The sequence below is a fragment of the Euprymna scolopes genome, chromosome 19 (assembly GCF_053919585.1).
Source record: "Euprymna scolopes isolate OS-2025 chromosome 19, ASM5391958v1, whole genome shotgun sequence".
Lineage (NCBI taxonomy): Eukaryota > Metazoa > Mollusca > Cephalopoda > Sepiida > Sepiolidae > Euprymna > Euprymna scolopes.
In genome coordinates, this window is record NC_136500.1 from 122,785,702 (window position 1) to 122,845,701 (window position 60,000).

General features: G+C 31.1%; 1 long non-coding RNA gene across 1 annotated transcript; it reads left to right on the forward strand.

The window, feature by feature from the left end:
* The first annotated feature begins 4,540 nt into the window (after positions 1-4,540).
* On the forward strand, positions 4,541-35,653 carry LOC145239944 (uncharacterized). The gene is made up of 3 exons (XR_013862430.1): positions 4,541-4,812; positions 22,721-22,813; positions 33,866-35,653. It is a non-coding gene; the product is annotated as an uncharacterized LOC145239944 (long non-coding RNA).
* The last annotated feature ends 24,347 nt before the right edge of the window (positions 35,654-60,000 follow it).

Here is a 60,000-nt window from a genome sequence, read left to right on the forward strand (position 1 = left end):
CCAAACTAGATATAATTTTCGTGTTTTTATTCAATTTAACATGTTTATTCAGCTCAAAAAGCATAGTGTTTACCGATGTATTGGAAAATTCAAAATGGCGGCCGACTCTCTCTTTAACACGATAAGTTCGGGAAAAGGTATTATAAATAATAAACTAGACAAAATACTATTAAAAAACCACCGAATATATGTCAAGTTATGTCACGGTAACATATATTGAGCAAATTTCTAACAGTATTTTGTCTAGTTTATTATTTATTACACCTTTTTCCGAACTTACCGTGTTAAAGAGAGAGTCGGCCGCCATTTTAAATTTTCCAATACATCGGTAAACACTGTATGCTTTTCGAGCTGAATAAACATGTTAAATAAAATAAAAACACGACTATTGTATCCAGTTTGGTATAAAAGTAACTTATCTTGCCTTTGATAACATTTATTTGTTATATATTTGTTTTTTGACAACTTTTTCGAATCTATGTGTACAGTAATACAAACCCGGTAGAAAACAGACACTTAGAAAATCGATTTTATTTTTAAAAAAAAATTAAAAAACATTAAACAAGTAAAAATATATATTTTTTTTTAATATTATGGGGGTTATAGTCTATTTTAAAAAAACAATATCTCCTTCAAGAACGATCATAAAATGTGTTTTCAATCGATATTTATTCAATACGGGACCAGTTTTCCTACCTAACGAAAGGGGACGAGTTTTCCCGGGACGAGTTTTCCCGGGACGAGTTTTCCTAAATTCGTTGATGAGCACATAAAGAAAAACAAACTATTTGTAAACAAAATGTCTTTTGCTTTTTTTTTTCCGGAGTTTTTTTAATCAAAATTCTTCAGTACTTTTTCTTCTTTTTTTGTTTGTTTGTTTGTTTGTTTTTTTAGAAGAGAGAAACGGAAAACCTGTTTCAAAGTTTTTTTGTTATTGTTTTCTTCTTTGATTTTGAACGCGCTGTCACTGTTTGTATCGGCGATGGCGACAAAAGGAAAATGAATAACTTTCTTGTTTTCGTCGAAGTTCTTTTTGTGAAAAAAAAATATTTCTTCCAGTCTTTCTGCCTTTGTAATTTGGTCCCTTGTCGTTTTTTTTTTTTTTTTTTTTTTTTTTTAATATTTTGCTCAAAAAAAAAAAAAAAGAAATGCCGTTTTGTAATCAAAAGGTCTGTGTTCATTTCGGATCACCATTTTATAGGAGGGAAATGTTGTGCATTTCTCTCCTAATAATTACTTAAATAAACACAAGGACAAATGACATTGCTTTTAACAAAACAATAATAAAGGGTTTATTTAAAAAAGGCGAGATTGTATCTCAAACTGAAGAGAAAAAAAGAAAGTGTAAATGTCTGTTTGGAGTTGTCGTCTGCCACCAGACTGCAGTCGTCAACAAGTAGCAGTGGGAGAGGTGAGTGAAAGATGTCTGTATAGGTCGCTTGCTGGCGTCTCTCTGGTGATCGCAGCTGAGATCCCAAATGGGCTAAAACTAGTCCTTAAGGGGACAGCTCAAATCAATGCGCCCTGCCAACCGATTGGTCAGTGCGGCCGAATCACTTTGGCACCGAGCATTGATTCGCTTATAGTAAATAGTTTGTTAACTGCTACAAATCTTATCGATTACAAACTTAACTTTCAGATTTAAAAAGATGTTGAACACTCACTCTGTGGCCATCATCATCGAGGAAAAAAATGCAGACTCTTTCTTTCACTCTAGATTTACCTATCTCTTTCCTTTCCAACTCAAGTTTCACTTATAAAATTGGCGATTTTTACAAGTTTTGGGGTATGCTAAAAACGAATATCACGATAATGTCTTATTTTAGAGTTTGAAACAAAATTTGAATACAAAGTTTATTTGTATAAAATAAATTAAAAAAGCATTGCTTTGGTTGCAAGTAAAAACATTTCAATAAAACAATTTCTGAACTTGTTAAAAAATAATAAAATTTTTGTTTAAATTGGTTAAAATACAACGTAATTTTAATTGATTACAGGCAAAAATTTGAATACAAAGTTTATTTGTATAAAATAAATAAAAAAGAGTGTTGTTTTGATTACAAGTTTCAATAAAACAATTTCTGAACTTAATATAATTTCTGTTTAAATTGGTTTAAATACAAAGTTATTTTTAATGATTATAGTCACATATTTTTTCCAATTTTATTCGTAATATACGAGAAATATTAATGCTTTACAATTAATAAAAACAAAGATGCTTTATTTAATAAGCAGCGGCAACAAATCCCTGCGTCTCAATATAACTTAAATGTTTTGTTTTTTTTGTTTTTTGTTTGTTTTTTGGTTTTTTTGTACATAAAAGTTTCCATTGGCCTTCGGGACAAGATCAAAGTGTAGTATCTGTTCTTCAGATGCTGCACTTCTATTTCTTGTTCTCTTTCGGCGGAGGAGAAATCCTTCACGACTGAGACAATTTTTATTTTTGTACCTTTTCTCCACGTTAAAAAACGACCCTGGTGTCTAACTCTGTCCCGTGGGGAGGCATAGTAAATAGGTACTATTACATATTATTATGTTTCACAAAAATAATGAATTCATCAGATTTTGTGGTTGTTAATTAATATTTTTATTTTGCCATTTAAAAAAAAAAATTAGTTTATTTTAATTTGTGGTTGTTAATTAATAAATACTAAAAATTTCATTAAATAGCATTGATTTATTCAATTTAGATAAATCATTTTTTTTAACATTAAATTTTATTTTTGATTTATATAAATATCAAATTTAGGAAAACTCGTACCCGGAAAACTCGTCCCCTTTTACTAAGTAGGAAAACTGGTCCCTTATTGAATAAATATCGATTGAAAATACATTTTATGATCGTTCTTGAAGAAGATATTGTCTTTAAAAGAAAATACACATCCCATAATATTTTTTAAAATATTTTTACTTGTTTACTGTTGTTTTAAAAAAATTGAATTAATTTTTCTAAGTTTTCGTTTTCTACCTAGCTTTGAAAGTTTTTGGTCTTTCAACTTATTTTAAAAAGTTTATTTAGTTAAAAAAAAAAAAAAAAAAAGAAGTAATGTCGAGTGTTACTTGTGAATAAAGAATGTCCGACATAAGAGGATCACGTTTTATAGAAAATTAAAGAAAATATTAAGGTAGATATAGTTTTAAAACGAGCCCTCCTACAAAAGAAAATAAATTTGTATATTTTTAGGTAAATGAATGCACATCCAATAATATTTTTTTAAATATTTTTACATGTTTATTGTTTTAAAAATTTAAATTGATTTTTCTAAGTTTTCGTTTTCTACCTAGCTTTGTAAGTGTTTGGTGTTTAAGCTTATTTTAAAGAGTTTATTTAGTTAAAAAGAAATAACAAGTAATGTCGCACTCGACATTACTTAGTAAATAATTTGTAACAAAAAATTGTCCGAAAATTAAAGAAAATACTGAGGTAGATATAGTTTTAAAACGAGCCTCCAAAAGAAAATAAATTTGTATATTTTTAAGTACTGCACTGCAGTAGTACTGCACAATCACAAGTGCCCCCGAAATTACTTTTAAACGATACCCTCTCCTCCCCATGTTAAGAATGGCTTTCGAAATAATAACGTTAAGACCGTGTTTTCTTTTTTTGTTGTTTTGTAATAACACAAGAATTATTTAAACTGAATTAATTCTTCTAAATAAAATAATTGCTTTCTTTGATAATACGTGTTTTCTTTCTGTATATATTTGTTTCGTAATGACACTGTGTTAAAGTGTTAAAACTAGAGTATTTTTAAAATAAATATTTGGTTTCGTTTTTCGTATCTTGACTCCGTGATCAAGTTTTATTTTTCTTTAAGCAAGAGTTAAAAACATATTGTTTTTAAATATTATGAAGGTACATAGTCTCTTTTAAAAACAATATCTCCTTCAAGAACGGTAATAAAATGTGTTTTCAATCGATATTTATTCAATAAGGGACCAGTTTTTCTACCTAGCAAAAGGGGGGGGGTCCGGGTACGAGTTTTCCGGAGATGAGTTTTCCCGGGACGATTTTTCCGGGCACTATAGATATCAAAACCATTTTGTTACGTTATGCGTCAGTAAAATGTAGTCTTTAAGTTTTAGTTGTAAATGTAAGGAAAAATATATTGAAAAATGTTTTTTTTTAAATAAATTTATATATTTTTCAATAATAATATTATTATGTAAATCTCAATTTCTAACAAAATTTAAACAAACAAAAAATGTTTTTACGTTTGAAAAAGAAACACATTTAAAAAAAATTATGTCTCTTCTGTTGTTCCATAATCATGAAAATTTCATGTAGTAAACACAACTTGATGACGTCACCGATTCATGTGCATTCATCCTTTTATTAAAGTTTTTTTATGTGAAACTTTTAGTATTAAAAGAATAGACCAATTTTTTTTTTACCAGTAAACGTTTATTTATTTATTTAATTCGCATGACTGTTTTATTGTTAACATTACGTATTGACATATGTAATTTAAACCTAAGGAAAACAAATCCGCACACTTAACGGGCATTTTTACACAAGGAACAAAATAATGATTTCACCGTGTTACGATGACTTTAAGTTCTTTGTTCTTTAGCAGTTAGTTCCCTCTTTAAATAATTTAACGTTTAAATCGTGGTTTTTTTTTATCTTTTAATTTTGATTCTTTTATATTTTCATATATTTTTCTTAATGAATTGAACTCACAAAGCAAAAGTTTTATCAATTTACCAAAGAAATCATAACAAACAAAACAAATTTTCTGTTTTGAACACAAAAGAGAAATCGTCCTGGCTTTTGGCTTATTTTTCATATTGAATTTTCTGGAATGAAAGGTAAGATTTTGCAATACTAAATTTTTTTTTTTTTTTTAAACATTCAATAACTGTTTCAACAATCTTAAACAATTAAATGGGATTAAATTATGATATCGCTGATGTAAACAGTTTCGAGTAAAACAATATATAGGCAATTATTAGTATTTAATTTTAAGATTATGACATGATGAAAATTTTGGTAAATTTTACGCAACAACAGAACACCGTCCACTCTAATTTGTTTTTTTAGGGGTAATCGAGGTCGCTGACAACGAATCTGATAATCATACCCACCGCAAATTTACCGTTTGTATGGTATGAACCCCTGGACCTTGGGACTATTTTGTGCCATTTCACCGCCTTCGGTAGTGTTTTTTTACACGTACGTTCGCATGCGAACGGGCGTAGTGAAGTGTCTTATCACATCCCGTAGGAATCTTTCAAATAAGAAAGTTAAAAAAGAAAAAAGATGCTAGTGCACTTACTGATCCGGGCTATTTTTTAAATTGTATTTCCAAGTTTAATTAAAGTTTTATAATATTTTTTTTTTTATTCAATTGTAAGATTAAAGTATAGAATAGGTACAAAACACCCTCCCCTCCCCATGTTAAGAATTGCTTTTTAAATAATAAAGTTATGATTTCAGCACGGATCAATAAGTGCACTAGTGCTGAAAAAAAAATGTGGTTCATTTTTTTTTTTTTTTTTTTTTTGTCTTACATAGTTTTTAATACTTTTTAATTGATCAAAGTTTTCACGAGCGGACCGGACCAAACACATTTTTATGTTTTTTGTTCTTTTTTTTTGGGGGGGGGGTATTCCATTAACAGGTGCTTTTGCAGTTTAATTAACCATTTTTCCGTAAGTAATGTGCCGACATTTACGATTTCACAAAAATTCTGTTTATGTTGGGCAACGGGCGGGTTTCTAACAGTATTTTGTATAGTTTTTTTTATTTGACCCAGCATCACCACCGCCCTGCTGGAAGCAGGCCAGCGGAACAGTTTTTCACATGCAGGCAGTTCTAGGAAAGAAGCTTTGATTGTGGAATCTGCGTTCAGATTTAAGAACAGAATAAGAGTAGGGAAAATTGTTGACAGTGGTTGTAGCTAGTCGAGTTTTTTGTGAAGATTTGGCAAGGAAGATTTTAGATTGGACCTCAGACAAGCACTTGCCATGGAAATAATAATAGATCTAAAAGAGGCTGGCCACATCTTTTGTGGAAAGACATTTCAGAGAATAGAAAAATGCATCACCCACTAGGTTTTAAAACTAGTTTTGAATACTCATGTCAAGGTAAGATGCACTGAGCAACTCCTGCCAAAATGTGGCAATATTACTCCATTTTAGGACGTACTTAGTCTTTATACAAATAGATGATGCTTTGGAAGTGAAATACCTATTTGAGCTGTAGGATGATCCATTTTTTTCAGTGATGTTGGCAACAGAGTCGATGTATGTGTTCCATTTTAGATCAGGAGTGAAGGTCAGTTCCAGAAGCATGTCAAGACATGGAGCCTCCCCAAGAGGAGAGCCTTTCATTTCAATTAGGGCCAGACAGGGGTCAGATCGATTATTATGAAAAGAGAGAAGCTTGCTTTTAGATGCTTTAAAATTAACAAGTCACATTTTTCTCCCATTGCACTGTGTGCTCAAGATCAAAATGCCTAAAGATAGACCATAAACTAAACTTACGTTGCAAACTGGGTCAAGTATAACATTTGTTTTATGAATCCCAAATCTCTTGCCTAAAGCACGTTCCAATTCTTTGCCTAAAGCATGTTCCAATTCTTTGCCTAAAGCATGTTCCAATTCTTTGCCTAAAGCATGTTCCAATTCTTTGCCTAAAGCATGTTCCAATTCTTTGCCTAAAGCACGTTCCAATTCTTTGCCTAAAGCATGTTCCAATTCTTTGCCTAAAGCATGTTCCAATTCTTTGCCTAAAGCATGTTCCAATTCTTTGCCTAAAGCATGTTCCAATTCTTTGCCTAAAGCATGTTCCAATTCTTTGCCTAAAGCACGTTCCAATTCTTTGCCTAAAGCATGTTCCAATTCTTTGCCTAAAGCATGTTCCAATTCTTTGCCTAAAGCATGTTCCAATTCTTTGCCTAAAGCATGTTCCAATTCTTTGCCTAAAGCATGTTCCAATTCTTTGCCTAAAGCATGTTCCAATTCTTTGCCTAAAGCATGTTCCAATTCTTTGCCTAAAGCATGTTCCAATTCTTTGCCTAAAGCATGTTCCAATTCTTTGCCTAAAGCACGTTCCAATTCTTTGCCTAAAGCATGTTCCAATTCCACTGATATGTTCCAGATTAGAAGACAACAATTCTGTTTGCAAACCATGAAACCTGCAAAAAGTTCAATCACTGACATTACGAATAGATGAAGACATGACACAAGGTTATTTCTTTAATGTCTAACTGTTCGTGAATGCAGTCTCTTCGCAACCGAAAGGACATTACGGCTCACAGACCTAACCAGATATACTTCCTCGTTAGTGAGGCACCCCAACCCAGATGCCCAAGACTACATCAAGCAAAGTGACTCCATCGTCAAAGCAAGCCAATCGATATAATCAGGACAATAAAAGAGTGTCAGAAAGGCTTTCTTTTAATCTAAACAGGGTTTTCAATGTATGATGATATTCACAATAGAAGCGTGTATCTTCCACGTCTCATCTCAATCTATAAGGCAACGTTTCCTGTTATTGGTGTACAGAAGTAAGGCCCAAGTTTGTTGATGAATCTGAACAATATTCATACCCAGTATTATATTTTATATTATAATTTTTGTTATCTATTTATTTGCGTCTGTATATTATTTGACGGTGTAAGAGTTGGTTGAAGCGTAATGTCAATGCTTGTTATGCGTGTATATAAGTTGCACAGAGTAAAATATTTGTTCTATGTTAAATTTATCACTATATTTTTTTGCTGATCGGATTGCGTGTGAATCATGTGATCAGGTTGGCTGAATTGGGGAGATTTGGTTTGGGCTTAGAAGAGGACAAACGGCTTCACCGTTGTCTCCTCCCCTTCAGGGGGGGGGGAGGAGGGGGGCGCTAACCTGAATAGAACAGAAACAATACAGGCCAGAGATTCACTTTCCATCTTCTGCAAGACATCTGGAAAGTGAAATAAACTATGAAACCAATTCCTTGTCTTGGAGTGATTGAATCTTCGTCCAAAACAGGTACCAGGTCTCCCTTCCAAGACGAGAGATTTCCAGATGGACCAACATCCAAGACGCAGAAGGTATGTCTGAAAAATGCATGTATCACACACACACACACACAGAACGGCATATGAACAAATAGACAGAACAACTAGACGGTCACATGATGTTAATTCTGACTAGACGAAATACTACATTAAGGTTGATTAGACGATCATACATGATCCCCTTTATGATATAACGCAACATATGTATATAAATGGCATAGATGCCCTCATCCCAATGTATATGATTTCGGGATTATTACATGTTTAGAATAGTCATATTTCACCACTCAGTTATATTATAATTTTTTTTTTTAATCTATTTATTTGCGTCTGTATATTATTTGATGATGTAAAGGTTGGTCAAAATGTAATGTCTGTGCTTGTTATTCGTGTATATAAGTAGCGCAGAGCTTCTCCCAATGTGTATGGCATCGGGATAATTACTCATTTAGAATAGTCATATTCCAACCACTCAACAGTTACAACATTGTAAAATGTTAATTTTTAATATTTATGTTTTGTGTTTAACAAAATATTGGATCTACGTTAAATTTATTACTATATTTTTATGTAATGGATTTATATATATGTGTATTTGTTCGGAGGTTCCGAGTTTAAATATAAAAATATGTGGGTGGAAAACTCCCTAGAGCTTTTTCGACAATCATCTAATCATGATTAATTGATAGTATAATAAAACATTTCGAAAATAAAGATGTGGTGGAATTTGAAATGGCAGGAATTATGAAAATAGCTGGAAGTCGTATTATGCTTACTTTGTTGTGTCTGTGATTGTTAATGTTGTGGTGGCAACCACTTATTTGCATATGCGAATAACATAACACTATAAATGGCAAGCCTAGGTTGGCCTTGGTGTGTCTTACTCAAATGCCACCAGAAGTGACGCCGAAGAGCGTACATGTCCTCCCACCAAGACTCTCTGACTCGACACCATCATTTGTACATATTGTAAATATACCTGTTTTTTAATACACTTATTATTGCGTTATCTTGTTGTTTGCGTCTTCATTGTATTTCCTTACTAATTATTGTTCAACCTTGCAACCACAACAGTTGGTGACGAGATATGAAGCGTCAAATATAACAGTTTGACGAAGAACTATTTAAAAAAAAAAGAAAAAAAGTGCAACGCAAAGGTTGACCATTTTTTTTAAGGAATGCAAAGTGTTGACGAGCAAACGGATTTTACGCTAAAGAGCAGTTTCAACTCAAGTGAAAAAAAAAAAAAAACTCTAATGTGGCAAAAGCGACAATTTACGCCGTTTTCTGGGAATCCGACTTGCAAATGAATGTAAAAGTGAATTAGAGCTTTTTCGACAATGATCTAATCATGATTAATTGATAGTATAATAAAACATTTCGAAAATAAAGATGTGGTGGAATTTGAAATGGCAGGAATTATGAAAATAGCTAGAAGTCGTATTATGTTTACTTTGTTGTGTCTGTGATTATTAAGTATATATATAATTGGCACAGATGCCCCCCACCCATGTATATGATATCGGGATTATTGTTAAGTATGTATATAATTGGCACAGATGCCCCCCCCCCATGTATATGATATCGGGATTATTACATGTTTAGAATAATCGTATTTCACCACTCAGTAGCTACAATCTTGTCAAATGTTTTAATATTTATTTTTTGTGGTTGAAAAATATTGGTTGCACATTGAATGTTTCAATATATTTTAATGTAACTGATTTATATATGTGTTTAAACATGATTAGTTGACAACTCTCTAGAGTTCTTTCACCTTTCATCTTATTATGATAAATGTATAGTATAATTGAAAATGATGCAATGGGGAATTTGAAGTGCAAAAACTTATGATAAATAAACATTCGTATAAAAACGATTAGATTGCACTGATGTAATACTATAAAGTAAACGTGAGAGGGGGTGGTGGCAATAGACAAAGAAATAGGAAGTATATTACAATAAACAAAGAAATGGGAAGTATATTACAATAAACAAAGAAATGGGAAGTATATTACAATAAACAAAGAAATGGGAAGTATATTACAATAAACAAAGAAATGGGAAGTATATTACCATAAACAAAGAAATGGGAAGTATATTACCATAAACAAAGAAATGGCAAGTATATTACCATATACAAAGAAATGGGAAGTATATTACAATAAACAAAGAAATGGGAAGTATATTACCATATACAAAGAAATGGGAAGTATATTACAATAAACAAAGAAATGGGAAGTATATTATAATAAACAAAGAAATGGGAAGTATATTACAATAAACAAAGAAATGGGAAGTATATTACAATAAACAAAGAAATGGGAAGTATATTATAATAAACAAAGAAATGGGAAGTATATTACCATAAACAAAGAAATGGGAAGTATATTACAATAAACAAAGAAATGGGAAGTATATTACCATATACAAAGAAATGGGAAGTATATTACAATAAACAAAGAAATGGGAAGTATATAATAATAAACAAAGAAATGGGAAGAATATTACAATAAACAAAGAAATGGGAAGTATATTACAATAAACAAAGAAATGGGAAGTATATTACAATAAACAAAGAAATGGGAAGTATATTACCATAAACAAAGAAATGGGAAGTATATTACCATAAACAAAGAAATGGGAAGTATATTACAATAAACAAAGAAATGGGAAGAATATTACAATAAACAAAGAAATGGGAAGAATATTACAATAAACAAAGAAATGGGAAGTATATTACAATAAACAAAGAAATGGGAAGTATATTACCATAAACAAAGAAATGGGAAGTATATTACAATAAACAAAGAAATAGGAAGTATATTACAATAAACAAAGAAATGGGAAGAATATTACAATAAACAAAGAAATGGGAAGAATATTACAATAAACAAAGAAATGGGAAGAATATTACAATAAACAAAGAAATAGGAAGTATATTACAATAAACAAAGAAATGGCAAGTATATTACCATATACAAAGAAATAGGAAGTATATTACAATAAACAAAGAAATGGGAAGTATATTATAATAAACAAAGAAATGGGAAGTATATTACCATAAACAAAGAAATGGGAAGTATATTACAATAAACAAAGAAATAGGAAATATATTACAATAAACAAAGAAATGGGAAGTATATTACAATATACAAAGAAATGGGAAGTATATTACAATAAACAAAGAAATGGGAAGTATATTACCATAAACAAAGAAATGGAAAGTATATTACAATAAACAAAGAAATGGGAAGTATATTACCATATACAAAAAAATGGGAAGTATATTACAATAAACAAAGAAATGGGAAGTATATTACCATATACAAAGAAATGGGAAGTATATTACAATAAACAAAGAAATGGGAAGTATATTACCATAAACAAAGAAATGGGAAGAATATTACAATAAACAAAGAAATAAGAAGTATATTACAATAAACAAAGAAATAGGAAGTATATTACAATAAACAAAGAAATGGGAAGTATATTACAATAAACAAAGAAATGGGAAGTATATTACAATAAACAAAGAAATGGGAAGTATATTACAATACACAAAGAAATGGCAAGTATATTACAATAAACAAAGAAATGGGAAATATATTACAATAAACAAAGAAATGGGAAGTATATTACCATAAACAAAGAAATGGGAAGAATATTACAATAAACAAAGAAATAAGAAGTATATTACAATAAACAAAGAAATAGGAAGTATATTACAATAAACAAAGAAATGGGAAGTATATTACAATAAACAAAGAAATGGGAAGTATATTACAATAAACAAAGAAATGGGAAGTATATTACAATACACAAAGAAATGGCAAGTATATTACAATAAACAAAGAAATGGGAAGTATATTACAATAAACAAAGAAATAGGAAGTATATTACAATAAACAAAGAAATGGGAAGTATATTACAATAAACAAAGAAATGGGAAGTACATTACCATAAACAAAGAAATGGGAAGTATATTACCATAAGCAAAGAAATGGCAAGTATATTACCATATACAAAGAAATGGGGAGTATATTACAATAAACAAAGACATGGGAAGTATATTACAATAAACAAAGAAATGCGAAATATATTACAATAAACAAAGAAATGGGACGAATATTACAATAAACAAAGAAATGGGTAGTATATTACAATAAACAAAGAAATGGGAAGAATATTACAATAAACAAAGAAATGGGAAGAATATTACAATAAACAAAGAAATGGGAAGAATATTACAATAAACAAAGAAATGGGAAATATATTACAATAAACAAAGAAATGGGAAGTATATTACAATAAACAAAGAAATGGGAAGAATATTACAATAAACAAAGAAATGGGAAGTATATTACAATAAACAAAGAAATGGGAAGTATATTACAATAAACAAAGAAATGGGAAGAATATTACAATAAACAAAGAAATGGGAAATATATTACAATAAACAAAGAAATGGGAAGAATATTACAATAAACAAAGAAATAAGAAGTATATTACAATAAACAAAGAAATGGGAAGTATATTACAATAAACAAAGAAATAGGAAGTATATTACAATAAACAAAGAAATAGGAAGTATATTACAATAAACAAAGAAATGGGAAATATATTGCAATAAACAAAGAAATGGGAAGAATATTACAATAAACAAAGAAATGGGAAGTATATTACAATAAACAAAGAAATGGGAAGAATATTACAATAAACAAAGAAATGGGAAGAATATTACAATAAACAAAGAAATTGGAAGTATATTACAATAAACAAAGAAATGGGAAGTATATTACCATAAACAAAGAAATGGGAAGTATATTACAATAAACAAAGAAATGGGAAGTATATTACAATAAACAAAGAAATGGGAAGTATATTACAATAAACAAAGAAATGGGAAGTATATTACAATAAACAAAGAAATGGGAAGTATATTACCATAAAAAAGAAATGGGAAGTATATTACAATAAACAAAGAAATGGGAAGTATATTACAATAAACAAAGAAATGGGAAGTATATTACAATAAACAAAGAAATGGGAAATATATTACAATAAACAAAGAAATGGGAAGTATATTACAATAAACAAAGAAATGGGAAGTATATTACAATAAACAAAGAAATGGGAAATATATTACAATAAACAAAGAAATGGGAAGTATATTACAATAAACAAAGAAATGGGAAGTATATTACAATAAACAAAGAAATGGGAAGTATATTACAATAAACAAAGAAATGGGAAGTATATTACCATAAACAAAGAAATGGGAAGTATATTACAATAAACAAAGAAATGGGAAGAATATTACAATAAACAAAGAAATGGGAAGAATATTACAATAAACAAAGAAATTGGAAGTATATTACAATAAACAAAGAAATGGGAAATATATTACAATAAACAAAGAAATTGGAAGTATATTACAATAAACAAAGAAATGGGAAGTATATTACAATAAACAAAGAAATGGGAAGAATATTACAATAAACAAAGAAATGGGAAGTATATTACCATAAACAAAGAAATGGGAAGTATATTACAATAAACAAAGAAATGGGAAGTATATTACAATAAACAAAGAAATGGGAAATATATTACAATAAACAAAGAAATGGGAAGTATATTACAATAAACAAAGAAATGGGAAGTATATTACAATAAACAAAGAAATGGGAAATATATTACAATAAACAAAGAAATGGGAAGAATATTACAATAAACAAAGAAATGGGAAGAATATTACAATAAACAAAGAAATGGGAAGAATATTACAATAAACAAAGAAATGGGAAGTATATTACAATAAACAAAGAAATGGGAAGTATATTACAATAAACAAAGAAATGGGAAATATATTACAATAAACAAAGAAATGGGAAGTATATTACAATAAACAAAGAAATGGGAAGTATATTACAATAAACAAAGAAATGGGAAGTATATTACCATAAACAAAGAAATGGGAAGTATATTACCATAAACAAAGAAATGGCAAGTATATTACCATATACAAAGAAATGGGAAGTATATTACAATAAACAAAGAAATGGGAAGTATATTACAATAAACAAAGAAATGGGAAGTATATTACAATAAACAAAGAAATGGGAAATATATTACAATAAACAAAGAAATAGGAAATATATTACAATAAACAAAGAAATGGGAAGTATATTACCATAAACAAAGAAATGGGAAGTATATTACCATATACAAAGAAATGGGAAGTATATTACAATAAACAAAGAAATGGGAAGTATATTACCATATACAAAGAAATGGGAAGTATATTACAATAAACAAAGAAATGGGAAGTATATTATAATAAACAAAGAAATGGGAAGTATATTATAATAAACAAAGAAATGGGAAGTATATTACAATAAACAAAGAAATGGGAAGTATATTACCATAAACAAAGAAATGGGAAGTATATTACCATAAACAAAGAAATGGGAAGTATATTATAATAAACAAAGAAATGGGAAGTATATTACCATAAACAAAGAAATGGGAAGTATATTACAATAAACAAAGAAATGGGAAGTATATTACCATATACAAAGAAATGGGAAGTATATTACAATAAACAAAGAAATGGGAAGTATATTATAATAAACAAAGAAATGGGAAGTATATTACAATAAACAAAGAAATGGGAAGTATATTACAATAAACAAAGAAATGGGAAGTATATTACAATAAACAAAGAAATGGGAAGTATATTACCATAAACAAAGAAATGGGAAGTATATTACCATAAACAAAGAAATGGGAAGTATATTACAATAAACAAAGAAATGGGAAGAATATTACAATAAACAAAGAAATGGGAAGAATATTACAATAAACAAAGAAATGGGGAGTATATTACAATAAACAAAGAAATGGGAAGTATATTACCATAAACAAAGAAATGGGAAGTATATTACAATAAACAAAGAAATAGGAAGTATATTACAATAAACAAAGAAATGGGAAGAATATTACAATAAACAAAGAAATGGGAAGAATATTACAATAAACAAAGAAATGGGAAGAATATTACAATAAACAAAGAAATTGGAAGTATATTACAATAAACAAAGAAATGGCAAGTATATTACCATATACAAAGAAATAGGAAGTATATTACAATAAACAAAGAAATGGGAAGTATATTATAATAAACAAAGAAATGGGAAGTATATTACTATAAACAAAGAAATGGGAAGTATATTACAATAAACAAAGAAATAGGAAATATATTACAATAAACAAAGAAATGGGAAGTATATTACAATATACAAAGAAATGGGAAGTATATTACAATAAACAAAGAAATGGGAAGTATATTACCATAAACAAAGAAATGGGAAGTATATTACCATAAACAAAGAAATGGAAAGTATATTACAATAAACAAAGAAATGGGAAGTATATTACCATATACAAAAAAATGGGAAGTATATTACAATAAACAAAGAAATGGGAAGTATATTACCATATACAAAGAAATGGGAAGTATATTACAATAAACAAAGAAATGGGAAGTATATTACCATAAACAAAGAAATGGGAAGAATATTACAATAAACAAAGAAATAAGAAGTATATTACAATAAACAAAGAAATAGGAAGTATATTACAATAAACAAAGAAATGGGAAGTATATTACAATAAACAAAGAAATGGGAAGTATATTACAATAAACAAAGAAATGGGAAGTATATTACAATACACAAAGAAATGGCAAGTATATTACAATAAACAAAGAAATGGGAAATATATTACAATAAACAAAGAAATGGGAAGAATATTACAATAAACAAAGAAATGGGAAGAATATTACAATAAACAAAGAAATGGGAAGTATATTACAATAAACAAAGAAATGGGAAGTATATTACAATAAACAAAGAAATGGGAAGTATATTACCATAAACAAAGAAATGGGAAGAATATTACAATAAACAAAGAAATAGGAAGTATATTACAATAAACAAAGAAATGGGAAGAATATTACAATAAACAAAGAAATGGGAAGAATATTACAATAAACAAAGAAATGGGAAGTATATTACAATAAACAAAGAAATGGGAAGAATATTACCATAAACAAAGAAATGGGAAGTATATTACAATAAACAAAGAAATGGGAAGTATATTACAATAAACAAAGAAATGGGAAGTATATTACAATAAACAAAGAAATGGGAAGTATATTACCATAAACAAAGAAATGGGAAGTATATTACAATAAACAAAGAAATGGGAAGTATATTACAATAAACAAAGAAATGGGAAGTATATTACAATAAACAAAGAAATGGGAAATATATTACAATAAACAAAGAAATGGGAAGTATATTACAATAAACAAAGAAATGGGAAGTATATTACAATAAACAAAGAAATGGGAAATATATTACAATAAACAAAGAAATGGGAAGTATATTACAATAAACAAAGAAATGGGAAGTATATTACAATAAACAAAGAAATGGGAATTATATTACCATAAACAAAGAAATGGGAAGTATATTACAATAAACAAAGAAATGGGAAGTATATTACAATAAACAAAGAAATGGGAAATATATTACAATAAACAAAGAAATGGGAAGTATATTACAATAAACAAAGAAATGGGAAGTATATTACAATAAACAAAGAAATGGGAAGAATATTACAATAAACAAAGAAATGGGAAATATATTACAATAAACAAAGAAATGGGAAGAATATTACAATAAACAAAGAAATGGGAAGAATATTACAATAAACAAAGAAATGGGAAGAATTTTACAATAAACAAAGAAATGGGAAGTATATTACAATAAACAAAGAAATGGGAAGTATATTACAATAAACAAAGAAATGGGAAATATATTACAATAAACAAAGAAATGGGAAGTATATTACAATAAACAAAGAAATGGGAAGAATATTACAATAAACAAAGAAATGGGAAGTATATTACAATAAACAAAGAAATGGGAAGTATATTACAATAAACAAAGAAATGGGAAGAATATTACAATAAACAAAGAAATGGGAAATATATTACAATAAACAAAGAAATGGGAAGAATATTACAATAAACAAAGAAATAAGAAGTATATTACAATAAACAAAGAAATGGGAAGTATATTACAATAAACAAAGAAATAGGAAGTATATTACAATAAACAAAGAAATAGGAAGTATATTACAATAAACAAAGAAATGGGAAATATATTGCAATAAACAAAGAAATGGGAAGAATATTACAATAAACAAAGAAATGGGAAGTATATTACAATAAACAAAGAAATGGGAAGAATATTACAATAAACAAAGAAATGGGAAGAATATTACAATAAACAAAGAAATTGGAAGTATATTACAATAAACAAAGAAATGGGAAGTATATTACCATAAACAAAGAAATGGGAAGTATATTACAATAAACAAAGAAATGGGAAGTATATTACAATAAACAAAGAAATGGGAAGTATATTACAATAAACAAAGAAATGGGAAGTATATTACAATAAACAAAGAAATGGGAAGAATATTACAATAAACAAAGAAATGGGAAGAATATTACAATAAACAAAGAAATGGGAAATATATTGCAATAAACAAAGAAATGGGAAGAATATTACAATAAACAAAGAAATGGGAAGTATATTACAATAAACAAAGAAATGGGAAGAATATTACAATAAACAAAGAAATTGGAAGTATATTACAATAAACAAAGAAATGGGAAATATATTACAATAAACAAAGAAATGGGAAGTATATTACCATAAACAAAGAAATGGGAAGAATATTACAATAAACAAAGAAATGGGAAGAATATTACAATAAACAAAGAAATTGGAAGTATATTACAATAAACAAAGAAATGGGAAATATATTACCATAAACAAAGAAATGGGAAGTATATTACAATAAACAAAGAAATGGGAAATATATTACCATAAACAAAGAAATGGGAAGTATATTACAATAAACAAAGAAATGGGAAGAATATTACAATAAACAAAGAAATGGGAAGTATATTACAATAAACAAAGAAATGGGAAATATATTACAATAAACAAAGAAATGGGAAGAATATTACAATAAACAAAGAAATGGGAAGAATATTACAATAAACAAAGAAATGGGAAATATATTGCAATAAACAAAGAAATGGGAAGAATATTACAATAAACAAAGAAATGGGAAGTATATTACAATAAACAAAGAAATGGGAAATATATTACAATAAACAAAGAAATGGGAAGTATATTACAATAAACAAAGAAATGGGAAGAATATTACAATAAACAAAGAAATGGGAAGAATATTACAATAAACAAAGAAATTGGAAGTATATTACAATAAACAAAGAAATGGGAAGTATATTACCATAAACAAAGAAATGGGAAGTATATTACAATAAACAAAGAAATGGGAAGTATATTACAATAAACAAAGAAATGGGAAGTATATTACAATAAACAAAGAAATGGGAAGAATATTACAATAAACAAAGAAATAGGAAGTATATTACAATAAACAAAGAAATGAGAAGTATATTACAATAAACAAAGAAATGGGAAGAATATTACAATAAACAAAGAAATGGGAAGTATATTACAATAAACAAAGAAATGGGAAGAATATTACAATAAACAAAGAAATGGGAAGAATATTACAATAAACAAAGAAATTGGAAGTATATTACAATAAACAAAGAAATGGGAAGTATATTACCATAAACAAAGAAATGGGAAGTATATTACAATAAACAAAGAAATGGGAAGTATATTACAATAAACAAAGAAATGGGAAGTATATTACAATAAACAAAGAAATTGGAAGTATATTACAATAAACAAAGAAATGGGAAGTATATTACCATAAACAAAGAAATGGGAAGTATATTACAATAAACAAAGAAATGGGAAGAATATTACAATAAACAAAGAAATGGGAAGAATATTACAATAAACAAAGAAATGGGAAGTATATTACAATAAACAAAGAAATAGGAAATATATTACAATAAACAAAGAAATGGGAAGAATATTACAATAAACAAAGAAATGGGAAGTATATTACAATAAACAAAGAAATTGGAAGTATATTACAATAAACAAAGAAATGGGAAATATATTACAATAAACAAAGAAATGGGAAGAATATTACAATAAACAAAGAAATGGGAAGAATATTACAATAAACAAAGAAATGGGAAGTATATTACAATAAACAAAGAAATAGGAAATATATTACAATAAACAAAGAAATGGGAAGAATATTACAATAAACAAAGAAATGGGAAGAATATTACAATAGCAAAGAAATGGGAAGTATATTACAATAAACAAAGAAATGGGAAGAATATTACAATAAACAAAGAAATGGGAAGTATATTACAATAAACAAAGAAATGGGAAGTATATTACCATAAACAAAGAAATGGGAAGTATATTACGATAAACAATGAAATAGAAAGTAGCAAACAATGAATCTGTAGGTAGACAGTTGACAACTAGATTCCGTTTGCATGGGAAATGTCTCTAGAGTTCTTTGCACTTTCATCTCATGATAAATTTATAGTATAATTTAAAATGACGAAAATAAAAACATTTGGGAATTTGAAGTGCAAAGACTTGTGATAAATAATTAAACACCTTTATGCACTTTTTCTACATAGGGTATTGCAATAAAAGTAGATTCAAATAAAAAAAATGATTTTTTTAATCTGCTCTATGCAGGTTCTCAACAACTCGATTTTGTATTTACTGGCACAGCATGGATTTTCTTACCAAAATACTGACCATTAACAGAGCCGAACATTGCAGAGGAAGAGAAATTATTGGGTCTTGTCCTTCCCTGTATAATCCTAAATGGAATGGACTGTCTTACATGCATCTGCAAATGCAAGGAAGTACACTCCACATAACCAACAACAGTGCTGGAATGGAACATACTCTTTGCAAAAAAAAAACAACAGCAGTTCATATATTATATACTAAATGCAAGCAAATAGAGTAGAAGCAATTAATACTATTTCTAACAATCTGCTTACGCTTATCCAAGATAATTTTAAATAAGTAGTATATTTAAAAGACCCAAAATATTTTAAATGATCTGAAATCTGCAACCTTTTTGCTAATACACTTATTAATAAGGTCTTCCAAATAATCATTATTAATGAATAATTTCCTGATTCTCTCTAGTTTGAAGTCCAGTCTGCAAGATGAACAAATTATGAGGATTCTTTTGTACACATTTTATAAATCAGGCTGGTTGTTTGTGATTTTTATACAAACGAGGCAAATAAAAGTACGCTTCCTGTATATGGTAGTGAGACAGCAACCTCTTGAACGTCTAACAAGGACAAGGAAAGAATTTATCCTTCTTGCTTTCCATCGTGAACTATAGAGCGCTATGAAGAGATTGGAAGTACAAACATAGAAGAAGTGTAATATATAACAATGCTTGTAATTTCAGAACTAAACACTTGATTTTTAATAAATGATGAAATTATCAGCTAATGTTAGGGGCCAATTGACTCCCCATTGAGACTTCGTCGACCTGACTATAAGCAAAGATAAACTTGACGGTTTTAGAGTACAAACGTATGCTTTTTATAAATATCTCATGAGAAAACAAGGAGAGGTCATGTGACCACCATGTGTGTGTCTACATATACATATTGTGTATTTCTAAATAGAGTGAAGATAAAAACATAAAGATGTCTCAGAACTTGGATATAACATTAGTAACAATCATGAGGTTGTTTGCTTAGCAACCGAAACGGCTAACATGCTTGCCAATCGGTTTGCCTCCAACTCCACATTGGACCCTGCTAACCACCCCCTCCCTGACTTTCCTTTGCGGACAGATGCCACACTAGACAATCTGAAAATTACCCCTTCTCAGGTGCATGCTATCATAAAAATCTTGACAATTAAAAAGCATGTAGACTTGATCTCATCCCAGCTGTGCTGTTAAAAAAGTGTTCCACCGAAGTAGCTCCAGTTCTCTCCAAACTTTACAACAAATGCCTTAATGAATCTTGCTTTCCTGCATGCTGGAAAACTGCTTCTGTGGTACCAGTTTTCAAGAATTCTGGCAAAGAATTGACCCAGTAAATTACTGCCTCATTAGCCTCCTCCCACTTTTCGCCAAAATGTTTGAGTCCATAATTAACCAAGTCTAGTCCATCATCTTACAGATGTTAAACTTCTGACCAACCAACAATATGGATTTAGGCAAGCCGTTCCACAGCAAACACCCTAACTGTAGTCTCTGAACGTATATACCATTCACTCGACAAAGCAGGGGAGGGTAGAGCAGTAGCTCTAGATATATCTAAGGCTTTTGACAGAGTATGGCATGAAGGTCTTCTCTGGAAAATCAGATCGTACAGTATCATTGGAAGAATACTTAACATAATTAAATCTTTCTTAGAGAAGAGAAAAATCCAGGTTGTCCTCGATGGTCGTACATCTAAACAATATGATATAAATGCGGGAGTGCCTCAGGGGTCTATCCTTGGACCTCTATTATTCCTAATATTCATGACTTCCCTGACAAAATTGTCTGTGAGATGGGTATATATGCTGATGACACCACGTGCTATAACTGACACGACAGGAAAACAAATGAACACATATCTAAAGAAATGGCAGAAACACTAGAGGATGACCTCCAATCTGTAGTAGAATGGGGACAAAAATGGATGGTCACATTTAATGCTGCTAAGACTAAACTTGTTTCCTTCAATAACTACAAGAGATCTTTTCTACCACCAATAGCAATGGCCAATGACTCTTTATCTGAAAATACATCTTAAACTCCTCGGCCTAATGTTCACAGGAAACATGAGTTGGAACAATTACATTGAGAGCATTGCCAGGACGGCTGCAAAAAAGGTAGGTTCTCTCTACCATGCTAGAAAGTTACTAACGCCCAAAAGTATCCTGTACCTCTACAAGGCCACCATTCACCCATGTATGGAGTATTGTTGTCATATTTGAGCTGGTGCATCTGCTACTAGTCTCTCGCTCCTAGACAAGGTTCAAAAGAGAGTCACCAACGTGATCGGTCCTGAACTGTCATCTAAGCTTCAGCCTCTATCCCATCGACAAAATGTAGCATCCCTCTGCCTGTTCTACAAGTACTTTAACGGTGAATACTCCGACGAACTGCAAGCACTTGTATCCTCTCAATATAAATACCCCCGACAAGCAGCAAAATCCCACCCCTTCACAGTTGAGATCCCTAGACGTAAGAGAGCCTTCTACTCCAGTAGGTTCTTTCCCAGAACTGCTAGGGTTTAGAATTCCCTTCCAGTTCCTGCTTCCCCAACTGTACTGACATGCAGAAGTTCAAGTGTAACGTGAACTGACATCTTGCTGCCCAACTCCCCACATAGTACCCCTGTAGCTCATGTCAGTTATAGTAGCCTCCTACATCAAAGTGGCAATGGACCTTATTTGGGGTGAAAATATAATAAAAAAAAAAAGAAAAAAAACGTTTGCACTGGTTGCATGTTTTTTTATTAAATTTTCTGTATTTAGATAACATCTTGTAAACGTAATCCAATCATTCATAAATAAACATAATCAGTCAATTACAACTGCTCGTGCAGTTTTTGTTTATAAATATGAATATTGGAATTTGACTTTAACAACATTAAAATATGTTTTTTTTTCCAGACAAAGATGCTGTGCTCAATTGAAGCGTTACTGTATCTGTGTTCCAAGTCAACCGTGCTACATTTCATTCTATGTTATGAGGGGAAAAAAATGGTGAGTTATTTGAGAAAAGAAAATTTTTAAAGGAGCGAGTACTAATCTAAATGCAGAAATCTATGTAACTGAAATAAAACTTGAATTTCTGTTAAGACAACATTCACAAAATTATATATATTATTATATTAGTAAGCTTAGTACAGAAATCTATAAAACTTGGATTAAACTTGAATTTCTGTTAAGACAACATTCACAAAATTATATATATTATTATTATATTAGTAAGGTAAGTACAAAAATCTATAAAACTTGGATTAAACTTGAATTTCTGTTAAGACAACATTCACAAAATTATATATATTATTATATTAGTAAGCTAAGTACAGAAATCTATAAAACTTGGATTAAACTTGAATTTCTGTTCAGACAAAATTTACAAAATTAAATATATCATTATTATATTAGTAAGGTAAGTACAAAAATCTATAAAACTTGGATAAAATTTGAATTTCTGTAAAGACAACATTTACAAAATTAAATATATTATTATTATATTAGAAAGCTAAGTACAGAAATCTATAAAACTTGGATAACACTTGAATTTCTGTTGAGACAACATTTACAAAATTATATATATTATTATTATATTAGCAAGCTAACTACAGAAATCTATAAAACTTGGATAAAACTTGAATTTCTGTTGAGACAACATTTACAAAATTAAATATAATATTATTATATTAGTAAGGTAAGTACAGAAATCTATAAAACTTGAATTTCTTTTGAGACAACGTTTACAAAATTAAATATAATTATTATTATATTAGAGAGGTAAGTACAGAAATCTATAACACTGTGATCAAACTTGAATTTCTTTTGAGACAACGTTTACAAAATAAAATATATTATTATTATATTAGTAAGCTAAGTACAGAAATCTATAACACTGTGATCAAACTTGAATTTCTTTTGAGACAACGTTTACAAAATTAAATATATCATTATTATATTAGTAAGGTAAGTACAAAAATCTATAAAACTTGGATAAAACTTGAATTTCTGTAAAGACAACATTTACAAAATTAAATATATTATTATTATATTAGAAAGCTAAGTACAGAAATCTATAAAACTTGGATAACACTTGAATTTCTGTTGAGACAACATTTACAAAATTATATATATTATTATATTAGCAAGCTAACTACAGAAATCTATAAAACTTGGATAAAACTTGAATTTCTGTTGAGACAACATTTACAAAATTAAATATAATTATATTAGTAAGGTAAGTAACAAAATCTATTAAACTTGGATGAAACTTGAACTTCTGTTAAGACAACATTTATGAAATTAGATATAATATTATTATATTAGTAAGCATAGTACAGAAATCTATAAAACTTGGATAAATCTTAAATTTCTGTTGAGACAACCTTTACAAAATCAAATAATTATTCTATTAGTAAGCTAAGTGCAAAAATCTTTAAAACTTTAATTTCTATTGAGACAACATTTACAAAATTAAACATATTATTATTATATTAGTAAGCTAAGTACAGAAATCTATAAAACTTTGATAAAACTTGAATTTCTGTTGAGACAACATTTACAAAATTATATATATTATTATTATATTAGTAAGCTAAGTACAAAAATCTATAAAACTTGGATAAAACTTGAATTTCTATTGAGACAACATTTACAAAATTAAATATAATTATTATTATATTAGTAAGGTAAATACAGAAATCTATAAAACTTGGATAAAACTTGAATTTCTGTTTAGACAACATTTACAAAATCAAATATATTATTATTATATTAGTAAGCTAAGTACGGAAATCTATAAAACTTGGATAACACTTGAATTTCTGTTGAGACAAACTTTACGAAATTAAATATACTATTATTATATTAGTAGACTAAGTACAGAAATCTATATAACTTGGACAAAACTTGAATTTCTGTTGATACAAAATTTACAAAATCAAATATATTATTATTATATTAGTAAGGTAAGTACAGAAATCTATAAAACTTAGATAAAACTTGAATTTATGTTAAGACAACATTTACAAAATTAAATATATTATTATTATAGTAGTAAGTTAAGTACAAAAATCTACAAAACTTTGATAAAACTTGAATTTCTGTTGAGACAACATTTACCAAGTACAATATATTATTATTATATTAGTAAGCTAAGTACAGAAATCTATAAAACTTGGATAAAACTTGAATTTTTTTTGAGACAACATTTACAAAATTAAATATAATATTATATTAGTAAGCTAAGTACAGAAATCTATAAAACTTGGATAAAACTTGAATTTCTGTTGAGACAACATTCACAAAATTGAATATATTATTATTATATTAGTAATCTAAGTCCAGAAATTCATAAATCTTTAATAAAACTTATAATTTCTATTGAGACAACATTTACTAAATTAAATATATTATTATTATTATTTCAATAAGCTAAGTACAGTAATCTATAAAACTTGGATAAAACTTGAATTTATGTTAAGACAACATTTACGAAATCAAATATATCATTATTATATTAGTAAGCTAAGTACAGAAATCTATAAAACTTGGATAAAACTTGAATTTCTGTTGAGATAACATTTACAAAATCAAATATATTATTATTATATTAGTAAGCTAAGTACAAAAATCTATAAAACTTGGATAAAACTTGAATTTCTGTTGAGACAACATTTACAAAATTAAATATATTATTATTATATTAGTAAGCTAAGTACAGAAATCTATAAAACTTGGATAAAACTTGAATTTAATTTAAGACAACATTTACAAAATTAAATATATCATTATTGTATTAGTAAGGTAAGTACAGAAATCTATAAAACTTGGATAAAACTTGAATTTATGTTAAGATAACATTTATAAAATTATATATATTATTATATGTTTGAAATTTGGTTGCGAACGGAATTAGTGGTGGGGGTTTGAATGTTTCTTGATTCATTCAATTTCGGACTTAAGCATATATTCAACCACTACCGTGGTTGAATGATATATAATTTGATAAATGTTGTCTCAATAGAAATTCAAGTTTTATCCAAGTTTTATAGATTTCTGTACTTAGCTTACTAATATTAGAATAATATATTCAATTTTGTAAATGTTGTCTTAACATCAATTCAAATTTTATAGATTTCTGTACTTACCTTAGTAATATAATAATAATATATTTAATTTTGTAAATGTTATCTCAACAGAAATTCAAGTTTTATCCAAGTTTTATAGATTTCTGTACTTAGCTTACTAATATAATAATAATATATTTGATTTTGTAAATGTTATCTCAACAGAAATTCAAGTTTTATCCAAGTTTTATAGATTTCTGTACTTAGCTTACTAATATAATAATAATATATTTGATTTTGTAAATGTTGTCCCAACAGAAATTCAAGTTTTATCCAAGTTTTATAGATTTCTGTACTTAGCTTACTAATATAATAATAATATATTTGATTTTGTAAATGTTGTCCCAACAGAAATTCAAGTTTTATCCAAGTTTTATAGATTTCTGTACTTACCTTACTAATATAATAATGATATATTTAATTTTGTGAATGTTGTCTTAACAGAAATTCAGGTGTTACCCAGGTTTTATAGATTTTTGTACTTACCTTACTAATATAAGAATATATTTAATTGTGTAAATTTTGTCTCAACAGAAATTCAAGTTTTATCCAAGTTTTATAGATTTCTGTACTTACCTTACTAATAAAATAACAATATATTTAATTTTGTGAATGTTGTCTCAACATAAATTCAAGGTTTATTAAAGTTTTATAGATTTCTGTACTATGCTTACTGATATAATAATATTATATGGAAAAATGCGCGCATGAAAAGTAATATGCTTAAGATTTTATTAAACCTGGAAAAGTAAAGGACAAGAAATTCAACCTGGAAAAGTAAAGAACAAGATATTCTAGTAAAGTAAAAAATAAGAATTTTTTAGACTTAAAATATTGCAGCTAAAAATAAAATTTGAATATTGATAAATATTTTATTTATTATTTACATATGTTGTTGTTTATTGTTGAGTTAGAAAGGGTGTCAGTCGCTGGATTGAACTTATTTCCCCCCTATTATTTGCATATATGTATGTAGTGAAAATTGTTTGAATAGAATTAATTCATTAGTTAGTTAGTTAGTAGATGGAATTAATAATTTTATAATTTACATAAAAATTAATAATTTTATTATATCATAGTTAGGATCATTTAATTCTTTCTAACTCAACAATAAACAACAACATATGCAAATAATAAATAAAATATTTATCAATATTCAAATTTTATTTTTAGCTGCAATATTTTAAAACTAAAAAATTCTTATTTTTTACTGTACTAGAATATCTTGTTCTTTACTTTTCCAGGTTGAATTTCTTGTCCTTTACTTTTCCAGGTTTAATAAAATCTTAAGAATATTACTTTTCATGCGCGCATTTTTCCATATAATCCATGATTTTTCCAGGCATTGCTATTGTATTAATATATAAATTTATAATATTTATTAATGATTGTCAAAAAAAAATTAGCTCTCAAACACACATTTATGCAATATTTATCATTCAATCACAGTAGTTCCGAGCCAGGGTCTCTACCGAGACTGCGGTTCATGAATTCGTGATCTGTATAGAGCGTAAACTAACAAAAAAGAAGATGGCACTCGGTGTCTTTTTAGATATTGTTGGAGCTTTTGACAACATACCTTTCAGTACTATGTTCAAGTCGCTACGAGAACTCAATGTGCCACCAGTATTCATCCGATGGATTGAGTATATGGTGAGGCACAGAACAGTTCAAGTAGAACAACTGAGAGCAACTGTTAAAAGGGAAGTAGTTAAATGAAACCCCCAAAGGGGGATTTTATCACCTTTACTATGGAACTGTATGCTGAATCCTCTTTTAAAGGAGTTTAAAAATAGGAATATTTATGCCCAGGCTGATGCTGATGACATCGCAGTGCTGGTCGCGGGTTCAAAAGCATCATTGGTCAGACGCATTGCTAAAATGGGACTACATTTTTCATCAAATGTGATAACGAAAAATTTGAGTTCATTCAAAGAATATGTATATCATAGAATTCACTAATATTTTCAATCGATAAATTCACCACTTTTTGCTATAAAATCATAAGGACAGTTAAAAATAATTAGTTATTAAAAAAAAGTTTGTTTTTTTAATTATAAAAAAAAAACGATACACGGGATTGAACCAAAAATCTTTCCACCAACCCCCGGTACTCTAACCGTTACGCTAACATGTCATATTGGCAAAATCGCATTTAAGGTAAGTACAGAAATCTATAAAACTTGGATAAAACTTGAATGTCTGTTGAGACAACATTTACACAATTAAATATATCATTATTATATTAGTAAGCTAAGTACAGAAATCTATAAAACTTGGACAAAACTTGAATTTCTGTTGAGACAACATTTACAAAATTAAATATATTTTTATTATATTAGTAAGCTAAGTACAGAAATCTATAAAACTTGGATAAAACTTGAATTTCTATTGAGACAACATTTACAAAATAAAATATATTATTATTATATTAGTAAGCTAAGTACAGAAATCTATAAAACTTGGATAAAACTTGAATTTCTATTGAGACAACATTTACAAAATTAAATATATTATTATTTTATTAGTAAGGTAAGTAGCTAAATCTATGAAACTTGGATAAAACTTGAATTTCTGTTGAGACAACATTTACAAAATTAAATATATTATTATTATATTAGTAAGCTAAGTACAGAAATCTATAACACTGTGATCAAACTTGAATTTCTTTTGAGACAACGTTTAGAAAATTAAATATATTATTATTATATTAGTAAGCTAAGTAGCTAAATCTATAAAACTTGGATAAAACTTGAATTTCTATTGAGACAACATTTACAAAATTAAATATATTATTATCAGAAAGGCGGTAGCACTCTCTATATTGGGATGGCCCGTACACGCCTATATACGCCTACAAAACAAAACTGTCCAAATCTCAACTAAAATCAACTCATAAGTTTCAAAAAGCACATATTCTTACAGAGAAGCGTCTTACGAATCCAGCGAGTGTCAGAACGTCTGTTAAAATGTCAAAAGAGAGCAAAAAAAAAGGGTACAAAAATGGCCAATTGTTCTTCTTTGTTCTTCTTTCTTCTTTTTTTTTGAGACGATTTATCTCTGTGTATGAACGGTCTCTGACAACAGTTCAAGCATCAATCGACTGCTCTTTACGCGGAGAAGTGCAGTGACCCATCGCTTTTTAGCTAACTCCATAATTAAATAAGATTACGTGTAATAACAAGTTTTAAACACTATATACCCAATGTAGACAGACCACTTCGAACATGGAACTTCTCTCAAAAGGGACAGCTCCAAATAATACACCGGATGCTCACAGACGTTCCAGTTTGCCAGCGGCCTATATTTCTTGGACGCTGAATATTTGAGGTGAACGTTAAGGTTTTTTCTTTAAACAGTAACCCACCAGCGTTAATGAAACCACAAAATCTTTATCTCAGTTGATCAAAATTGTTATAAGCGTAACCTATCAGCAAATACGACGTCAAAAAACAATGTTATAAAAACAAATAATTCTTCAGATTTTGGACTGTAAAATATGTACAAAATGTCAATGCTGTGACCAGGATTCGAACATAGGTTAGCACAGCCACAAAGTGGGGTCCTAACCTCTAGATGATCATGGCTAACACTGACGGCTGTCGCTCTTGGCAGAAAGACACATGACTACTGTCAAACTATTGAAAAATAAGGAGGAAACTTGAAATTCTCACGCATTCGCAAAAATACACTATAGCAACCATTGTTAAATGCAGCTGAATCTCTTCGCTCGCTAAGAAAAGTAGATCAGACCAGTTCTTCTAAGAACTCACCAAACGCCAAAGGAAATAAGTTAAATTAGACGCAAAAGAAACTGCAAGAAAGTCATCTTCTAAGAACTCACTGGAAGCTGACCAAAAAGAATCAAAATCCAAGCCCTAGCCACAAAATAACTAGATATTGTGGCTACTATACACAATCTACTAATAAAAACAAGTAAGTTTTCTAAAATAAACTACAATAAATTAACCAAGTAACCTCACACTGTCACTGATTAGGAATTCATATGAAGATAACAACTACACTATTGGTGTATATACCGTTCCACACTTTAACTATTGGTGACGGGGCAGTATCTCAATTCTACGAGAGTTGTCTTGCTATAAGATAAGTGATATTATAGTAAGATACACATAAGTGTTATATGTTTACATTTAATAAAAAATGCCAAAGTCAGCACGTAGTAAAAAAGCTCAGAGAAATATAGACTATGAAAAAACAAAGTCTAGTTATTATCTGAGCAAAAAGAATACTATCAGAAAAATGCTGAAATAATAAAAATTAAGTATCATGCAAATCCTGAGGCAAAGAAGGCTGCCTCACGTGCTGACTCAAAAGCAAGATATAACAGGGATTCTGAGGAGAAAAAAGCTGCCTCACGTGCTCTTTATAACAAAGAACCAGAAAAAAAGAAGGCTGCCTCACGTGCTGGCTCAAAAGCACGGTATAACAGGGATTCCGAGGGAAAAAAAGCTGCCTCATGAACAAACTATTATAAAAAGACCTAAAACCCAGCAGGAAGCGACCTGCTACTAATGGAGGCGGCAATGAGCCACCTCCTAAAAAAGACAATACTATCATGAATGTAAGTTTAAAAATAAGACTGTAAGTAAAAATACTAATTAACAAGAATAAAAAAGCATTGGAAATGCAAAAGGATATGGGGATGGTATGCCAAAAAGTATACAAACAAGATAGCTATGAATGGCTAGGCACATGGAAATAGAATTGCATTGAAAGTATAGCCCTATAGCTTTTTACAACCGTAATGATGGCACGGAATGAAGATTGGAGAAAAACTATAGGGCTATACTTTGGATGCAATTCTATTTCCATGTGCCTAGCCATTCATAGCTATCTTGTTTGTATACTTTTTGGCATACCATCCCTATATCCTTTTGCATTTCTAATGCTTTTTTATTCTTGTTATATTAGTAAGCTAAGTACAGAAATCTATAAAACTTTGAAAAACCTTGAACATCTGTTGAGACAACATTTACAAAATTAAATATATTATTATTATATTAGTAAGCTAAGTACAGAAATCTATAAAACTTGGACAAAACTTGAATTTCTGTTGATACAACATTTACAAAATCAAATATATTATTATTATTATATTAGTAAGCTAAGTACAGAAATCTATAAAACTTGGATTTCTGTTGAGACAAAATTTACAAAATTAAATATGATATTATTATATTAGTAAGGTAAGTACAGAAATCTATAAAACTTTGAAAAACCTTGAACATCTGTTGAGACAACATTTACAAAATTAAATATATTATTATTATATTAGTAAGCTAAGTACAGAAATCTATAAAACTTGGACAAAACTTGAATTTCTGTTGATACAACATTTACAAAATCAAATATATTATTATTATATTAGTAAGCTAAGTACAGAAATCTATAAAACTTGAATTTCTATTGAGACAACATTTACAAAATCAAATATATTATTATTACATTAGTAAGGTAAGTAGAGAAATCTATGAAACTTGGATAAAACTTGAATTTCTGTTAAGACAACATTTACACAATTAAATATATTATCATTATATTAGTAAGCTTAGTAAAGAAATCTATAAAACTTGGATAAAACTTGAATTTCTATTGAGACAACATTTACAAAATTAAATATATTATTATTATATTAGTAAGGTAAGTACAGAAATCTATAAAACTTTGAGACACCTTGAACATCTGTTGAGACAACATTTACAAAATCAAATATATTATTATTATATTAGTAAGCTAAGTACAGAAATCTATAAAACTTAAATTTCTGTTAAGACAACATTCACAATAGTAAATATATTATTATTATATTAGTAAGGTAAGTACAGGAATCTATAAAACTTTGATAAACTTAGATTTCTGTTAAGACAACATTAAAAAAAAATAAACGTTTACTTCCTTTACTTGTTTCAAACCGAATCTCCTACAAACAACGAGATAAAGTTGTTTTCATTTTTACTGGAATCACGTTGCTTAGGAAATTCCACTCACAAACCATTTTAGATAAATTTTACAAAAAAGAGTTGTCAATCTAATCGGCCCCACTTTATCAACTAAGCTCCAGCCCCTGTCCCATCACCACAATGTTGCATCTCTGCGCCTGTTTTACAAATATTTTAATGAAATGTGCTCTGATGAATTCTTTGCACTTGTATCCCCTCGACGTACATATCCCTGAATTCATTAATCTAATATTGACAATACCTTTACTGTAAAGATTTAAAGTTTTTTTTTCACTAATCTAGTGTTGAAAAACTGTAAATATTTAAATGTTTATTATTGGTCTAGTGTTGACAATATCTTTACTGTATATATTTAAATGTTTTACATCAATTTAGTGTTGATGATATCTTTACTGTAAATATTTAAATGTTTTAATTAGTCTAGTGTTGATAATACCTTTACTGTAAATATTTGAATGTTTTTCATTAATCTAGTGTTTACAAAACCTTTACTGTAAATATTTAAATGTTTTTCATTAATCTAGTGTTGACAATACTTTTACTGTAAATATTTAAATGTTTTCATTAATCTAAGGTTGACAATACTTTTACACTAAATATTTGAATGTTTTTTATTAATCTAGTGTTGACAATACTTTACTGTAAATATTTAAATGTTTTTCATCAATCTAATGTTGACAATATTTTTACTGTAAATATTTAAATGTTTTTCACTAATCTAATGTTGACAATATTTTTACTGTAAATATTTAAATGTTTTTCATTAATCTAATGTTGACAATTTTTACTGTTAATATTTAAATGTTTTTCATTAATCTAATGTTGACAATATTTTTATTGTAAATATTTAAATGTTTTTCATTAATCTAATGTTGACAATATTTTTACTGTAAATATTTAAATGTTTTTCATTAATCTAATGTTGACAATATTTTTACTGTAAATATTTAAATGTTTTTCATTAATCTAATGTTGACAATATTTTTACTGTAAATATTTAAATGTTTTTCATTAATCTAGTGTTGACAATATTTTTACTGTAAATATTTAAATGTTTTTCATTAATCTAATGTTGACAATACCTTTACTGTAAATATTTAAATGTTTTTCATTAATCTAGTGTTGACAATATTTTTACTGTAAATATTTAAATGTTTTTCATTAATCTAATGTTGACAATACCTTTACTGTAAATATTTAAATGTTTTTCATTAATCTAGTGTTGACAATTTTTTTACTGTAAATATTTAAATGTTTTTTATTAATCTACTGTTGAGAATACGTTTACTGTAAATATTTAAATGTTTTTTCACTAATCTACTGTTGAGAATACCTTTACTGTAAATATTTAAATGTTTTTTATTAATCTGTTGTTGACAATACGTTTACTGTAAATATTTAAATGTTTTTTATTAATCTGTTGTTGACAATACCTTTACTGTAAATATTTAAATGTTTTTTATTAATCTGTTGTTGACAATACGTTTACTGTAAATATTTAAATGTTTTTTATTAATCTGTTGTTGACAATACGTTTACTGTAAATATTTAAATGTTTTTTATTAATCTACTGTTGACAATACCTTTACTGTAAATATTTAAATGTTTTTTATTAATCTGTTGTTGACAATACCTTTACTGTAAATATTTAAATGTTTTTTATTAATCTGTTGTTGACAATACGTTTACTGTAAATATTTAAATGTTTTTTATTAATCTACTGTTGACAATACATTTACTGTAAATATTTTAATGTTTTTTATTAATCTATTGTTGACAATACCTTTACTGTAAATATTTAAATGAACGTTTTGAGGAAAAACATTTAGAAATACATTAAAACATGATATGGGTATAATCTCTGTAGCTTTTACAACCATCATCCCATTAGAAAACTAAAACTGAATGGGAATATTAACAGTTGATTTTCATTTTTTTATTTGCAGATGTTCCTGCTTGAACACCTTTGTTGAATTTAAATTGATCATTACTTTCTGTTAGATTTACTGGTGAAAACATGCATTCTTGTAATCTATGTGAATATTCTTGTTCTGGTAAATCAACGTTAGAGCGACATATTAGAAGTCACGGTGGAAAAAAGACATATTCTTGTAAAGTATGTGATTATTCTTGTACTGCAAAATTTGAATTATTTACACATATAAGAACTCACACTGGTACAAAGCCATATGCCTGTAATGTATGTGAATATTCTAGTTTTTTTAAAGCAAGCTTAGTGAAACATATAAGAACTCACATTAGCGAAAAGCCATTTTCTTGTGAGGTGTGTAAGTATTCTTGTTCTCGTAAATCAATTTTAATCATACATATGAGAACTCACACTGGTGAAAAACCATATTCTTGTGAATTCTGTGAATATTCTTGTGCTGTTAAATCAAGTCTAGTTGCACATATGAGAAGTCACACTGGCGAGAAGCCATATTCTTGTAACATCTGTGAATATTCCTGTATTGGAAAATATCAATTATCTAAACATATTAGAACACACACTGGCGAAAAACCATATTCTTGTGAAATATGTGAATTTCATTGTTCTGCTAAATCAAGTTTAAATTTCCATATGAGAACTCACACGGACGAAAAGCCATATTCTTGTAAAATATGTGAATATTCTTGTTCTGTTCAATCAAGTTTGGTGATACATATGAGAACTCACACTGGTGAAAAACCATACTCTTGTAACATGTGTGAATATTCTTGTTCTCAGAAACAAGCTTTAGTGAAGCATATGAGAACTCACACTGGGGAAAAGCCATATTCTTGCCAAATATGTGACTATGCTTGTTCTGTTAAATCAAGTTTAGTAACACATATGAGAACTCATACTGGCTCTAAACCATTTTCCTGTGACAAATGTGCTCATTCTTGTTCTACTAAATCACAGTTAATTATCCATATGAGAACTCACAGTGGTGAAAAGCCATATTCATGTCCGAAATGTGAATATTCTTGTTCTGTTAAAGCAGATTTACGGAAACATCTTAGAACTAAAAAATGTAGAAGAGGTCTAAAACGTAATAACCCAAAAAAGGTTAACATTTTGCAAAATGAACAACACAAGTAAATACAATAAATATTTGAAGATATAATTTTTTTTAAATACTGCTTTCAACACATAATAATCCTGAAAAGGTTAATATTTTGTAAAACAAACAATACACACAGATGCAATGAATATTTGAAGATGTTAAAGTTTTTCTTAAAAAAATTATTGGTTTCGACACATAATCCAAAAAAGGTTAATATGTTGTAAAACAAACTACACAAACAAATATAATGAACATTTGAAGATATGCTTTTTTATTTACTGGTTTCAGCACATGATAATATTCGGGTTTATATGACGTAAGACTAAAAACAAAACCAAACAATAAATAATGTTTTAAAAAAGTAAACATCGGGAATAATTCTTTTAATAAATAATCAATTTGATCCATGAAAACCTTTTCAAAGTTCACAGTAAATAACTCAAAAAGAGTTACCACAAAACGATCAAATAAACATCATCAATAAAATATTTTAAAGATATGAAATTTATGCATGAAAACTTTTCAAAATTTCTCAGAAATTGTTGATCAAACAAAACAAAAAAAAACAACTTAAAATTCAAAACATACAGAAGATAAGCTGCATGAAATAATGCATAATTTTTTTTTTTTTTCAAAATTACTGGATTCAACATATGACTGAAAAATTGTTGACCGAACAAAAAAGCAAACCAAACTTAAAATTCAAAAATATACGGAATATGAGCTGCATGAAATAATGCGTGAAAAGTTTTTGAAAATAACTGGATTCAACATATGAGTAAGAAATTTATGACCAAACCAATTATATTTTGTTTTCACTTTTTCCATTTTTTTTATTTTGAGGTTTTGTATTAGTCAAGCTTCTGACGTTCTCTTCAATATGTCAGCGAAATGTCTTTGTTCTTTTGAGAAAATATGGCGGTCTCATGCAGGGAATTCAGGGAGTTGCTATCTTTCTAGGGAGTGTTTGCATCTTGGGGTCTATTGGAGATTCTTCAGCGGTACATCTTTGGTGGATCTGTTCTGTTGACATCCATCGAATTCACTGACCAACTGCTTCATCGAAAAACAACTTTGCAATGCTATTTATACTGAGAGTATGGTCGAGTAAAAATGCCATTTCCCTTTCGATTGAAAAATTTACCCATGCTACCTTGACTCGCACTGAAAGATGATTGGTCAAAACACATTTGGCCTGACTCAAACTTCCAAGGACGAACATGATTCTATATATGTGCTAGTCAGGCAAGGTCATTGGATTAAATCAGGTTCTCTGTGCATTACAGCAATTAACAGGTGGCTCACTTTGGAGTTGAATCTCAGGACTAGCTACCCCTTAGGCAGTACGGTTTTGATCAAGTGACAGCTGTAATATATGTCGCTCAACATGTGGTAATATTACAGCGTTACAATTACATGTGACCCCACACCTTCAACTATGACTATAAGTTTAATGACACATGCAAAAATAACATTTTTTTTAATTTCTCATTCTTTTGAATTAAGTTTTGTTACACGTATGCAAAAACCATATAAACTTTTTGTAATAATAAAAAAACAGTGTTTTCCATAATTGGAATAGCTTGTAATTTCGCCTATCCGGGTCTAAAGGTCGTTAATGATCATACAAGCAAATACAGCAACAATATGTTCGTTAATCAAATACAGCAACAATAAATATGATAAGATAAATATTTCCTTTAGGTGATATGTTTTTTTACAAAACAATGTATTTTGCTTTTGAAAATGTTCAACATACTTTACAAAACCTGTGAAAATATTGTTCAATCCCAAGCTAAAATAATTATAGTTTGGTCGCCAGAGCAAGTTTTCTGGCAGAATATTTGACAGAATACAAAAATATTGCTTTTTGCCAACTTTAGACGTTTTTTATAATTACTATCTTTAATGCATTTAGTTATGGGCAGTAGTTTGCAGAACCCACTCTCTGGTTATCAAATGCTTGTAATATTTTACCATACTTTGGCATAATTGCACCAAATCCAGGGGTAATTCTGCCAACTAAAAAAGGTCTCTTTATATGCATGGTTGTCAAAAGAGCACATTTAGCTAATTGGCATAATTATCCCAGACGTGGCGCAATTACCCCAAAGTATTGAATTATTTTCTCCTACCATGCATAACTGACAAATTACTAGTTTTAAACAGAGAAAATAAAATTATAAGTAATAAAGCCCCCCATTCAATTTGGTTCTATTGTTTTTTCATATTGAAGTTTTCGAAAAAATCAAACTCAATGTGTTTTATATTATTAATTTTTTTTTTTTTTGGTAAATACAATTCTAATATGTAAAAATAAAATTGTCTTGCTCCATTTCGTTTTATTGTTTTTTGATATTGAAAGTTTCGAAAAAAAATCAAACTTAATGTGTGTTTTTTTTGTAAATACAATTTTAATATGTTAAAATAAAATTGCCCGTTTAATTTTGTTTTATTGTTTTTTTTTGTATTGAAGTTTTCGAAAAAAAAAATCAAACTCAAATTTACTTTTGTTTTCATAAATGCAAAAACTGCTATACTGAGAAAAAAAAAGAAAACCCTTTATTTTCATTATTAAGTTTTATGTAGAATCAATTCATAACTCAGGAGGAAGGCAACATAGACGAACTTCTCAGCAATGCTTTCATCTTATCCTTCCTCACGTCAGTTTATATATAAACTTGGTGTATTGCTTTATTGCAGGTCAATATTGTTTTAATTCTGAAATTGCTATGACACGCAGAGAAGTTAAATTTGGTATAACACTAGAAGAGCATAACAAGGTGCCTTATTTTCCTGATTTTTGTGGAATTTGAATGAATATTTTGAAAGTTATGCTATTTTTTATTTGCTGATTATTCTAAGTGTGTATCACTTTATTGCAAGTGTCGAAAATGTATATTTTCGCTAATAAAACAATATTCTAACATCCTATTTCTATTTATATGAAATAATGAACATATCCAGTAACAATATTAACCAAACGCAAGAACGAATTTCACATAATTTTGTTTAAAGAAATATTTATTAACATAACTCTCATGCTTTAGAATCATTCTATTTTATGAAAAGCAAGACAATTACAATAGCATCTATCCCTGTCCAGTCCTCCCCCCCCACAAAAGAAAAAAAAAGAGGATGAGTGAGGTCATGATTATGATCTGACCCAGATTGATTACATAAGCCCCTTAATATTCGATTCTCTTAAGCAGTTATACTATTACTTATCTGAATGGGCGTCTATATAATGGTATATCTGAACCAAACAAATAGTAAATAATTAGACAAACCTCAAAATAATGAATACAAATGGATGTCTGTGTGTATGTTATATACGTAAGCAGATATATGTACACTGTGTATATCTCTATCTAAAACATCATGAAATTAAAAAAGGTAAGTACTACAATATGTAGACATTCCTATTCCGTTTGTATAACCTAAATGCTCCGAATTTGTTGTTATATATTGTTATATATCTATATAAACCAGAAGATAGTAGATGTTTAATCAGTAGAGGGACCTATAGACTTAAACCTGGATTTACTATAAGTTTCATCTAATAAAAAACATGAAAAATTGCGAAAAATAACAGGTACGGGGGGTGCGTATAATATAAGTATGCGTATATGATGTTGGTAAGAAAAGTTATATTGAGAATGCGTTCATATCTATATTTACTTTAGATGTATCATGGATATATGAACATACGTAAGGGTGTATCTATTTAGATGTTTGTATATGTAAGTCTATATGTATATATATATAATATATATATATATATATATATCGGAACTATTAAAATAGGTCGTCTTATATATAGAGGAATAACAATAATTGTATGTATTACCAGAGAGTATATGTGTATGCACATGCATGAATATATGTATGTGTTTGTATGTACGCCTATGTAAACTATAATAATACACTGTTTCATATAAAGGGGTGACCACACCACCGGAGGTAGAAGGCACCTTATTGGATAAGATTTATTGAATAAAATTTGTTAAATTATATTTTATTAAATTGAATAGGATTTATTAGTTTTTGTTTATATACCTTTGTGACTATATTTTTTGCGTTAGATGATACCTGTATATGTGTTTGTATATATGTAGCCATATACGGATGTATATATGGATATCTATATAATTAATATATCTCTCATATTTATATCTATACCTGCATGTCTGTGTGTATGTACATTATTGAAAGGTATAGACGATTGGAGTTTGAAGGTTGCCGATTAACAGTTTGATACTAATATAATAATGGGGATGGTATATAAAAACACGGAGGTTTTGGTTGGTTGTTTTTGTTTTATGGCATATCAACCCTTTTCGAGTTATTTAATGCTGAATCCAAAGATTTTGAAGAAAATTTTTTTTTAATAGAATATATTTGTTGTTTTCACGTCGGTTTCTATTTAACCCATAGTTGGGACCCTAACAGGTACTGCCACTCCGGGACAGAGTGGACCTGGGAGCAATGGTAATTAAAGGGTGGCTCCACACTCCCCAAAGCCCACAAGCTGGGGCCTGACCACTGGATATAGTTTAAGGTCATATCCAGGACCCACATTGAGGGAGTTTTACCCTCTGCAGGGGTGGGGGGCAGTCGGCGTATTCTAATACCCCACCAACAGGGCCAACACGGAGGTGTATGGCTATTTATAAATATCTGTATAGATATAGCTATGTATATGAGTATATGTTAGATTGTAATGGGTGTGCGTTTACATTTAATATAAATGGATTTAACTATATGTAAGCATTACATATAGGTGTGAGTATGTTTATATAAGTTTATATGTACGCGGGGTTATCAAAGTAGTGAGTTTAATACGTGAATTTATGCATATTTTATGCGTGTGGGAGTCGGTAGTCTGATTAAATTTTATAAATTCATATTTATATTTATTCTAGTTTTGTGCTTATAATTTATATTTCTGTGCGTATGTGTAAGTTGGATTTTAACAAACAAATTGATGGTCAGGACCAATGCGCTGCAGGTATATGCAAAGGCGTTCACAAGATGCTGCATATCAGTCATCGTATGAGCCACCAGATCAAAGTCATTCGCACAGAGCAAGTCATGAATCATGAACCTTTGTACTTGCATTGAAGTGCCTAATGTTGAACAACCCCCCAGTAGTTCGGTAATGAATATAGACACCATCAGAGCATCCCCCCAAATGCCATCTGAAAGACCATGGTGAAATACAACGCAAAGAATGTGATGCTGGAATGTCTCCCTGCTTAACACCATTTTCTACTGAGATAGGATTAGCCAGCTTTCTCCCAACGTTGATCACAACCTTCATGTCATCGTGGAAGAGCTTTAAGATGATTACAAATTGTCCGGACAGCCAAGCTTTTTTCAGAATCTCCCACAAAGAATCCCTATTGACTGTATCAAAGGCCTTAGTTAAATCGATGAACACTTGATACAGTCCCTTTTGCTGTTCTATACATTTCTCCTGTAGTTGCCTGGCTGTAAAAATCATATCCACTGTCCCTCAACATCTTCTTAAACCACACTGCGACTCAAGCAAAACATTGTCAGCAGTATGCTCCAGCATTCTGTCTAGCATGATCCTACAGAGCATCTTACCGACTACTTACAGCAAAGAGATGCCCCGATAATTTCCACATTCATCTCTGCTATCCTTCCCCTTGTATAGCACCACCATCAATGCATCCCGCCAATCCTGCGGAATACACTCATCCCGCCAAGCAGTCTGCAACAAGTCCGCTAAGCGTTGCATCATTTTGGGTCCAGAACATTGAAAGATCTCCACATGCAAACGATACGGGTCAGGAGACTTTCCATTGTTCAGCTTATGGACAGCTGCTTCAACCTCCTGGAGAGAAGGAACCTCTGCCAAGATATCCTTGACCGGATTACTAGGAATCGACTTAACAAACTCCTGATCAACGTAAAAAGGTCTATTCAGGAGGTCATCGAAATGCTCCCTCCATCTATGAAGAATGTCGGTAGGGTCTCGAAGAAGATCCCTGCCATCCCTCGAGCGCAAAGGGATGATAGGTGATCTGGATGGTCCGTAAACCGCACACAGTAGACTGTATAAGACCTTGGTGCTGTTTGAATCGGAGGCGAGCTGTATTTCCTCAGCTTTCTGCCTCCACCATTCATCCTGCATGTTACGCAAACTCCTCTGCATTGATTGCCTTAAACTTGTCCCTCAATCGGTCTTGCTCACCATCTGTCAAACCACCCCTGAGATAAGCGTGCAATGCCCTGGCTTTTGAATCAAGCAGAGCCTTAATTTCAGTGTCATTCTCATTGAACCAATCCTGATGTTTACGCTCACAATAACCTAATACTCTCTCACATACCTCATAGATAGATTCCTTAAAAGCAGGCCAAGTGTTTTCACAATCAATCTCTTCCATCTCCTTAACTAGTTTCTCTCTCACAATATTGTCCCTTAGACGAGCAACATTAAGTCACTTTGAGATAGCCACACTTGCTCCCCTCATCTCGGGCTTCACAACACCCTTAATCTTTGCATGGACCAACCGATGGTCGGTCCAGCACTCTGCACCCTGCATGACACGAACACTGCAGATATCCATCATTTCACGTTTTCTGACTAACACATAGTCTATCAAGTGCCATTGTTTGGAACCAAGATGCATCCAGGTCGTCTTGTATTTGTCCTTTTGCTGAAACAAGATGTTACCAATTTTAAAACTGAACAAAACTGTAATAACATCAGATCATTGCTATTACACTTGTCCAGTCCGTGTTTACCCAGGACATCCCAGGTTTCAAAATCTCTTCCAACCCTAGTACTAAAATCTCCAAGAATGAAGATCTTATCAGCAGAGGGAAGGCGTCTAACTACACTGCACAAAGCAAGGTAGAACGCAACCTTTTCATCTTCTGTTGCACCCATAGTGGGTGCATAGACACTCAAAAAAGTTGCATAACGACCATTTACCAGAGGTAACCTCATAGTCATGATCCGGTCGCTCACACCACAGGGAAGTTCTTTCAGGCTAGAAAGAATTGATGCCTTTATAGCAAAAGCTACGCCTTATCCCCCCTTACATCCATCTGCTCTACCACTCCAGAAAATGGTGTAGGCCCCAGCCAACTCAGAATACTGTCCCTCATCAGCCAGCCTGGTCTCAGACAGAGCAACTATGTCCATGTCATAACGTTGAAGTTCCTTAGATACAAGAGCAGATCTACGCTCTGGACGCGTTATTGCTGATGGCAAGTCAAGCAGCGTACGCACATTCCAACAGCCGATGGTCATTGTCATATATTTCCTCGCAGTAGCATGATGACGACCGGGTCCAAGCCGTGGAGCCCTGAAACACCTGCCAGGCCAGCCCCTGGAAGTTCCAGTTCCCTTATTGCCATTTACGTTCATAATCATATTTTCAAACTTCATTGAATGTTTTGCCGTTTTAGGCTACAGCCAGACTTTTTCTTTTCTTCCTTCTGCTATCAAGATACACGAGATTGTAAAAAGTGTATCTAATTTATATCGAGCAATGCCTGTGCATGTGGATTGTTATAGTGGAGAATGACTTTGCACCGAGACAATCCCACTCTCTAAACAACTGCCACATTGATCCAAAAAGAAGAGCATGTCGACATCATTGGATGCAGCAGTCATCGCAGGTTTTATATCAGAGTTTTCTTTCTCCTAGGGAGTTTGCCTTCCCTACGGCTTACAGAGCCCTCTCCACCCACCATGCCATTTGATCCATGACTGGAACTTAGGTTGCTGGGCACCAGAGCATATTCCACATGCCGGTGGGTCATATATGCAGCAGCTTACAGGGCCTAAGCTCCTTTGGAGGTCTCTGTCAGGGTTACCTCACCCTTAACCTTTGGTTAAATAACCTTGGCCCACAAGGCAGTGGAGGTCCAATTATATGGCGCAGGACACTCACCGTTCATCAGAGCCCCGTCTGCATGGCAGTGGTCACGACATGCACGTAGGGTTGATTTGTCTGGGAGAAGCACAGAAAGACGCTAAGACATCAGTGTGCTTTTAACACACGTCCACACCAGACCTTGGCCACATTGAAGCATCTGAAACGTCTGGAGAAAAAACACCTGGCGGGAGTCATGACCTGGATGTGGCTTACCATTCCCCACCTAGAGTGTAAGAGTTAATGGCCGAAACACTTGATTTAATGGTTTTCTACTCTGAGGACTCTCTCTGCTGTGTAGCTCTCCATCCAAGTTTCTTTTCACTGATATAGGCAATTATTATTATTATTATTATTATTATTATTATTATTATTATTATTATTATCAATATAAGTATGGTTGTCGTTCTTGTTATTACTATTATAATTAATATTATTTTCGCTGTTATTTCCATTATTATGATGGTAGTTGTTTTTTTTTATTCTTCATCACAACATTATTATCATTAGTATTATTATTAGAAATATGATTATTATCATTCCAATATTTGAAATTGCTAATATTGTTATTATCTTCATTTTTTAGTGTTTTAAATATTAATATTACTATTTATTATGAATATATTATAGTTGTTATTATTATTAATATTACTTTATTAATGTGACAGGCCTCCCGTGCTCAGGGCAGCAACTGACCTCTAACGTCATCGAAAACTGTGGCTCTTCTTCACATAAAATACTCAGCGTCTCAGCTGTGTTGATTTCTGCTAAAAAGCAAAAGTAAAGCTTTGCATGCGCGCAGATTTCTAAGTACGAAAAGTTAATTTCACAAAAGTTACAGGTTTTTACATATGTACATCGTCAGTTCACCAAAACATTTTAAGTCTCACGAAATCTTATTCTTCGTCCACTGGATGGCGGTCAGGATAGATGGGGGAGGGTTGGGTATTCTGGGAGCGTGTGTCCTTCTTGAGAATTGGCTTCAATCTGTCTCTTCCGACTCGAGTATGTGCTCTTTTACTAGGGTCACGGGTTAGGGTCTGGCGATCTGCTGAACCAACTAAAGCCAGCCACATCTCTGGGGAAATCACGGATACATTTGCGTGTGTGCACTTTCACAAATCGTCCGCCGTTTCGTAAATCTGAGACCAAGTCTAAACTGTGGGTTCACACGACCCCAAGGGGTCAAATCCTGTCGATTTCCTCTACCCAGAAACCCAGAACGTCTGAGCCGGATTCTTCTGGCCAACAAGTACATGATCTCGTTTCTACGTTATTCTGACGTTTCCTGTCATTGGGTTTTTTAAACAATAAAATTTATGTCTGTTTTTCTTCAAGTATAATACTCATCCCTTTTGATAGGTCACCTGTCGCTGTCCGGAATTCCATTAACCTTCAACAGACAATCTCAGCATATTTAGCTGGCCTCATTAATGGTTTAGGGGATCTCAATCTCTCCAATGGGAAGCACCATCGCTCCCTAAAACGGTCAAGTTACATTACGGCTATATTTACTTTTGATTTATTTACTTAAATATGTTTTTACTTTGTTGTTAATTCCTTTTTTTCTCGAGTAAATACAAACAAGGATTTGAATTTTATCTCCAACAAATAATCACTTCAACAAAATTATATTATACATTTGACATTGGCCTATACTTTTGACATTTTTAAAAATTTGTTCTTGTGAATTAGGTTTATCAAAGGCCTTTCGTAGGGTATGACATAAAGGTTTACTTCACAAGATCTCCAGCTACGGTATAGCTGGAAATGTCTTCTCAATTAATAACATTTATGCTGATGACACTACCATCTATGGGAGCACATCAAAGACCATAAACGACCAAGTTCTTTCTGATACTCTCTCCTCTGATCTTGAGCACGTGGTACAATGGGGAAAGAGGTTGTTGGTTACTTTTTATGCATCTAAAATGAAACTTCTATCTTTACATCATCAACGCCCTGACCTCCGTCTGGCTGCTGCAAGGAAGGTTGGTCCCTCTACCATGCTAGAAAACTACTTACGCCTGACAGTATCCTATACCTCTATAAGGCAACCATTCGCCCATGTATGGAGTACTGTTGTCACATCTGGGCTGGAGCATCTGCTGCTTGTCTCTCGCTCCTGGACAGGGTTCAAAAGAGAGTCGCCAACCTGATAGGTCCTGAACTGTCATCTAGGCTTCAGCCTCTGTCCCATCGACGAGATGTTGCATCCCTCTGCCTGTTCTATAAATACTTTAATGGTGAATGCTCTGACGAACTGCAAACACTTGTACCTCCCCGACCTAACTACCCCCGACAAACCCGACAAGCTACTAAGTCTCATCCCTTTACAGTAGAGATCCCTAGGTGCAAGAAAGCCTTTTACTCCAATAGTTTCTTCCCCAGAACTGCGGGTCTTTGGAACTCCCTTCCTGGATTCTGCTTTCCCAACTGCAATGATATGCAGAAGTTCAAGTGTAATGTAAACAAACATCTTTCTACTCATCTCCCTTCATAATGACCCCGCTAATTAAGTCCCTGATAGTAGCCCCCTGCTTCAAAGTGGCACTGTGCCTTGTTTGGGGTGAAAATTGAATTAAAAACAAAAAAATAAATAAATTGAAATGAATGGCTCTCGTCTTGGGGATGCTTCATGTTTTCACAAGATTCTGGGCCTGACCTTTACTCCTGATCTGAAATGGAACACTTACGTCAAATCCGTTGCAAAGGCTGCTGGAAAAATGGTGGGATCCTTCTATCGATCCAGTAGATATCTCACTGCTGATGCAGTTCTCTATCTATATAAGAGCCAAGTACGTCCAAGGATGGGGTATTGTTGCCACATCTGAACAGGAGCTGCTAGGAAGGACATGCCTTGAAAGAGTTCAAAATAGACTTCATAGCCTCAAAAGGGGTGCCCTTTTCTCTTCCCTGCAACCGCTTTCTCATGGAATAGATGATGCGAGTCTATCTCTGCTTTATCGTTATTTTCATGGCAAGTGATCGTCTGAGCTCCAATCTATGGTCCCCCCCCCCCCGTCGCCAAACTTTCACAAGAGACACTCGTCGAGCTGAAAACACTATCACTAATTCCTCCACTCTTTATTTGTGCTTAAATCTAAACGACGATTCCATGAACAAAGTTTCTTTCTTAGAACTGCATACCTGTGGAACTGTCTTCCGTTTGCTTGCTTTCCAGCTGACTACACTATGGTTGTCTTCAAGTCAACGTAAACAAGTTCTTGATGAGCCGTTCCAATTAAGTTAAAAAATTTAGTGAATTTCCATTATTAACGATTACTATATTGTCCAATTGACTACTGTACACTCTTTACATAAAGATATTTAATATATATTTAGTTTTTGGTTTATATTTTTATTTTCAACCTTGTTTTATCACATAATGATATTCAATATACAATTAGTTTTTTATTGGTTTATTTGATTTTGAACCTTGTTTTTATCACATAGATATTCAATATATATTTAGTTTTTTTATTTATTTTTATTTTCAACCTAGTTTTTATCACATAGATATTCAATATATATTTAGTTTTTGGTTTATTTATTTTTATTTTCAACCTTGTTTTTATCACATAAAGATATTCAATATATATTTAGTTTTTTTATTTATTTTTATTTTCAACCTAGTTTTTATCACATAGATATTCAATATATATTTAGTTTTTGGTTTATTTATTTTTATTTTCAACCTTGTTTTTATCACATAAAGATATTCAATATATATTTAGTTTTTTTATTTATTTTTATTTTCAACCTAGTTTTTATCACATAGATATTCAATATATATTTAGTTTTTGGTTTATTTATTTTTATTTTCAACCTTGTTTTTATCACATAGATATTCAATATATATTTAGTTTTTTATTTATTTATTTTTTATTTTCAACCTTGTTTTTATCACATAAAGATATTCAATATATATTTAGTTTTTTTTATTTATTTTTATTTTCAACCTAGTTTTTATCACATAGATATTCAATATATATTTAGTTTTTGGTTTATTAATTTTTATTTTCAACCTTGTTTTTATCACATAGATATTCAATATATATTTAGTTTTTTTATTTATTTTTATTTTCAACCTTGTTTTTATCACATAGATATTCAATATATATTTAGTTTTTTTTAAGTTTTTTTTTATTTTCAACCTAGTTTTTATCACATAGATATTCAATATATACTTAGTTTTTTGTTTATTTATTTTTTATTTTCAACCTAGTTTTTATCACATAAAGATATTCAATATATATTTAGTTTTTCTTTTTATTTTTGTTTTCAATCTTTTGTTATCACATAAAGATATTCAATATATACTTAGTTTTTTTGTTTGTGTATTTTTTTATTTTAAACCGTGTTTTTATTACAGAAAGATATTGAATGCATATTTAGTTTTTTTGTGTACATTTTTATTTTCAACTTTGTTTTCATCACATAAAGATATTCAATATATATTTAATTTCTTGTTTATTTACTTTTTATTTTCTCATCAATGTTTCGTGTTGGGGTTGAGCATTCACCTGGTTTCTCATACATTCTAGCTGAGAGCCATTTTAAAGATCATTGTCATCCCTTCAGACGTAGTTTGGTATATTCGCAACTTGGTTCATGGGGTATATTTGTACGATAGTTTTTAAATTTTTTTAATGTAATTGTAGTACTTACCAACAAAACAAACGCCCACGTGTTTGTGCCTTGTGTAGGCATGCGCGACAACAAAACTTGGGTTTTTATAAGCGGAAGTCTCAAGGTTGTCCGGAATCTCTGGGCGCATGTGCAAGAGGAGGGATTGAGAGAGTGGTATAAAAGGCAGGTCGAGTGAAAAGGTTGTTGTTGTTGTCATTGGACGTTACAGTGACGCGTGCGTTAGCAGTTGATTAAGAAGTTTTTTTTTTTTTTGTGTCAAGTCGTGCACCTCGTTGAAGGTGAAGTCATATAAGTCATGCACCTCGGTGAAGGTGAAGGTCATAAGCTATTTTGGTGATTTCGTTTTGCCTCTTTTCTTGGACAACTACGGCTGGGGCAAAGTTTGATTTAAAACTGATACCCAAATTCGACGGATCCACTTCTGTTGTCGACTGGGTCGAAAGGGTTGAGCTGACCTGCAACCTCTGTGAAGTAAAGGGGGTGCATACCGTGATTCCCCTGATATTGGCTGGAGGCGCCCTGAGTGTGTATCAGCAACTTAGTGCCGTGGAGAAGGCTGATGTTACCTCTATAAAAAATGCTTTATACAAGGCATTTGCCATGGATCCCTGCACGGCCTACGAAACATTTGCCTCTAGGAACCTCATGCCAGGAGAAACTGTGGACGTCTTCTTCGCGGAGCTGAAGAAACTTGCAGTTCTATTTGGCAATGGAGTGTCAGAGCAAACACTGGCGTATGCGTTTGTGGCCGGCCTTCCCACCCATGTTAAGCAACTGTTGAGGGCTTCCACCAGCATATCTGTAACGCCCATGGAACATTTGTTGGAACGCGCTCGAACCATTATCAGAGATGAGGAGGACCTGAGGGAACCGGTTGTAATGATGGTGCAGGCAGTCAAGAGAATTGCTGCCAGAAAGCAATGCACCATTACGGAGGCCACGTATTGGTATAACATCACACCAAAGGATGGGAAGACACTAGCAACAGCACCGGCCAATGCCATACACACATACCGTGTTAGGATGAAGGGCATTGACACTGTCCAGCCAATCGATGAGGAGAGTCATGACAAATACAAGATAGGGGGATCCAGTTTGGGTAAGACTCCCTGGAAACCGGTGCACCACCAAGTTCAAGCGAGGACGAATATCTGGAGTGGTCAGCCAGCAGTCGGTCCTTGTTGATGGAACCCCACGCCATGTGCGCGATCTTCGCCCAGCTAGTGAAGTACATCCCACAACTACAGAGAGTGATGAATCATCAGATGATGAGTTGCTGATAAGTGAGGTCACCGAGCAAGCGAGTGGTAGTTGTAGTTCGTCTGATCAGGCAGGATCAGAACCAGAACCAGAACCACACCCAGAACCAGAACCTGAATCCAAGATTGTAAATACCACCCTTTGCAGAAGCCAGCAAACTAAAAGGCCACCCCTGGAGTGCACTCTATGTGATCATCAGATCAGGGGGGAGTGTAGTACTTACCAACAAAACAAACGCCCACGTGTTTGTGCCTTGTGTAGGCATGCACGACAACAAAACTTAGGTTTTTATAAGCGGAAGTCTCAAGGTTGTCAGGAATCTCCGGGCGCATGCACAAGAGGAGGGATTGAGAGAGTGGTATAAAAGGCAGGTCGAGTGAGAAGGTTGTTGTGGTTGTCATTGGACGTTACAGTGACGCGTGCGTTAGCAGTTGATTAAGAAGTTGTTCTTTTTGTGTCAAGTTGTGCACCTCGGTGAAGGTGAAGGTCATATAAGTTGTGCACCTCGGTGAAGGTGAAGGTCATAGTAATTTCTCATACGAACAAGTGAAGCATGCATGGTCCCCCGTGAGTGCACAGTTAACGAGGCATAAAAAATGATTAAGTTCAGCATTTGCCCCCCCCCCATTTAGGCCCAAACGTTACTAGGGACGTAAAATCCTGGTGAAAATAGACAAATGGTGCATTCTTAGGCCTTAACAAATGTAAATTTTAGCTCTGCACCATGCAAAAAAAGAATGACTTAGTCCATCATTTGAACCTCCCCCCTCGTTTAGACACAAAAGTCCCCAAGGCATTAACACATTTAAATTTGAGTTCAGCACCGGGCAAAACTGCTAGACATACACAGAAAATTTTGGACCGATATGGTAAAATAGTTTTAAAAAATGGAGTGTTTTTATTAACCCTAAAAGAGCTCCTGATCACACCCAAGAGTTATTGTGAAGTATAGACAAACAAAATTATATAGAAATTAGTTAGTTACAACTTTTCAGGAAGTTTTATAAAAATGCAAGTCATCATTTTTTTAATAAACGCAAAAGTGTCAGTTTAACCATTTTAACCTGAAACACACCCCTGGGGGGGCAACCGGAGTTTTCCCAGAAAATCCGTTATGTTACTTTTTTATTCATATAATATTTAATTTTTGTGCAACTTTTTTAAAAATTCCAAGGCGTAGTTATTGAGAAAAGTGCCGACAGACGAACAGACGAATGGACGAACGGACGAATGTGCATTTGCCCTCCTTTTGTTGGGGTCGAATGAAAAAAACTTGATTCCTTGAAGCAAGCTTACATGCTTTGCATACATTAAAGATTTTGTATTTATTTACTAGAAATCATTTTTGGGGCATATATTTGATTTCATTAAAATTACATACAAAACGGCTTTTATTAAGTAAAAATGTTGCTTTTTATAAGATTTTTGCAAAACAGCTTGTTGTACTAATTGTGTCTTCGGGTTTTATTAGTCTACTTGCTCTTATCAATTATGTATTTATATTTTTCAAAGACAATGCTGATTTTGAAACAATTCTTTACTTCCTCATATTGTATTTGCTCTATTATGAAAATATTAATCAAGAATAGTTTCATCAATCATGAGTCGTTTCAGGTTTGTTTTATGTAATACTGACTTACTAGAAGTTCTCATATGAATAAATGTGAATTCTAAGAATTTATTTAAATATAAGAATCTATTTAAAGACATTAATGACATTTTCTAAGTGTGTTTATTTTTAATATGCATCACTAAACTTGATTTGTGAGAGCAAGAATGTTCACATATTGTGCAAGAATATTGCTTTTCCCTTTTTTTTGTTTTATTTTACTTCAGTCGAAGTTCTCAGAAATAAAGGGGTCCACGACCTGGGGCTAACACTTGAAGTCTATATGAGATACATAGATATTGGAATGTTTCATTAAAGTTCTTTATCTCTCAAACACTGAGTTAGTAAAGAAATTGAGAACATAATTTTCCTCTCCCCAATTAACCATTTTTATATGTTGTAGTATATCTTTCATGTTGGTCTCTTGGTCTTACTGGATTCCAGGACAAGAATTTATCTAGTTTGGTGGAGTATCCAGCTTCGTGGTATTACTTGAGGTAACATCACTTGGAGAAGGTGCACCATCCCTCGTAAAAGCTAATTAGTGTTAGCGATAGTGAGGGGATCTTATTTGAGCAACAAATACAAAATGTGATTTTGAATATTTGGAAAAAGTATCCTTATGCCAGGTTGTTCTGACAATGAGATACTGGATTCCAGGACATAAATTTATATAGTCTGGTGGAGTATCCAGCTTCGTGCTATTACTTGAGGTAATATCACTTGGAGAAGGTGCACCATTCCTCGGAAAAGCTGTGGGGTAGCCGTAGTGAGATCTTATTTGGGCTGCGAATACGATGTGATTTTTAATATTTGGTCAGGGTTTACTTCTATGGAAAAAGTATCCTCATGCCAGATTGTTCAGACAAACTCCTGTACAGAGAGATCTTAGACACTCGAGGATAGTGTCTAGTAGGCATTCAAGTTTTCCCTTTTTTTTCATTTTTCTTAAACTTTTTCTTCTAGGGGGTGGGACATCCAACCAGATGTCTGACATTTAGCCCTATTTTAGTGAGTCCAACCAAGAGATCTTTTCAGGATTCTAGCCGTCCCTTTCAGTGCAATCGTTTGTATTTCACTTGCACTTGGTTCACCGAGTATGCTTGCTATGTACTTTTTAAAGTTCTTTTTCATAAGCCCAGTTGCTCCTATAATGACTGGTATAATTGAAACGTCTTTTAATTTCCAATTTCGTTGCATATCATACATAAGTCCTTGATACTTTGTTATTTTTTCCCTCTCAGCTCTGTTAAGCCCTGTATCATTGGGTACACTGACCTCTATTATGGTCGCTTTTTTGTTTGCTCTGTCCCAAATCACTATATCTGGTTTAATAGCTGCGTTTTCAAGATATGTACCAGTCGGGATTATGTAGTCATAGTGAGTGGTGTAGTTGTCATTCCCAACTGTTCGTTCGGGTATATGTTCCCAGGATTTTTTACTACACTGGATGTTGAGTTTCTTACATATCTTCCAGTGAAGGTATTTGCAAACTCCGTTATGGCGATCTGTATAATAACCATCTCCAAGTAGGACCTTGCAACTAGAAATCAGGTGGCCCACACTCTCAACCTCAATGCTACAGAACCTGCATTTATTATTGTTGCTTAGACCACTCATCTTTTTGAATGCATTCGTCATGAGGCCCTGGCCGGTCTTATGCAGCCAATATCAACCTCTCTTGGTCGTAATGGAGGGATCCTCTTTTGAGTCAGTCCAGGGAACCATCCCTATCGATATATTCTTGGGATAGTTCAGTCGGTAGATATTTTGCCCGTTTATGGTTGGACCATTCTTCTGTTTTAACACTATGGAACTGGCTAGTATATTTTTTCCGACTTTTCTGTGCTATGTCAGTGGCAGGCTTGTTTGGGTTCTCAGCATAATTTGTAAGGCAATCCTTTCCAAAATGAGTGGCAAGTTGTGTTATAGATGTTGTACTACTTGCTCGGTTCTCATAATGGTCTTTAATTTTCATTAGCTTTGGATTACAGGAACTTATTATGTACTGACATGCTGACATGCCAAAATTATATGTTAGTACTGGCATGGCAAGTTGGTTAATTGCCGTAACTTTGTTCTTGTTTGTGATTTCAGTTTTGCAGATTTTTCTTACTCGGCGTAAATATTCTTGGCTTAGTTTCTCTCTCATCTTTGAATGCTGGATGGATTCATTTTCATCAATGCCGAGGTATTTGTATGTTTCCTGTTCATCCAGTTCTCTGATTTCACTATTTTCATTGTGCTGAATGTTTTCAGTAGATATCTTCTTGCCAGCTTTCAGAGTACACTTAGCACACTTATCCAGCCCGAGCTTCATTTTGATGTCATTGGAAAAAGTGTGGACAATTTTTAGTAGATGATCTAAATCCTTATCAGAGCTAGCATACATCTTAAGATCATCCATGAAAAATAAATGATTTATTACCTTGGAGGATTCTCTTTGGCGGCTGTAGCTTAGATTATAAGCACCTTGGCAGTCAGTATGACTTCTCATATGTGTCACTAAGTTTAATTTTTGAGAAGAGACATATCCACACACTTTACAAAAATGTGTCTTTTCTCCAGTGTGAGTTCTCATATGTTTTATTTAGGTTACTTTTTGAGAACAAGAATATTTACACACTCTGCAAGAATGTGATCTTTCACCAATGTGAGTTCTCATACATGCTACTAAATTTGCTTTTACAGAAAAGGAATGTCCACACACTTTACAAATCTGTGGCTTTTCTCTTTTTTTATTTTACTTTTGTCAGTTTGAAGAGATCAAGGGGTTCCTTCCTGGGGTTAACATTTGATTCTATTACAGTTTAAATTAATATCCGAGGGCTCTTTTAAGGATAGACACTGTTCCCTTTATGGCTGCTATCTGTATTTCCTTACAGCTTGGTTTTCCAGGGATTGCTTCTAAGTATTTCTGAAGGTTCTTTTTTATTAAGCCAGTTGCTCCCGTCACAACGGGTATAATGCTTATTTCTTTCAGAGACCATGTTGGTTTTAGATAATTTTTTAAGTCTTGATATTTAGTTATCTTTTTCCGTTCTGCTCTATTAAGGCCAAAGTCGTTTGAAACTGTGACGTCGATAATGAGTGCAGTCCTTTCGGGCTTGTTCCATATTACTATATCTGGTTTGATGACCTTGTTTTTATGTATTTGCCCGCCTGAATGTCTTTGTCATAGAACACTGTCACTTTTCCATTTGATATTATCGGTGGTGGTTCATGTTCCCAGATGTTCGACGACCTATCTAGTTGCATCTCTCCACAGATCTTCCAATGTAAGTATCTACATACTTTGTTGTGGCGGGCAGTGTAATGACCATCGGCAAGAAGGATCTTGCATCCAGACATTAGGTGGCTTTAGCTTTCAACAGCCGAGTGACAGAATCGGCATTGGTCGGTTTTTTGCAGACCAGCCATTTTCTTAAATCCATTTGTGAGTAAGCCTTGGTCTTGTGCAGCTGTAATTAATTGTCCTTCATCAAATGGAAATTTGTCACTTTTAAGCCATTGTAGTGAAGCCTCCTTGTCAATGTAGTTCGGTTCATTTCTTCCACGAACCTGCCTGCTCTCTTATGTTGTTGCCATCCTTCTAGTCTTTTCTTCAGTTCCCTTTTTGTATACTCGTCTCTCTTCTTTCGGGCGATTAGGGTTGCTGGGTTGTCATATTCTTCTATTGTGTTATCCAGTGTGTTACCACTGACATTTTCACCGAGCTTTGTAGTTGACGTCTGCTGAGGCAGACATTTGGTGTGATGTTCATTCACCATTTTTATTTTGGGGTCAGAAGAACATTTGATATATTGGCCTATGCTTACCATTGAAGCTCGGTATGTATGGTTTATTTCAGTGAGGACTAAACCACCCTCTCTCCATGGTACGTACAGCCTGTCCATGCACTGATGTTTGTAAATAACTTTATGAAGGGCCAGCATTTTCTGTGTTTTTATGTCAAGGTTATTGTTGCAGTTCTGTGGCCAATTGATTATGCCAAATCCATAAGAGACAACGAGTATTGCCAATTGATTGATGGCAGTAATTTTGTTTTTTGGTGATAGTTTTGATGAGAGGATTTTTTTAAGTCGCTTGAAGTTTTCTCCCTGCACCTTTTCTCTCATCTTTTCATGTTCAAGTGTCTTTCTCATCTACTCCCAGCTATTTATAGACAGCATCCTCTTCGAGGTTTTCAATAGAGCCATTGTCAAGATTAAGATGTTCTGATGATGTCTTTCTTCCTTTCTTTATGGTGCACTTAGTGCATTTGTCAAATCCAAACTCCATGCAGATATCCTCTGTTTAATTTTTAAGAATGTCAATCAGAGAGATAAGTTATTTCTCGGATTCTGCATAGAGTTTCAGGTCGTCCATAAAGAGTAGATGGTTTACTTTTTTATCTTCCTCCTTGCCCATGCTGAGATTGTGTCCTTCCTTTCATGCTGTAGTGTAATTGATGTGATTTGTTTTTGAAGGAATGAATCAGTGTGCACATTGTACAGCCCCAGACAGCAAAGTATCCCTTTTTTTATTTATTTTACTTCAGTAAGTATTAAGAGATCAAGGGGCTCCCTCCTGGAGCTAACACTTGATTCTGTTATGATTTAAATTTATATCCGAGGGCTCTTTTAAGAATAGATGTTGTTCCCTTTATGGCTGCTATTTGTATTTCGTTACAGCTTGGTCTTCCAGGGATTGCTTCTAAGTATTTAGGAAGATTCTTTTTTATTAACCCAGTTGCTCCTATCACAATCGGTATAATCAGTGTGAGTTCTCATATGTGCTAGTAAATTTGATTTTTGAGAACAAGAATATTTACACACTTTGCAAGAATGTGGCTTTTCCCCAGTGTGAGTTCTCATATATGTCACTCACAATGTTTTTCCTTAGAAGAGGGATATCCACAAACTTCACAAGACTGTGGCTTTTCTCTTTTTTTTTTTTTCATTTTACTTCAGTAAGTTTTAAGAGATGAAGGGGCTCCCTGCTGGAGCTAATACAAGATTCTGTTATGATTTAAATTTATATCCAAGGGCTCTTTTAAGAATAGATGCTGTTCTCTTCATGACTGCTATCTGTATTTCATTACAGCTTGGTTTTCCATGGATTGCTCCTAAGTATTTATGGAGATTCTTATTTATTAAGCCAATCGCTCCTATCACAACCGGTATAATGTTTATTTCCTTTAGAGACCATGTCGTTTTTAGATCATTTTTTAGGTCCTGATGTTTTGTTATTTTTCCCGTTCAGCTCTGTTAAGGCCGAAAGCATTTGGAACTGTGACATCGATAATGACACATTTTATAAAAAGATATTTTATGTTTTCAGAACAATTTCATAAAACTCGTTAAATATCTTGTATAATAAATCTCCCAAATAATGTCACTGTAATCTTCCACATAAGGTAATAAATGTTTAAAGGATAATGTTTCATGAAAATAATACTCCGTTAATATTCCATAATCGTTCAATCAGCAAAATCATCTGCAAATAATATAAAATTCAATATCTCTAGTATTAGTAATCTGTTCTCAGTGACATCAAAAAGTTTACTTTGTTTGCATGTATGTACAATAAAAAAGTTCATTAAAATCTTTCCTTTGTTTGCCTTCTTCATAATTTATATATATATATATATATATATATATATATATATATATATATATATATATATATATATATATATATATATATATATATATAATTATCAACAGTCTTCAACATTTTCTAATTATATATGTGTTTAGTACCCAAAACTTTAAATTGTTTGAAAATCCTACAGTGAAATTCTATCCATTTTATATCCTCCTTATTTACACTTTTTGTGTATATATATATATATATATATATATATATATATATATATATATATATATATATATATATATATATATATATATATACACAAAAAGTGTAAATTATATTGCTCTGAATTCTCATCGAGCTAAACCGAAGTTAATATTGGTACAATTATCAATAAAATACCATTTAAAAGGTATTAAAATTGATTGTTAAAAAAATACATATATATATATATATATATATATATATATATATTAATTTGTCGATTACTTATTAATTATTATTCTATCTTTTAAATTAAAAAATATATCGAAAAGTACTAGATCAACAAGTCGTGGTAGATGGACCGGCATTGAATGCCATTTGCATTTGACAGACACTCGTTGGGACATGAACAAATTTTTTGACAGCCTACTCACAATTAACAACTCTCTCCACAGGTATATGTATCTTTGATTTCAAAAAGGTAATAAGGATTAATACAGGTGGACACCATAACTCAATTCAAATGGAGGACGAGGGTTCAGAGGATTTAATATGTAATATAAAGCGTGTACATGGACATTTTTTTAGACAGTTTTGATCTGCTGCTAACAATTTTGCATGTGGTTTATTAAATACAGTCTGCATTTTCTTGTTACGTAATAGTAATGCACTTTGTATTGTGCATTGGATTAGCTGGGCTTCACTAACAGTTCTGAGCAGCCACTCTATTTTATGTACGGTTTATAAGATGGATGCTTTGAAGGTAGTAAGTCACTCAATTAGAAGATAAACACAAGTTAATCAGGGTAAACAAAAGTGCTTTGGATTGATGTGTTGCCAGTGAACTTACCGCAACATTGCAATCAGGCTTCAGCGACATTATCATGATTCAACAAGCATTGACGACCTTTCATGAATTGTCCTCCTTGCTATTTTGCAGCAAACTTTCCTCGGCTTTTAAATTGAAGTTATATCACTTTTAAATTGAAGTTATATCATTTTTAAATTGAAGTTATATCACTTTTAAATTGAAGTTATAGCACTTTTAAATTGAAGTTATATCACTTTTAAATTGAAGTTATATCACTTTTAAATTGAAGTTATATCATTTTTAAATTGAAGTTATATCACTTTTAAATTGAAGTTATAGCACTTTTAAATTGAAGTTATGCCATTGAGAACTGTATGTGTTCCACATAACATATCCTAAGAAAGTTCTGAAATATGTTTGAATAAAATTTGGAACACCAGATTTAAGGAATTTTCAAGAGTATAGTCAAAACTTTTTTTTACAAGTTTAAGTTAAACGAATATATATTTTTGAGGAGGTAAATATTTGGTGTTTTGAATTTTACATACTCTTGTTTAATCGATCTAATTTTTTGCATTTATACCTGCAAATCTGCCCCTGTTTAAAATTTATTTACTTGTGCTATCAATTATCCATTGATATGCTAACCCTGAACTATAAAATTATGAATAAAAAATTCTTCTAAAACTTACAAACAGGTTTTTTTTTTCTGTTCTAGAAAAAAAAAATACTCTAATTAAACATTTCAATTTTTTCAACATTTTTTAATACGATTTAAAGACATTTTATATTTTCTCAGAAAATATTTGAATAAACCAAAGTTTAATTTAATGAAAAAAAAAGAAAATGGCCCATTTTGGAATGGTCAACCTTATAGAAATGTTGTTTTGTAGTTGAACATAAAAATGTTTTCCTATTTAAGCTTTGCGCTTGAACTTGTAAGTAAGAGGTTAAGGAGTTGCATTTGTTTGCCAGTTTGTGTTGCAAAGGCAAACGATTTATGCATAGTGCCAGTACTCGAATCTGATGATCGGAAAATGATTGGCCAGAGCGCAGTGATAGGTGTGTCAGAAATTTCGTGAAAAATAGTGAATAATTCCACCCCATCTTTCCAAGCTTATAACTCCTCGAAAAATGTAATTCAAGCCCTATTTTTTTTTCAATTAAAGGAGCAAGGGCCAAGGTTTCATTAAAAAAACAAAAAAAAACACATGTTTTTTTAAAAAAAAGAAGGTTTTAAACAGGTAAATTTCTAAAAAAAACACTGTTTTTTTGTTTTCAATTTGAATATATTATTTATTGACCTTTTCTCTTCAATTTGTGATATATAACACTTTGGTGAGTAAATTAATTATTTACTTTTTAATAGACATTTCAAAATGGGGGGCGTAAATTATTCGACCCCCTGTCTTTCCAAGCTTACAACTACTCGAAAAATGTAATTCAAGCCCTAATTTATTTTTCAATTACAGGAGCAAGAACCAAGGTTTCATTAAAAAAAAAAGAAAAAACAAACAACATGGTTTAAAAAAAAGGTTTTAAACTTCGAACTTTACAGGTAAATTTCTAAAAAAAAACATTATTTTTTTGTTTTAAATTTAAATATATTATTTATTGACCTTTTCTCTTCAATTTGTGATATATAAAACGTTGGTGAGTAAATTAATTATTTACTTTTTAATAGACACTTGAAAAGGGGAGAGGAGTAAATTAAAAAAAACGTTTGTCTAAAATATTATATTCGGTTTATTGGAAAGAGCATAAAATTTCACATTGACCCTGAAAATATCGTAAAAATAGAATCAATAGAAAAATTTTGATAGATTTTTAAAGTTTAAAAATTGAAAAATATTGAGTTCGTAAAATTCATTACTGTTTAAAAAAAAATTCTATTACTTTTAAAACAACTTTAATAGTTTATTTTGGAAGTATAATCAATAAATAAAATAAACAACCCACTTCCACTTTTAAAAGAGAAATTACGAGATGTTTATATTCTATTCGCAGTTTCGTGTTAGGGGTGTCAAAAAATCCTACAAAAATTCTGATACACCTAGAGCAGTGATTCAAGGAAAACATGCATTTCAAACAGGAAAAACATGTATATATACATACATATATATATATATATATATATATATATATATATATATATATATATATATATATATATATATATATATATATGGAAAATCCTATCATAAGTTGCTCGCTTGGTTAGCATTGCTAGATGGCATCGTCCTTTCGAGTTAAAACTCCTACTTGTGAGACATTGACTTGGGGTTATTAGCTGGTTGGATGACCGCGTCCCTTGTTGAGACGAAGTAGGTTCATTTCACAGTCGGATTTCGGCGCGGTTTGCTTGATGTGTGTTGGTTAATAGAAATTCTTGTGTGCAGGGCGTTTGCTCAGTTGGTAGAGTGCTTGCCTTGCATTCAAGAGGCTCGGGTTTCGAATTCTAAGTTCGGATGTGTCTAACTGATGAGCCCAAATGAGGGCGAAACTCGAGTCTTGGACTTCCGGTTCTTTGACTGTGATGGCTCTTGTGGGCTGCGACGTTGTTTGGCTGTGGAATTTATTATATATATATATATATATATATATATATATATATATATATATATATATATATATATATATATATATATGTAACCATGCATCTAAATAATAACTAGTGCTATATATAAACATTTGATAAAAGAACATAACTGTTCACCCTCCAATCTTAGAAAGATTCTTGCTGATAACATAAAAATTATATAACATGAAAATAATATTAAAAAATTAAAAATTCTTGAAGCGTCATATATTAAAACCCTTCAACCCACTATAAATAATATCGCATTCGAGAAAAGCAGTAACGTTCTAAAATGTCTTGAATAGTTTGTATTGGACGGACTTTGTTAACAGTGTCCACGAACTTGCTGATTTTAATACTCGAATTGTTATCGATTTATATTTTTAATCGACTTTCCATTGACTTATTTTAACTTATCACTGT